This window comes from Rhamphochromis sp. 'chilingali', assembly GCF_963969265.1.
Source record: "Rhamphochromis sp. 'chilingali' genome assembly, chromosome: 21".
NCBI lineage: Eukaryota > Metazoa > Chordata > Actinopteri > Cichliformes > Cichlidae > Rhamphochromis > Rhamphochromis sp. 'chilingali'.
Window position 1 is genome coordinate 29,661,281 of NC_137949.1, and position 69,580 is coordinate 29,730,860.

Consider the following 69,580-nt stretch of genomic DNA (forward strand, 5'->3'; position numbering starts at 1 on the left):
AATTAAAAATTGCAGATTTGGTGTCTCAAAACAAAAGTGCTTAACAAGTTTACCATTAATCATGACACATGCAACATATATACATGTGCACTAAAACCCAAATGATAGATAAGACTGAATTCTTTCCACTCCTCCATTGTCCCTCATTCCTCAGTGCATCCAGCTTCCTGCAATGCCCAGCTACGCCCAGCAAGAAAGACTTTACCATTAACTCCACCAAATGTTTGACTAATACTTTAACTGTTTTACACTATCAGCATCCCAGCCTCCATTATTAATCAGGACAACGTGCACAGCTCACTACATTCTAACTCCACAGTCAAACTTTTTTCATTGTTAAACTTGAATAACAGAGGACCAAAGTCTTCATTCAACCTCTTTATTTTCCTGACACTATTTTTCATGTGCAATAGTACACCCCCATACCTGTAAATATTTAAGATATGTAATGGTTCCTTTTTAATTAGACACTCAATATTATATAGGATGAGCTGGTGCCCCATATGCCAAAAGCTACTGTGGAGACCAAGGTTTGAGTCCACCCCAGACCATTATCTGCGTGTTTTTCCTGTCCACTCTCTGCTCAATACTATCAATAAAACTAAGCGCTGTTGTGCGATGCTTCACATGCTGACAAATCCTTGGGCAACACACTGAATCCCAAGATGTTCCTAATGTCAGGCTGAGGGTGTGTTAATAGGTGAATAAGAAATAATATGAAGCCTTTTGTTTCCCCAGTGCAGGTGATTAATAACTCCACTCTCTTTACTTGCTCCTCATCTTTGATAAAGGATTTGATTGGGTCTTCCAGCCTCTTTAAAATATGGATTTTTGATTTTATAGTCTGGCTGTCCAGGATCCCTCTAATGTTACTTTTTGGGATTTTTTGGAAACCAGCACTTTAGCACATGAGAGAAAACAAGGAAAGAGGAGCTGTTTCAACAGGAGCCGCTTTCCTCTGTGTCTGCCTCTGCTGAGTGATGAAGATTAAAGAGAGACAGAGAGAGAGAGGGAGGGCAAGATTAAAAGGGGACCATAGCTTGAGTGCAAGAGAGAGAAAAAGAGAGAAAGGGTGAAAGAAGGGAGGGAGGAAGAGCGCACGGAAGATAGCGAGCTATGACAGAGTGAGGGAGGGAGAGCATTTGCATAATGTCCTCCACCACAGTAAGTCCCTGAGGCTAGCCATGCTGGATAACAGAGGACCAATACTCTTAATTCAATCTCTTTATTTTTCTAATACTTCAGAAATTAATAATTCGTCCCCATTCCACCTCCAGCCACCCCCTCTCGTCCACAAAAACCACCGTGAGCGTCAGGCTGAGCTGCCTAAGTTTGTAACTTTAACCCAAGAAATTGATGTGAGCAGGCCTTGAGGCAGACCTGCTAATGAATGGATAGAGAGAGAAAGAAGAAAGTTAAAAGATGGTCTTTTATAAAGTAATTTAAGAAAATCCTGTTAGCTGGATCAAGTACAAGAGTATAATTTCTTAAAATGGGAAAAAGAGGAGCTTTCGCGCCTCTCCCGCACACTTAATAACAAAATTAAGGAGGTAAAAAGATAAAGAGACAGAATCAATTAGGGCAGGCCTGGTAAACAGTGCTTAATGTACAGAGGGTGGGATGGTCCGTGGAGGTGGGATGATGGGTGTGATGCTTAGGTGCTAATAACCCTCAGGCTGCTTTATGCCACACCACCTCTGACATGTCCCGGATGAGAACTGGGCTGGGTGAGATGAGAGGGGGAGGACACAAATGCAGCCGCCCTCACTGCCATTTTAGATTTTTTTTTTTTTTTTAAAAAGGGGAAAGTATTCGAGCAGTGCATGATATACCGAACAATTCATTTTGGTAGTTTCAAACAAAAACGTCTTTTTGCAAGAAAATTAAACAACCACAGTCCTTTTTTTTCTACTTAATTTCAGTTTCATTGGCTCCTCTGTTGTAGCTTTCCTTCCCCACCAAGTCAATAGGACACCCCTTTCTGTTTCCCGATGACACGATCATTCTCCTATGGCACAGGCGTAGAGAGACACCCATCAAGTTGACAGCCTGTTAACCAGGCACTAAACACACTAGAGATAAGAGGAGATTATCAGACTGTTATTGTTCCAAAGGGGAGTCCTCTGTCACAAAGACCTGGCCAGGCTCAGTCAGTCAGGGAGCTGGGTTGATGGTACAGTGCCGGTGGTGATTATTTTTTGGGGAGAAGAGGATCCTTTGCCATTAGTTCCCTCTGTTGTAAGAAAACTGGAGTTTTTCCTCAGTGTGTCAAAATCAGATCAATCACACGAACAAACTTGTTTTGAAAATTATTTGTCACTTAACTAAAGTCATTGTTCATCGAGTATATGAACTCAGCATGGTTGTGTGCATGCTGAAAGTGGAAAGCAAGTGTGTTTAATGCAGTGTTTAAGCAATTAAATCATTTTCTGCTTTAATAACACCAAAAATACCTTCGTTTTTTATCAAGTTGCACTTTGTTATTCCTGTGCACCATTTTTAGCGTTTACAGTTGTTCTTTTTGTAAGCTTGTACATCATGTGTGCTGATTATCATGAGTGGATTGGCTCACTTATTGTTAAAAAAGAAAAAAATTGTATCTTTTGTCAGTTATTATTGAATTATTCCTGGTGTCTGTGTATTTTTTCATTATGCAGAACAAAAAGGGAAATTTCTCGTAGAATTGGAAACACTGCAAAGATATATAGAGTTATGATATGATTTCTTTTAAATTACTGCATTATTTACAATTATATATAATACTAATATATTAATGATATCCAGCACATAAATTATAGGGAATTTATTGTTGAAAATGACAAAGAATTAATTACAATGAAATTAAAAATAACCAAATTAAATTTCCAGCGTCTTATCTTGGGGATCTTTATAATTTGTATCTTTACCTTTGCACAGAAATGTGACTCTTTTGACCTTTTATCCAGCGCGTCACTTGTGTTCCACTTCCTCAGTAGATAAAAGCAAGGATGAATGCTCTCTGTGGGCATACCAAACACTGAGCATTATTTGATTCACATTCCCTTGGGTGTTATGACTGGGAAATAATTGTTCGTATTTGTATTTGTTTCTTTTAACTGTGGTGTGCTCTGGGAAATTCTTAATACCTTCTAGAGATTATACGGTAACTCCCAAACTCCCATGATTATAATTAAGCCTGACTTGGTTATAAAATGAGCAAATAGCAATTTAGTTTTGCATCGTGTGAGGGAGCATCTCTGTGTGTTCCCTGTGTCTCCGCACATCTTTACATTTCTAAATATACTTGTGATGGTGCTTGTGAGTTTGAATATATACATGCGTTGTGCATGTGTGTGTGTGTGTGTGTGTGTGTCAGGGGAAAGTGCTGCAGAGGAAATGCACATATTGAAAGTGTTTGTTTGGGCATGGAGACTGCTATCATCTTTCTTCTTGCAAAGAGAAAAAAAGAAGACAAAAAAAAACACACACACACAAACATTCCCCCATCCATTCTTTCTCTATCTCGCACTCACTCTCTTCAGCTCTCTCCCTCTCTCTTTCTGTATCACTTACAAAGGCAGCCGTTTCCTCCAAAATGAGGCCACGTACGGAAGGTATGCAAATGAAATCATTGCTCGTGGATTAGAATGGGACACCATATACCCTAAATCATGATTGTCAATCATGGCTGGGGATTAAGGGATATGGGCTCACAGACCTAAAAAAGCAACATTTCCCCCCTCAGGCAGATCCCCATTGTGAGAAGCTCTGAGGAGGAGAGGGCTCCACAGGGGAGGAGAGCAACACTGGAGCACTAGTGCCCCCTTCTGTCTCATGTTCACCGCACCGTTTCATCATCAAACACAGCCAGCCTCAACAGAAATAAGAGGCTGGCACACACAAGCCTATTCATTTACATTCGATGTAGCCGCGGGCAAAAACTTGATTAGACAAACGCACATGCTTTGGTGATGCAGTGTTTCATCTTCAGTGGAGGAGAGAGAGAGACCTCATTTGTTTCTCTGGCAAGTGTGCAGGCTTGGTTCAACATCAGTGGGTTAGGAGGGCCAAAGGCCTTACAAACGTAACAGATGTTTGTTTGCCCTGTGAGTGAATGTGTTTAACACCAAAGTCCCTTAAACATCACAATCAATTTGTTTTTTATACCGTGATTTTAAAATGCTTCTGCAGTATTTTTCTTAGTCCTGCACGCACCAACATGCCAATAATGGAGTGCACTGTATGGAATTTAAGCATGTATTGTACACTATAATAGCAAGACTGGACCAGTTGCTAGAATTCCTGATAATTACCCATAATGCACAGTAATATTAAATTATATATTATAACGGTAAGTACATCTACATAAAATAATTAGGAGGAAATGTGCTTAATGTTGCTGCAACTCGAGATTCCTCCTTCATATTTAGGAAGTAGTGCAGCTCCTCACACAGAGACATGTTTAGTGGATTGTGTGTGCAGACCCCGGAGCCCTCAGCTAGAGTGCCAGTCTGTTCCTGTGGAGCAGTCAACCAGACAAACCCAGCCAAGAGAGAGCAAGGCACAGGCACCGGGCCAGGAAATAGCACTGGAAGACACTCCACTACGGCAGAGAATTAATAGTGTTTTTAGGAGATGGGGAGGGTGGAGGAAGAAGGGCAAAAAAAAAAAAGCAGAACAAACAAACTACTTTGTGACATCTTCAAGAAACTGGTTGTGTATGATTGCAAGAATCAAGGGATTATTAAACCCCATTAGATAATAAAAGCGAGCAAAGGAGGAGAGTTGGCACCGTTCACATCCTGCACAGTGCAGCCCTCAGCTGCCCAAGACTGAAGGTGGCGTGGCACCTGTGCCTTTTTGGCCCTGGCATCGCATGGGCAGGAGGTCAAGGCCAGGGCAACATCTGCATCGCATCAGAGGGCCTGGATGTGTGCCACCAAAGTCTCTCACAGAGGAATTCTGAAGAATAGATTTGAAAAAGACCACAAAAGCCTTTCTTTGAATATCCACCATAGATGTATAAATATGAAGATCCCACTGTTTTAATAGTTTTTACTCCAATTCAGCTCATATGTAAACTAGCTAATCAGGATACAGTGATCCCATCTGTTGTGTGATTTCTAAACATCGCTCATTGTTTGCTTCGAAAATGCTAAGAACGGAGGACATTTAGTCAGACAAGATGTTCTCCGTGAGGCCAAAACACTCATGGATCTAGTCACAATTACTGCCTAATTTTAACAGGGGGGATCCTTAATCCCAGACTGTCTTCCACAGCGAGTCCACCTGAGTCATCTTTTCACTGGTGGGTAAAATAAACCAGAAAAATTGATATGAGCCACAAGCACACTAAAGAGCAAATCATTATGCATCATTAGGTGAAGATTTAGTTTAAACGTGTTTAGCAGGAATTAAGCAAAGCTGTTGTTGACATGGATTGACTGCTGTAATGCTTTATTGTCAGGGCTCCAGGAGGCAGAGAGAGGGACGGCCTAGTTGGGGAAGCAGCAATGCGCCGAAAGCAAGGATTTATGGGATATTGGGAGAACTAGCCGGGTGAGTGGACAAATAAGAAGCTACGGTCGATGATTTGGCAGAGGAGACAAAGGAGGGAGGGAGATGCATAAAGACAGCAAACAAATAGTGTCAGAGAGGATTCAGCTGTAGAATAAAATTAAAAGCATTGGTTAAAAACCAGATGCTTGAAATGTGCACGTAGAGAGGTTCTATTTGAAACTACTGTACTACAGACAGAATATAATTTTCTCACCTTCAAGAGATTTGGATTTGTGTGGATTAAAACCCCTTAGATTACAAAACAACCATTTTCAATGAGAGCCTCTTTCACTGACACCTGGCTAAACAAAGCTTGATCTAATAGCACGGTTTAAAGATTTAATTGCACAATGGAAAGGTCAAAACGATCGATATTGTAGGTATGAGGTATTGATGATCACAGTCCCGGTATAAATTCAAAGCTAACTGCACACATCTTGGCATGGTTTCCTTGCACGGGAGCAGATATTCTGCTATCTGAATACAAAAGCGGCGGACAGTTTCCTGTTAAAACAGGAAACAGTTTTAACAGAAAGTAAAAATCAAAAGTAGAACGACACGTTCACGGTCAGTTCAACCACAGTCTTTCTGCTGTCCTGACACCAGCGTATGTTTGTATGTGTTGGAGTCTTTATGTTTCTGAATGTGTATGCAAGAGCTGCTCAAACTGACGAGTAAGAGAGGACAGTCTTATCCAGCTCTCCAGTGTTGACAGTTTTACTAATCCCCTCCACCTGCTCAAACACCCACCCCAAAAAATACATCCCTCCCCCTTTTCCATGTGCCTGTGCTGGGAGTCCCTGGGGCCAGGCTGCGCCTCTGCCTTCGTCTCCACACCAGTTATCGTCTCTGGCCTGGCTCCGCTCCCCTTCCCGCGCCACACACATTAATCGGCGCAAAAACAAATAGTTTTCAAATGTTTGGAAAAGACCCACTGTTTGCATCAGGGCCTAACAAAATAATTTTTACAAGCTATCCAGTTGTGATTAGGGCTGAGAGAATTGAATTTATGTGGCATTGATAATATTAATATTAGCCTAATTAATTATGTTGTTTGAACTTGCACAGCACCGTGTGTACCCTCTACACAACACTAACCAGCCGGCGCTGGAACTGAGCTTTCAGCCATCTCTATCTCCCCAGCTCTCCCCCAGTCCATGACTACTGCACACAATTCATCAACTCGTAGATATCTAATCCCCTCTGGCTCTGCTCACTTCCTGAAGTCTAAGAAAGAACTTTACTCTGGTGGCAAGAATTCCTATGAATACTTGATGACTTCTATAGACAGACTGTTTCATCTCACTTTGAAAGTCACATTTGAAGAGAACTCAGCAAACTTTCTATTCACAGCTCCCCAATTTATGAAGGATATTCATAGACGGACAGTAATAAAATGCAACAGATTTTTATTGGGTCACTAATTAAGGTAAACAGCAGTACAATGAGAGCGACTTTGTATAAGAGACAGTTTTGGGCATTAGGTACACGACCCTTCGTCTTTCTCAGTGTAGAAGCTCCCTAATAAGCCCTGTGTGAAGAAGTCCCTTCTTGCTTGTTTCCTTAATCATTAGAGGTCCACACTGTAGTGTCTCCTGACCCAGAAACACTGCAGATCAGACTGACAATGTCTTTGGACTGTGTGCCCCACTGGATGAGCAAGTGTTGATCTGTGCAATTACAGTGACACATACTCAGTGACCCATCACACCAATCATCTAAGCCATAAAGAGACCACCCAAACCTACAGAGAGGTTCTCAGACCTGTTTGCAGCTCGGATCACACTACTCTGAGATGGCCTCTTGACCTGTAATTTGTGGTCAAGGGTCAAAGGTTATAGAGGTGGTCATGTGTCTCTCTTAGCCAGACAGACCTCAGATCTCATGCTTAGTCAGGCTGTCTCTGTCTGGTTTCCTACAGTTCATTACAAGGGGTAGCTGTCTGCAATGCACAGAGTGACTACAGCCTTGACTTTACAGTGTGATTGTTGACAGATTCCCTTTAAAGCAGCTTTCGGGTCCACTTCTGTGCACAGGTGCAGCCACAGAATTTATATTTTTGGCACAATAAAAAAAAAAAGTGTTTCTTTTTAGATAACCATAGAAATGAGTAATATCCATTTACTTAGATTTCAGATATCTTTGCCATAGATTAGTATTTAAAAACAATTGAAATTAAGTCAATAGACATTTAAATTTCTTCAGCTTGGAGAAATAAACAATGGGAAAAAAAGGTAAAATGCACACATTCAAGGAGCACTGGCCCTTGTCTCCATGACGCACAAAGCAATCCCAGTACAGTCTGTATGCTAGGGCCAGACTGATGCATTCACTGAAGCAGTAATGGGTATCTTCAAGATGCATCATCTCATCAAGCATAATTTACTGGACGGAGCTCAGGGAGGTGTTGAAACAGTCATTAACTGAAGTGTCTACCGAGTCGAGCTGAACGGTAATCCACTCTGAGCTGGACGAAGGCGTGCAGGAGGTTTCGGTCCAGATTGGTTAGCTGCTCACCCGAACAGACCTGCTTCAGGTTATCAGGGGCAACCACCAGGAGGTTACAAAGGGCATGGAGTGTGTCAAAGAGCTGCAGCACCAGAGGGACCTGAACGACAGTGAAGTACAAGACTGTTTACATACTTTAGGTTTTTATACATTTAGATTAAATAAAAATGTCTAATATTTGCAGACTCTCTGTGAGAATTGCCAGTTTTTCCATATAATATAGTTAATTGTGAATAGATTAATTTAATTTATTTATTTGCTACATAACATGATACACGGGTCAAGTTTTTTAAACCTCTACATCAGTGTTGTCCCCCCCAACCTTAACCCTAGTCCCCATATGTTTTTGTTTGAGGTAAACAAACTGCGAGCAATAGTCTACAAAAATGCCAGATTTAGTAAAAATGACACAAATTACAATAAAATGCATACATGCAAATTTATATTTATAAATGCATATTCTTTTTTTAGTCATCAGAAGGTTAAAAAAATCAAATTTTCTGAGAATTTTTAATGGTTCATCCTTTACGGGGTTAAATAATTAATAATTAAAATGAATTGTCTTGTGGACTTTTAACAGCTGTTCTGACAAAATAAGCAAATGTACACGTTAAACACGGAAAATTTACAATGCTGTTGGTCCATGTATGTTTAGACTGAATGTTTAACAAAGGAAAATAAGCAATCAAATAATCAATGATGGAACTAATTCTTATTTGCCACCCTTCTTGTTTGTACTGAAAGATTAACAAAGGATGCCAGAGCCTTTATTTTGGATTGGCCTGACCAGTTTATTTAATAAAACATCCCAGGTAGAGCCTTTGTAGGAAAAGCCATGTTTGCCCTGTGACCAGTGCATTCTGGACCTATGCTCCACCCCCCACCCCACCCCACACTCACCCTGAAGTCCTTGGCGCATCGTCGGTATTCAGCCACGTCGCAGATGGCCAGCATCCCTCCCATTGAGCTGTAGCTGTATTGCTGTAGATGCTCATGGATGAGCCGGTGGAAACGAATGCCCAACTCCGTCAGCACTGTGTCCACATTTTTCCCATCCATGGACTTCCGCACGTGCTCCACCTGCCGACTGACGTAGGCACATACCTTGGAGCAGGCCTGTCAAGGTGGGGGGTACACGAGGAGAAACATGGAAAACACGTTCAGTCCGACACACTATCTGTATTTAGTCGAAGAAAAACTAGGTGTGGATTTGATTTGCAAGTTTCCTTTGCTAATTTGTTTAGTTTTGAATGTGAGCTCCTTAAAGCGAGCTGAAGATTTTTCTCTCTTACTGTAGTGTACTGGATCATGACATTGTTTTCATCCTCAGGCCTGAAATCTGTCTTCTTCTGCTCTGTTGCCAAGATGTGCTTCATCTGGCCCACCATGCAGTTTAGTGTTCTGTGTGCAGCAGGGAGAAAGATTAAAAACAAAACACCCATAAATGTCTTTTAAAACTACTTGCTATTTCATTACAGACAAAGTATTAGAAACACACAGACCTGTCGATTCCTGTGTCCAGTTTCACTTCCATCTGCTCTATCACCTCTTTTTTCTTGTGCAAACACTCTGCCAACTTTGGAGATGAGCTAAAATCAGATTAGGAAAGATAAATTCAGGAAAATCTTTTTACTAGATGAATAAAAGGTTCATCATCTTTAACCCTTAACTGACCTTATCAGAGGCATGAGCTGGTCATTAAACTGTTTGTCAAACAAATGAAAGATAGAGTTCGCCTGCTGAACCACATCCAGGAAGTACAGGTTGGCATTCTTTGCATCAGGTGAGGGAATTGCTGTAGAAGAGAAAGAGAGAAAGCCAGACGATAGGAAAAAAAAAAAAGTGGGTGAAAGCATGAATCAACATGATTCACAAAGAGCAGAAAACCACTAGTGCCTGATGTCTACTTCTTGGCATTAGAGAAATATAATGCATGAAGCAGAAATTCTCAGTAATGCTCTATTTCAGTGTCAGACAGTGAGGAGAAAGTAATCAAACCACAGGGACATCAATGATCCATTTCCTTAATGCAGAATGTACCTAACGAATTGAGCACTGGGATGTACCAAATGCATGTTTAGTTCCACTGTAGCTGGCTGAAAATGATAAGCTGCTCCCTTATTATACAGTCCCATAGAAAATGTAAAGAAGTGCCAAAAGCGCAGCCTGCATGGCATCAAGGTAACTTGGATTTTTCACTTTTTCATATGGAACAGACATTAATGGGCACATGTAACCAACCGCAGTAAGTGATGTCAGAGCAGGTGTTTTCCTCTAGGTGTCGAATCAAAAACGGAGGATGTGGCCTGCCAGGTAACATACTTGATGGTTTCAACTCATGTGGAGCAAGGAGAATGATGATGGATCTTCCACATGCGGCTAAGAAATTGGGATTTCTTTTGTCTTTGATAAAATGATTTGTGTCTGTCACTATGTGTTAGTTCAGTGATAGACTGGTGCCTTGTCCAGTGTGTACCCTGACTCACCGAATGACAGCTGGGTTAGGCTTCCCGCCAGCACTGAATTCGATGTGTTTCCAGCTTCCTTTGTTAGTGTTTTGTTACAAATAAATGTAAGACAGAAATATTGTATTCATCTGGTTTTCCACACCTAATCTGCTCTGGTTCAACAGTTTGAGAACCACTGGACTAGACCATTATCAAAGTTTCACCAGGATGGCTGCTATTATTTAACAGTCTGCTGGCTGTTTGATTGAAAAGCTTTTCTTACAAGATGGCAAGGAAGACCTGGATCATCCTTGCCAGTAAATTAGAAGTTTTAGTTTTAGGACACAGCTATAGTGAACACTGCAGACAAACATTATGGTTTTAATGAGCTAAGTTGGATTTACCTGAGAGGCCAATCTCTAAGGCGTAATCAATGTGTTCTACACAAAGGTGGTCAACCAGTAGCAGGAAGATTGAGAAGGCATTCTTGGGCAGGTCAGACGGGTCTGAAAGCTGTGTAACATCAAAGAAAAATATGCATTTAAACTTTTTCAAAAAACACAAATGCAGTACAGTTAGCGCACCGCTAGTAAACATAGGGCAGAAAAGCCTCACCCTGTGGCATCTCTCAAAGGCATGGCGTGTCTCCTGCAACAAATTGACAACCAGCTCCGGAGAGAGAAAAGTCTCTCCGTGGGTGTCAATGCTAGGGCCCAATGGAAGATTGGTGCGTTGTCTGATCCGTTCCTTCAGATCTTGAATACTGTTACAAAAAACAAAACTTAAATTATGTTTTGTTTTTTTACCAGTTAATCTTTTCTTTGTGTAAAATCAAATGTGTAAAAGTCTGACCTGCCAGCACCCACTGGCCGTTTCTGGTGATTCTTAGAGTCGTAGTATCGCTGCAGAATCATGGCACCTCGAGTGCGAAGGTATTCTCTCTCCATGTCAATGTAACTTTCCAAGTATGAAGAAAAAATGCTCTTAATCAGCTTGGAGAGGAACGTATGCTTGTCTGAGCCCAGGTTGAACTCTGTGAGCTTTGTGGCTAATCCTGTGGTCCTTCAAAAGGGAAATAATCAGAGTCATAAACAAGAACAATGGTTTCCGGGTACCCATGAAGTGAACTGAATTAAAAGTCAGCAAGTTAATTACCTGGTGTAAAGGTCATAGAGATTCTTGAGGTATTGTTCTACATCTGAGTGTCGAGTTTCATCCAGTTTTTCTTTAACATGTGCCTGCAGACACAAAGCCAGTTAAATATAACCAAAGACAGAGTAATACATCAAACTCTTCATTTCAGTAGAAATACCTGTAATTTGTTCTCAAAGATGTTCTGGATGAGTTTGGCCATGACAGTCTCAGGACTACTGAAGACCTCGCCCACCTGCTTATTGACCCTCTGGCAGAGGACTGCCGTGTCCTCAAACACGTCATTCCTCACGTAGGCACCCTTACAAAGACAGATGACATCAGCAACATGTAAATGTCTGCAGATATTACTTGAAGCAATACTACCAAGTGTAAGAGGAACTTTACACACTCACCTCCTGACACTGCTTGATGTAGACGTCCACACAGTGTGCATAGCCCTTTTACGAAAAGACACAAGCATTACATCGCTGTGCAACATTTCAAGGAAGTGCTAAAAATTTAAATCATACATGATTAATATGAACAGAATGGGAATCACAATTATCCAATTAATTTGACCAAAGGTCAAATGTGGACACTGAACCCATTTTCTAGGTTACCTTGAAATGTAATAGAACTGCTGCAACCTCCCGCATACGTCCAATCTCACCCCTGCGCTGAGCTGCAGTGAACTCCTGGATTAACTGCCGCTCCAGGTCATGGTATTTACCTGGTTAGAAAACCAAACAACCACCAATAAATTATTAGATTTTATATTATATTATTACAAAGGATTACTAGGATTTCTGATTTGACTACTCATAAAATGTGGCCTGATATTCATCTAAGTCACAGACACCAATAAACACAAGCTGATTAAATTAATGATACACAAACAGTTGTACTTCATGTGATTTAAAAATCAACACAGTGCAGGCTGGAAAAAGGAATTAAACTCTTAAATTTAGTTATGCATCTTAATGGCAAAAACCTCCATCAGATGAGGATGGTGTGCATCAGCACACATCAGCATGCCCCCATTCGGAAGCCAAAAAAAGTTTACAGGTCACATCCTACAGCATAAACATAAGTCAACTTACATAAGTCCCATTTTCCTCAGTTTTTCCACACTCCACAGTTTCATATAGAGACACCTTTATTGTGAAATGTCATTGTTTCCCCCTAGATTGGGAGACATCCAGGCCCCGAGATAGAAAAGAGTATACCGATGATCTAAGGGTTGAGTGCTAATGTACTTTCCTCTTTGCACAGACTTTTGTGTGTATTTGTGTTTATTATTAAAAAAAACAAACACCAAAAAAACAACTTCTTTCTCATTAGTCCAGGAAACACTGATCAACAAGTGTTCTGGGATACCTAAATGGACTTCAGTAACCTTGACATATTGCACAAAGTTGTTTTGTGAGGGCAGAGGTTCCATTTGTCCTTCCATCAGCACACTGTCATTTACTGTTTTTCTTAGACTGGAAATAACGTTACAGAAACAAACATTTTTGCAAAGTTTTGATATTTCTGCAGGTGTTTTCTGTAAGCCTTGTTTGGTTTTTTCATTCTTTATGTACACACACTTTTGCTCCTGGTCTGAACTCTGTAGTACATTCACTACTCATGACAGCAGCATCAGGCCTGGACAGATGACCACCCGGGTCTTCAGAAATACTTTTACAGGCTTTTTAATGTTCGGACCCATGAAAGTTGTTGAGACTGAGGGATGGTTAAAACAAACAGTGTTTGTTTAACTTTAATAAGGTTTTCTTCATTGGAGCAGTGACTCAATATTCAATGTTCAATAATGTTTCTTCAAATGAAGAAAACTTGGTCATTCCAAGTAGTTTACAATAGAAACACTAAATGTGGGTGACTGTCAAAAACTTACTTGCAATTTTTGCCTTGACATCTGCAAACCTGGCAGAGAAAAACAGTAAATCAATATCAATGACATTTTAATCTATATACTAGTAAAATAAAAAAGTAGACTATTTTTAGAAATCACATGATGCTGTAAAGATTTAGTGTTGCGATTACACTGAGAGGAACAAAAGTAATACTCTGCGTTCCTCTTGTATGTCACTGCTTTTGTCTAAAGCTGCCTTCAGGATGCCTGACTCACCTGTCGAATGGCAGCTCCTGGGCAATGAGATGCAGCTTCTGAATGATATCAGCAGCTTCCTTAATCTGAGGAACAGAGAAAAAGTGAGAGTGGGTATGTATGTGTGTTTATGAGAGAGAGATATCAGGTGATGGAAAAAGAGTGAGAGCACAGCGGGACCATGTGAAGTGGACATCCAGAGAAAAAGTGGGCAGGCCGCGGGCAGTGTTTCCCCTTGGGGGATCATCATCTTAAAGCAGCCCTCCTCCACCTTCCCGTGTTGAACAGGGAGCTGATAACAGACAGGCTGCGCTCACCTGGGCATCGGCAGCAGCAGCAGTGGAAGTCCTGACTTAGCAGCACATCCAACTCTTTATTGGCATGCCTTTTCTGAATAGGCTGTAATCCCACAGGAGTCTAAATCGCCTTCAATAATCTGTCCGTCCAGGGATATCTGTCTAAAAAAAGGGGGCCCTGTCGAGAGCCGCCCCACACCCCCATACACACCCCCACCCCTCCTGACATACACGCTGGCTGAAAAAAAAGCCCCAGACCTACGAAAGGCCCGCCGTCCGCAACTCCTCTGTTCCCGCAGATGCCTGCCTCAGCTAACATCATTACTCTGCTCCCGTGAGGAGGATCCAGCCTTTCTGCTCGGCGAAGGTTTTCTAAGTATCTGTCCCCCAGCTAAGATTAGCTAAATCCCATGTAAGTAATGTAGCCGTCTCCCTGCAGTCAGGGTTTAGCAGCACTTGTCTCCACGCTGGCGGCCCAGCCCTCCCTTTCAGAAGGATTAGCAAAGCCATCCCCCTTCAGCTATTCACTTGCAGCTTTCCTCTTTTCCCCCTCATATGGAGGTATGCTCAGGAAAAAGGAATCTGGACAGATATTTCTGCATGCCTTTCCAGAAAACCAGCTCCATCTCCAGCTTTCGTTTCTGGGATTGACCCCCAGACACACTTCTCAGCATCCGCTAATGACATTCCTACTAACAAGAATAAATCTAAAGCATCTCAGTCGCTCTGCTGTCACTACAAAACTGCAAAATCAAACTTTTGGCCACTTGTCTAACATCGAAAAGGCCTCTGTGTAGACTGACACTGGGTAAAAGTGTGCATATCTTTTCCCAGGATGTATGTCACCAGTGCCCTTGCATGCACCACCTTGCTACAAGCTCTCTTCTGCTGTAACGTGACACAAAGCTGAGGGCCATCCAAATTCTCTCTCCCAGACAACCTACTGTAAATGCAATTAGTTTTGACATGAGCATGTTGACATCCATGCTAGTCAATCAGCCAGCTATTGTCAGACAGCAAATGACAGTTTATTAATCCAAATTAGTCGAGGGATCCAACTAAAGGGATAAACTTAACAAATTAATATGGATGGTTTACCTCGTAATCCTGTTCATTCTCACCTCCAGCAGTATCACAGCAGGGGGCCCCCGACAGTGGTCACGCATACACACCTCCACTGATGTGAAGGGAAAGAACATGTGCAGCATACTTACCTTGTCTGGGTTGTTAAATACATCGCTGCGTAGGTCTCCATCCAAGAACTCGTTGAAGTAGGTCATCAGACGCTGAGCTTCTACAGCTCTCTGGCGAGGCGTGTTCACCCCCTCCAGCTGGTCCCCCAGGTGACAAACCTTAGTGGCCACATAGCTGATGTGCTCGTCGAGCTCTTGGAAATGCTGAAAGGCCACCTGATATCATGCAAAACAAAGAGGATGTGAAATAAAAAACACACAGAAAAAAGTTTTTGGAATGACAGATAATATAATCTTTGACAGCTCAAGGGCTTTGCAGTGGGTGTGATTGGCTCCTTTCACCACACAACACACCTGGTTGCTTCTCTGCAAGTCTTGAACTTTGTGGGCAAATTCCTTGGCCTCACGATGACACTGATGCTCAAGCTTCTCCACCTTCCGCTGGATCTTCTCATCCAATTGCTTCAACTCCTCAATGTGGTTCTGAAACTCCTCCAACAGCCTTTAATGGGGGAAAGAATGCATGTAAGTTTCCACTTGGTAGTTCTTCAAAAAAAATAACAGGTAAAAGATGCAGAAAATGCCCTTAGTTTAGAATAGTAATTTGGTACCGCAAGGTTAAATCTGTCCCACTGACCTCACAGTTACAGTTAATAGTTAAAGAATAGTGCCAGATGCTTAATTCCTGGGTCCCCAGGCTTAAGAAGCTCTGAAAACTAGCAGCTTCGTCAGCTGCATTTTAAGTGCCACCAGGACTGCAGAGCAAATGTTCTAAGTCAGCACCACATTTCACAGAGTAGGAAACATCCCAAAATGATGAGTGTATAATCTTCTGACTAATTCCCTCAGCACTGGCTAGAGCTTAAAGACATCTCCCATCCTTTCCCAACAGACACTCATTCCCTGGCTGGTGACTCACAGTATGGTGGCCTCCACAGATATGTTGTCTCTGACTTGTAGCTAAGAGTATCCGAGGAGGTGGCGGCAACAGTTTGTGTAGTGAGAAGATAAGCAGGATGCATCTGTGGCACAGTTAAACTGCTGTGGCATTTTTGCTTACGAGATGCAGGCCTGTCCCCAAATATAAACATCACAACAAATATGGGGAAAAAAGATGCAAAAGACTTTAATATTTATTTCTTGTTTTTCTCCAACCCGAAACTTTAAATGAGTGGAGAGGAGATCCAGGTGAGCTTTGTGAAGGACAGCTTCTTTAGAAAGTCAGTCTGTTGACTGTTATAAAATAATACAATGACATAATGTAATTGAAACACTAAAATCTAAAATATAATGAATCATTTCCAAGTATTTTAACAGGAAGCTTACCCTAAATTATTATTAAAATATGTTTACTGAGAGAGAAGAAGATGGTTTATGTGTATTTAATGGCTACAGAGAGAAAACGGTCTTGATTACAGTCTAATTAATTTAATTAACTGCTCAAAAAATGAGTGGCACTATGGCTAGAAAGACAGTATGCATGGTTAATGCTTTCCATTTGTAAAAGTTGAAATATTAATTCATGAATAAGGCATCCTTTTGAGAACATATTTATTATTATAATAACTAAAAATAATCAATTAAATTTTACTTCCTTTTCAATAAAGATAATGGATGGAAGGAGATCTTATACGCTATATAATCTAAAACTTTGAGCTAAAATGTGGTGCATGTAATTCTTATAAACTACGACCTTATATTAAGGATAAGAGAGATGCTACTGCATATGTAAATGACAAGTATCTATAGTACCTTTTGGGGTCAAACGCCTCGGCTCCTCCTTTGGAGCCTCCCCCAGGAGTCCTCCATGCCAGCCTTTCAATGTACTCATCTGCGTCAAAGGGCTCCTAAAGGGGGGAAAAAGCAATGGGAGAAAAGTCACTTGGCCCAAAATACTACAGTCGTCTACAAAAGGATGGTAAAAGATTACAAGATCGGGTAAATTGTAAAAGGTTACTAAAGTTACCTGTGCTGATTGTATTGCACACAAACAGCCAACAACATTGCTATTTCCTCGAATAAGCGAACTCATACAATTAGACAATACGTGTCCTCTTTTCCCTCACTTTAACAACAAGAAACCAACGTTTCTCCTCAATGCTTGAGTTATTATTAATTCTTAATTACGCACTCAATTGATAAATACGGTCGGCACTGTTAGGGTACCGTTAATTGTAGTTAGCCCCTTAGCTAGCCTGAAAGCTAACACAGCTACCCGTTGTCATTTTACCTCGAACAGATGAGCTGTCGTCGCCATGTTAAAGATTCAGCTGGCGGCGCGGTGAGATAAAACCTAGGAGATGGAACTCAAAGCCGACTTCTGCATTGATTTGGTGGTTTCGTACAGTTTTGCCCTTTGTTGACAGCTAGCTGGTTGGCGATCCAGCTTCCTGTATGGGAGAGAAGGGTGGGGACAGCCGCTTGGAAGTGCGCAAGCGCATTTGTCAGCTGATTGGACGTAGTTGTCACATGAAACAACAAAAGCAGGAAGTAAGTAGCGAGCATCAGCGATGTTCATACAGCGAGGCAAAAAATGAATTTAACACATGCACAGGGAGATTTAAATATTAGATTTTGACGCTTTTGTTTTTTTCCCCATAAAGTCGGGAGTTTGCTGTAGAAATGACTGTACGTGGTTTGTGGATTATTTCTCACGAGAATGGAGGAAATCTGTCAATACGCTTTTCTAGGTTTGTGACTTCTAATTATTGTCACATATATGCTAACATAACATATTTTTTTCGGATTACTTATAGATCGCTGTGTTTTGTCATGTCTTGTGTCTCCTTCATCAGGAGGTTTTCCACCGTGGAGCACCGTGCAAAGAGCCTGGCAGGTTCCTCATATGTAGCAGTCCCAGAGGAGAGTACTTTCCTGCAGCTCCTGCTCACTGAGCTGGGGCTTTCAGACTCAGGTAAGAATTATGTAGCCCTCAGAGATGACTGTCTTTACCGTCCACGGTCACCAGCCCTGGAGCTGCATGTGGATGGACCTGCAAAAGGAATACTTTGGCCTGTGTTGACTGTCTCGCAAGGGCCTCTCATTCTGGCGTGTCTGCCTTTAGTGGATGTCCCTCCTGATCCGCGGCCACCTCTGGCCAGTCTGCTGTCAGTCTCACAGGGTCTCACACTTCTGGCAGGCCTACAGACTTTTCTCCTTGGCTCAGGGAGTAAGCCTGATAGTGAAGGGCTTGGCTCTCGTCTGGCAATGGTGCCCTCAGTCCTCCTGCAGGTTTGTCCACTTGGCACACCCCTTGATGTCCCCCTACCTGGGACACCCACAGCGCCCACTTCTGTTGGAACTCAGAAACAGCCAGCCTGGAAGACAGGACTACACCGAGGTCGAGCTGTGGTTAACGTTGGACTGATAGAAACAGTGCGGTCCATGCAGTATGGTAATCGAAGCAGACAGGACCTCTGGGATGTTTATGGCACCGTGACATGCAAAGTAAGTCCGCAATGTAAAAAAAGTGATTAATGTTATAACTTCTGGAAATGATTTATTTAGGATTATTCTACATTTCTACCCTTCTTTCAACAGTGTGAAGTGGAGGGGGTGCTCCCAAATGTGACAGTGACTCTATCACTGCCACCAAATGGTTCTCCACTGCAGGACATCCTGGTCCATCCCTGTGTCACATCTCTGGATTCGAGTATCCTGACTGCCAGCAGTGTGGATAATTATGATGGCTCAGCTTTCTCCGGGCCATACAAGTTTCCCTTTTCCCCTCCTCTAGAGCCCTTCAGACTATGCAGCTATACTTCTGAGGTATGCATACAAATTCCTTGCAGATATGTTTTCATCTTGTAAATGATTTCTGCTAAAATCTTAATTTCTCACCAGGTTCCTGTTCCACCCATACTTGGTTCATACCAACTAAAGGAAGAGGAGAACCAGCTTCGCGTGTCAGTAACCCTCAAACTTCATGAGAGTATAAAGAACAGTTTTGAGTTCTGTAATGCTCACCTGCCATTCTTTAACAGGTAAACTACACAAAGTTCAAAATCACTATTTCCTCGTGCTTTATGCTTTCTTTACAAGCATAATATGATCCAGTCATAAATATAATTACTGAGAGCCCTTTTAGGAGTTTAGAAATTGTTGAAAAATCAAATGCACATATGTGTGCAGGAAAAATTTTTTTAATGGAAAACTCTTTTAAATGTTTTTAAATCTAATTTAGCAGAGTTATAGTATCTTGCTTGTGTGTGAGAGACTATTAAACAAACTGCACTGTAATTCAGCTGTGTTCTGTAACCTCTGTTAAAAAAATCCGATTTAATTGATTGTCTGCATACTGTCTCTGTGTGCACTGTGCAGGGATCAAATGGGTGTTGTAGATATGAAGGTAAGCTCTGGACAGTTGGATGTTTCAAAAGAGAAAAACCTGCTTGTCTGGGTCCTGGGTAAGCGTTATGCTTCAGACTCTCCCTATAAGAGACAAAATCCCTTTCACTGCATCTGCATACTTTAAAAAAAATGGATGACTATTTTATTCTCAATGATATGTAGGGCAAAAGTTCCCAAAGTCTCGTGAGGTTACGATGGAGGGTAAGATCAACTTTTCTGGACCAACACCAGGACCTTCTGACCCACTCTGCACAAAACTTACTGCTTATGTCAAAGTAAGTTATTAAGATAAGAGATAAGATAAGATAACCTTTATTAGTCCCACACGTGGGAAATTTGTTTTGTCACAGCAGGAAGTGGACAGTGCAAAAGTTATGAGGCAAAAATTAGAATACAATAAGAATAAATACAGTACACAACTGTACAGAATAGAATAAAATAAAATACTATATACAGTAGAATAAAATAAAATAAATATACAATAAGATAAAAATAGATAAAAAAAAAAAAAAGATAAAAAATTATGTTTCATAATTACCAGTAGCCAAGGATCGTCACCCATACTTACTACTTTATGGTCTTCATGTACTACTCACATTAATGTAAGACGAGATAAAAAGATTTATTACTCCTCATCAGTGGCTTTTTTCTTCACAGTTGCATTTCAAAGTGCCTGACATGACGTTGTCTGGGTGTTATGTTGACCAGCATTCGGTGCAGGTTTATTCTTCTGCCAAGCCACGGATTGTAACATGTAAGCTTACAGTAAAAAAAAAATTTTTTTATAAATATTTGTCTCTTGGGTGACCCTAACAACTGTGTCTGTCCTGCCCTCAGCCCGAGAACTTCAGTCCAAAGAGTACTACATATGGAATTCAACAGGTACAGCTCCGGTATCTTCTGGACAGATGATGATGTAGGATGGATTCACAAAGAGGGGCTTTGTGGACACTGCACTGTGTATTAAAGAGACTGAAAATACTGTAACGCACACACAGTGATGTACGACCCAGGACCCAGCGTCCCGGGTACAGCTGAAAGTAAAGAATTTTGACCCAGTTAAATTATTATTATGGTACCCTGTTTTACAGGAGAGTTATTATCTATTATCTACTCACATGTGCAAAGGCACTTCACAATATGCAAAAATCAACTGGATTACTGCTTTTAAAGAACTACCTGCACCTGCAGTTCAACTTCTTTTATCCCCCAGTCTGCCGCAGATATATCCCATTGCAGACACAAGGGCCACCCCTTGCTCTGACAGTCGCACTTCAGTGACTCTCCATCAGCCGGATAATTAGCAGCTGGGGCCTTGTCATCAGCTGTTGTAGGCCTGGAGTAGAGGGGCGGCTGGACTGTGAAAGGGAAGCCTGATTCGGCCAGTGTCTTGGCGACAAAACCTTCTCTTTTGAGCTGGCAGGAGTCCACACCCATACCAATCACTGGCCCCCACCTCTTTTGACCTCAGCTTTGCCCTGTCAACTAGTAGCTAGCTGAAACACACAAACTCTCCAGCCTGACTGTGATTGAGCGCTGACCCTCGGGCCCTTTGAGACTTGAAAGCTGTCGGTCTCATTCTGTGAGCAGGACCTGCCTAATTGGTGAAAAAGTCACAAGGATGGTAACTGTTGAGTTGCCTCTCGAGGTTACAGAGGAGGTTTTTTAACTAATTTATGGTGCAGCCTGCTGTAAATGATTTTGATCTTTTATTGATGTAACACAATCATCAGAGTAGCCCTCTATGTATGCTTCGATGCATAGATAAAACGGCTCAAATCGGCGTTTGGTTCCAAATGCTTCCCTCAGTTTATCAGCACATTACCTGAACTATGCATGTAACATTTCTACTACACAAGCTCCACCTCTGTGCATTAAGTTGAATGAATAACTAGCTGATGAAGGGTTAAACCAGAGGAGATTGTGTCCCAACTATTCCACAGCAGCCAGACTCCTCTGAGTGGCCTCATTGTCTGCCATTGGCCTCTTGTGCCCCTTGCTGGTCCAAATGCTACATTCTCACGTGGATTTCCACTCAGAAGGCTGACCATGACCAATCCTCTGTCAATTGGAACCAATTGCTCACACGGCATCCTTCACCTTCTTTTTATGTAGCAGTATGGAGTGGCAGACACCGAGACCTCTCGGCTCTCCCCCTCCACGATGATTTGGCTTTAAGGCCCAGTGTGTGTGGTTAGCGAACTGGAAAAGGAGAAGGTTTTTTTTTTTTTTTTTTTTTTTGAAGAGTTGGGCCACTCTAAATCTCCTCAGTGTCGCAATATGTGGTCAGTCTGGCTCCTCAAGTCTGCAGTTAGTGGCCTCTCACTGGCAGACTTTGCTTTGTTGATTGAATAGCTTGCTAAGTAGATGGACTCATTTAATGTGTTGCTCTGCTCCAGTGCCTTCTGTCCATACCTCTGGGCATTCAGCTGAATTGTTCATTTATTTAAAATGTGTTTACTCTTGCATACATGCATACAAGAAACAGATTTACACTTTACTCCTGTAATAATCAAAATAAAGATCATGTGGGCCAAACGCAGCATTTTGGATTGTTACAAATCGTTTAAAACATCATGAAGTTTGGATACTAAAATGTTTTTGCACACCCACAAAAGAATTTGCAATTAAATGCCAAAAAATGCTTCCCACTTCTCTGTGGATGTTTGAGTTACTGTGTGTCCCTCAGCCCAATAATGACACCCAGTGGCAGATTACAATAAAAGTCACATTAGCATGTATTTATGTCTTTAATACATTTAATAAAGTGAATTTCTTCTGTTTAAATAGTTCTACCCAACCACTGCAAGATTATCACTGCTGATTAAATTCCTCCTGCTGTGTAGTGTTCATTTAACACGCTGGGCCTGGGGACCAAGCAATTGAAAGCTTCTGTTGTTCCAGGTGTTTGGTAGGAGTCCAGTTCCTCTCAGCCAGTCTAAGTCTGCTTAGAGTCCGCCTCAGGGAGGCCACTTCATAAATAATGGTAGAATTACTAGCTTCCTGTTTTCAGTCTGAGCGTGCATTTGCTTTTAAATAACAGAATATATCTGCAGACTGAAAGGTTGTTGTTGTTTTTTCTTTTGCACTAACTTTTATCCCAAATGTCTAATAATGGACCAGAAACCTAAAAAGAAAAAAAAAGTCGATTCAAACCTCTTTTAGCTAAATAGTTCATTTTTGGATGTTTGTTGTCAATATTGCAGGGAGGCTGAAGTCAATGTTCCAGCAGTTTTTCTCACGTCATCGCATTTCTTTCACCAATAGAGGGCGCCATAAACTCAGTCATGAAAGCCAGAACATGCAGTAGCTTCCAAACATCAAAAAGTTTCATCATATTGTTAATAAAAGTTGGTTCCAGAACACGCATGGCAACTTTGTTATCATTTCTGAAAACTGAAATTTGGTATGATAGCTTAAAGATCCCGCTTCTGCTTCTTATCCTGCCTATCTGACCGTTTCATCCTGTGACCTCTGTGCACTTTACTTCAGTTCTCTCCATCAGTTTCTCTTCAGTTGTCCAGTTTTCCATTTTGTTTTGCTGTTTTCAAAAACATCTGCCATCTCCAGTTTGTTGTGTGTTTTTTTTTTCCTTTAGTCTGTGCTACATCATGAACTCTTTCTTCTTTGACTGTATGATCTAGCTTGCGTTGTAGCTGTTTTTCTGGACAGGTTACACTTCAAAACCAAAGGAAGGGAAAGATATTGGCTCCAGAAGGCAGCCGGGGTTCCCATTTCTTGTGGTCTCATTCCAAAAGATGTCTCTCTCAGTGGGTTCTCACGAGTTTCAGCTTCTGGATGCCTTCTGCATTTGGATCTCCATCGAAAAGGACAAATAAAAGAAGGCAAGTTAGGTTGGAATACACCGCATTCAAACAGAGTATGTATTAGATCAACAATTTCCAAGCCTGAGGTTAAATGTGTAGACTGTATCTTATGTCTTCTCTGCTGCCTGACATTTTAGAGGTGAGCTTGAGAGGCAGCTCTCTGAACCTCCAGAAACCTGCCCTAGAAAGGGTTAAATAAACTGGATATTGAAATCAACTAAGTTCATTTACTCCAGCACTGTAGTGAATTATAATTATGAGTTATTTGTACTTTACTGAAATATTTCTAGTTTGCTTTGCTGCATACTTCTGCTTCACTGCCAGGAAAATTCCTTTAATGTCTCTACTACTTATGTGCTATTAAATGCTCAGTATTTTCATATTGTCGTAAAGATATTTATAATTAAAGGAACTGACCCATCAGTTTTCATTGGAATTGGTGTTTTGTAGGTAATGGAAGAGTGGATGCTGGGTTTAAAGCCAAACACTCTAAAAAAAGAGAAAGAGTAACACAATTGTGGAGTCTATGCTTTTATTTGTTTCTGCAAGTTTGCATCTCCTGGTGGGTGGGAGCTTTTCTGTTCTCTGTAGCCTGAAAATAGATCCCGTTGAGGGCCAGTCATGGCTGTAGACCACCCCACTTTCCACTCTACTGGCACTTTAATCAGATCCACTGGGAGACAAGAGGAAGGGCTCAGACTCACAGCTGCCTCTCTCTCCCTCCTTTCCCATCCACCCCATTTTTTCTACCCTCTCCCACTCGCTCTTAAGCACCGTTGCAGACTGTTAGTAAAAATGTATGATTTAAATTATTGATGCTAAAGATGCACTTCACCTCTTCCATACTTTGTCAAGATGCTTTACCTGAATTACTTTGCTCGTGCCTTCTTGGCAGGTTGTAAAAAAACGGTGAATATCCCCATCTGTGAGGTCCCTGTCCTATAAAAAAACCATCAAAATTCCTTATTGGAATCATTTGACATAGCATGAAGGTGACAGTGGGTTAGCAGTGATATTTTTATTTATTTTTATTTATTTTTTTATTACTTTGGCAATTTGATTGGCAGTGCTTGTGTGGCCAATTTTAAGGGCCAGCAGTTGCAGTGCCTGAGGAGAGATAATGACGGGATGTCTGGGTAATAATCACAACCAGTCAGAAACAATAATGAATGATGTCTCCCAGAGTCCCAGCGCAGATGTGAAATGTTTTAAAAATGAACCAGGCAGCACGACCAGTCTGTTTTAGTTAAATATATTAGGCAGCTAATTTTGCCAAGCTAACCCAAGGCCTTCTGGGTGGAGGAGAATGAATGATGCTTAAATTGCACACACAAACACAAAATCAGTAACACATAGTGATGAGTAACAAAACAAATAAATCATAACTGGGAATGAAATTTGGCGCAGACTGACCTGAAAGCAAAGAAAGAGTTATTTCCTGCTTCAGTGGAGGAAAGGTTGTGCTTTTCTCTCCCACAGATCCTGGTGGCAGCTCCACAGCGTGTGGCAGTGCAGGGACTGTCCATTGTGGTTTTGGCTTCTGAGTCTTTTCTTGCAAAATATTACATGGGGCCACTTTATGCAATCCTGGTCTGGAGTGTGTAGAGCCCATTGTCCTGCTGTCGGTCCAAGAAGCTGACACTTGCAAAATACTTCTCGGTCCAAGCTATTTATGTAAAGTTTAATGGTTACAATATCTGTCTTAAAGTTGGGTGTTACAAATGACCTCAGTCACATGATGGCTCTGTGAGCGTAGACCCACTTGTGCTAATATTTCTTTTCCTTTTTGCCCTGTCCTATAAAAATGTCAGTAACTTCACTTTTAAAGGAGTCTTTTCAATTTGCATCATTTGCTTCAGCTGCTTCCAAGCAAACCCAGTGGTCTTCACATCCTCAGCAGCTTTCAAACTTATGATTTGTCCTGGAGCGTTGTTGTGTGGCACCCAAGTAAAAATGTGGTTAAAAGAGTAGGTGTACACTCCATCCCAACCTGACTTTCACATTATAATGAGCTAGGTTTCTATGGCAACTCTCCCTACAGGTTACTTTGTAACTCATAAGTTAATGCTTGAAAGAGCCTGTTATTTTCCTGCACCACCTTTGCTATCTGAAAGCCCAGAGGGAGCAGAGAGGGAAATTGTTTTCTGACTGAAAAATATGACTCCAGTAGAGCTCATAAAAGCACCGGGGTAGGAAAAAACTGTTACAGTCCTGGTTCCTATTACACTGCATACAGGAGTTGCTGTGCATTTTTTTTCTGTGCTTGGTAATATTTGGAATTTTTTTAAAGACTGGTATTGTTTTTGTTATCATGCTAGCAGCATGGATCTAGGGATGGCAGTCCCAGTCTGTCAGTGTGTTGGTAAACTGCTTTCACCTGACTGAAATATTGTGTCAAACAACTACCCAGTGTGATTTTGCAAAGCCACTTGCGGTACCCAATTGCATGATTATAGCGCCACCTTGAGATGGATAGACGTTTAAATAAAAGGTATTGCTAAAATATCTTAGCAATCAATGACAGCAGGTGCCCGTGTCCCGTGGCTGCTAAACAAGCCCAAATCACCACCCCTCTACCACCGTGCTTGACAGCTGGTATGAGGTGTTTCAGCTGACATGCTGCATTTCTCTTTTGCCAAATGTGGCGCTGTCCATTATCACCGAACCCCTCCACTTTGGTCTGGTCTGTCCAAATTGTCCAGTTGTTCCAGAAGTCTTGTGGTTTGTTCAGATGTAACCTAAGCCATGCGACCAGGATTTCTCCTGGCAACCCTTCTAAACAAGCCATACTTGTTCAGCGTTTTTCTAACTGTACTGCAATGAACCTTAATATTTAACATGCTAATCGAGGCCTGTAAACTCTGAGATGTAGCTCTTGTATCCTCGGACAATTGTCGAATTGTATTGATGCACGCCTGAATGCTCCATACAAGCAAAACTGCCAAAACTTGTGCTTTTATAGAGGTGCTCACACTTGCTGATGATCAAACAATCAAGTGCGTGTGAATAGCAGCACCTGACTGCTACTTACCCTCTTTATTTCAATACAGGCATTTTCACAGGACTGCATATAGTTGTACTTTTTTAAGCATGACTGTATGTATTTTACAAAATACTTTTTCTGCAGCTAAAGATTATAAAAGATCCCTCTGATTAATGTGTTTTATCAGTTTCTAGCTGGATACCAGTGACCATTATGAAAGTACAATTTGAACATTGCATTTTTTTCCTTTTGCTTCTTCGACATCATTTATTTTAATATGTTAAAAAGTCGTTTAGCTGAAACTGTCATCTCAGCAAATGCTTCATTAGAGGTTTCAACTCACTGACTGTGCTCCACCATAACAGCACTGTAGTGTGACTCTTGGGATTGTCTGTTTTTCACCATGTTATGAGATATTTAAAAAAAAATCACAGTGACAAGATCATAGCATATGGTCTGTAGGAAACCATGTCCCGTGAGCTTTGACCATTGTTAGACATTTTCACCATTAATTGTGTGTATCTGTGAAAAAGGAAAAATTACAGTTAACTGTCAGTTTTCTGTGTATTGTGTATTTGTGTGTGAGAAAGCGAAGAACAGCACGGAAAAGCATTGTAATTCTCAAAGAGAAGAATTCTGGAAAGTCATCACTGCTGAATCAGAGCAACACAGAGAATACTAATACTGAATGAATCACACTACTTAATTTTGCTAAAAATACTTGTCCATGAGCAGTTAATGGTCAAAGGGACAACAGTCTGCTTTAGTTCATTCTGATAGGTGTGTTTCCATCTTTATAGCTAGCTTGACTAATATTATATATTCAGTAAATAATTTGTAATGGCAGAGAAGATTCGATTAAATAAAAAAATGTTTTAATATTACTCTGCTGATAATGTGATTCAGGGTGCAGTCATTTGCTTTTTTTATTTTTATTTTTTTTACATTTATTTGTGTCAAATAAATATACAGTCAGTTTATCAGTTCTAAAATATTAGTCTAATATTAATACCAAAAATGTGACCTCATGTCAGAGCTTTGCTTAGAAACAGTGGAGCCGTTGCTTTGGTCTTTGGGATGTGAAGCTTTTCCAGCACCATTATCTGTATATAAATGTATACGAATGCTTTTCAGTTATCCAGGCAATAAAGTTCTGAAGCTAGAAGTTTTTCCAAAAATATTAGAAATACATACATGTGATTCTCAGTTAGATGCAGCTTTTTTGTGGGTTTTAAGACTTTTATTACAAAATCAAAAGATCCTGTACATTAAGCATAGTATAATCATCATTCTTCTATATAACGCTATTCAGTAAGATTTAAAATTATTACTCTTATTGATACAGATCTAAATAAATATCATTAATATGTGTAAGACTGAGCCAAACTGGCCCCGCTGATAGTTATATTCACAGAATACAGTCTGCAGAGCATCTCAAGGGGAGCCAGTCAGCTCTTGGTTTGGGTGCGTGCGAGGGATGGAGCGCGGCAAGTATGTCAAGAAAGTAAATAACACTTTCAGCTCTTTCAAGTTGCATGATCCATAAATGTTTTCAGTTTCCCCTGTTGTTGTGAAGTGATAGAAACAGTACGTCTCCAGAGTGAAGTTTGAAGTTCAAGACGTTACTGCCTCACTTCCTGATAGATGAGTCCACATGGACTGAGCGTCCCACCACACCTCCAGTGTGGGCTCTGGAGAAATGTGGAGTTTCCAGACTGGTTAACAGAGGTTACTATCAGAGCATGTCATGCCAAGGGAATGGAGACAGTGCCATTTGCGCGACTGCGGCTTCGAGTGTGGGTGCTGGAGTCTGTGAGCTCCTCGCCGTGGTCCTCTGACTTTTTGTCCGCAATGGTGGCCAAGAAACGCAGAGTGACTGAGTCCCATTCCTCTGGTAGCAGCATGAGCAGGAAGCCCAGGCAGATGATGCAGGTGGCAGCCAGTCGCACCACACTGAAGATCACCTCATGTTTCAAAAGATCTACAGCTAGAGTGAGAGGGGAATAAATATGGGTGGGAACAAAAGAGGGAGCCAGAGAGCAGGATGGGGATAGAGAGTGTGAAGGATGAGAGAGAAACACAATCAAATCGAGATTAATTACATAAAGTAAGATAAACCACAGGACAGTGCGGCTGTAGGGGGATTAGTGTAACAAATGCAGCTTATAATCAGCACAAGCAATCCACTTTATCCTCTGTGTCTTTGTGGTCTGGAGCCCTGGGACAGGTTCCCGTAACCCACTGACCTTCATACAGACCATTAAGGAAAAGAACTCGTCTGCAGGCATTTGTGTTGCCTTGGGAATCTGATCCTCCCTTAGCAAGAGGATGGTTGCAGGATCTGTCGAGGCACACTGATGATTGGGTTTCCGGGACAAAAGAGGCAGACTTGCTGTGTAATCTGTTTGCTACAGTGGCCCTAAATGCTGACCTCTCAATACAGCGCCACAGTATGTGTGGCCGTTTACTCCATTTTTTACAATCATATTATTTTACATCAAAATGATCAGTGAATGGCAGATAATAGAAACCTTACCTGCATTTCCCGGCACACTGAGCAGTGTCCCTATAGAGATCAGAATGGGGTAAGTCAGTACCACACCAACATGGACCAGGATGTTGAACACTGCAAAAGAAACAGAAGACTCTGTGAAGGTTCTCAGTCATCCAGGTCATCGTTGTCTAAGGAGCTTGGAAAGAAAAGCGTCTGGACTTCTTTAAGTTGCTTGAAGACGTTTCACCTCTCATCCGAGAAGCTTCTTCAGTTCTAAGAGTCAAATGGTGGGCATAAATCTGGGACTGTCCACCACTGACTCTAAGAACCGAAGAAGCTTCTCGGATGAGAGGTGAAACGTCTCATCTGGGAACCCATTAGCTTAGTTATCTGACCTAGCCACTGGGGATGGCGGCCAATATTTTGTAGCTTATGGTCTTGCCAGGTTATCTGGAAAGTGGATAATGGAACACTTCCTTCCACTCACCATTATTTATGAATACACATATATTTCAAAAAGCGAATAAAAAGCTAAATTGTTGTCAGTCGATAGCTAACGTTCCATTACTGGGGCTAAAAGCAGACAACAAACGGAAAGTGGAAAATTTCCGATACTTAAAATAATGCCCTTTGCCTACAGATCCTGTATTCAGACAATATAAACATCATATCCACCGAGTGACTGATGGTAACTATAAGAAATGAATCCCTATAGTTATACTAAAAGCCTTAAAATGATCCAAAATGGTTTGTACATGTGGATGAAACCATCCGGTGTATATGCACTCTCACCCAGCCACAGTCCTGCCAGTCCACACATGTATCCCCACGGCAGTGAGGAGAGTGAGCCCCAGTGCTCTACCCTGGTGAAATACAGGATGAGGGGCACACAGGAGATGAAGATGAGGTTGAAAAAGCCCATGGTGGAAAGAAAATGAGCCACTTCTCCAAGGTTGGCGCTGCCTAGGAACATCTTGAACAGCACCTGGATGGTGAGAAAACAAAGAGTTGACACGATGCAATCAAAAATCAAGCATAGCTCAGACTGGAACGGGCTTATGAGGAAGTCTGACCTTATAAAGAGCTGAAGTTGAGGCTGAGCCCACAGCCAATGCCACACCCACAAAGGAATCACCGTGGAAACCGTCAGCATAAGCCATCATGACAATACCTGTGATGGCCATTATGGCAGCCACAATCTGCACATAGACACATAGATGACACATTTTGAAGTAGTAAAAGCTTGTGTTAAACAGGTAATAAACAATCTCCTTCTTGTTTTCATACAGACCCGAACACCCATGAACCGGTCCTTGAGGACAATCCATGAGAGGAGAAAAACAAAAGCTTTGTGGCAACAGTAGAGGGCAGAGACATCAGTGGCGGTCAATTTCTTCAAGGCTAAGAGGTACAGGTAGTTGGTCAGTGTCCACAGGATTGAGAAGGGTGCTGTCCTCTTTACAAAAAGCTTGAGAGTCATTCCATCCTCCCCAAAGAGCTTGCTGCACTCCCTGTTAGAGAAAAACACCAGTAAAGTCTTCTGAATGGAAATGCTTCATTGTTTGGAAGACTGTGTTTAGAGAATGGACATGATGGTTGTTTGGCTCTCACAGGCTTGAGGGTGGTTTAATACTGGTTCCAACTCACCAGAGGTAAAATGATAATAGATCGGAACCTCCTCAGATATCACACTTGGCTTCTTAAAACTTCTTAAATGAGGTTTACCTGAATTTCTGGATGGGGGTCTGCTTCTCCCGTGTGGTGACGACATGTCCCGAGTAGTAGATGGGGAAGATGAGGATGTTCCAGTTGCTGCTGAACCAGGAGATGAAGAAGGGACAGGAGAATGACTGGAAGGTCAGCTTCACCACCTGAGTGGTACCCACCCAGGAGGAGGAAACACACAGCACCATCAGCAAACCACCCAGCACCTTCAGAGCCGTGTTGGCGCACGTATGGAAGGACTGGCTCTCCATACTGGTCTCACTTCCTGGTGTCTCTGCGTGAGATTCCGAGCCATCCTCTCCTGATGAGAGTCAAGAAGGGGGGAGAAAAATTAAAGGAAATCCACAGCTAGCATCAGATTTCATCTGAATAATTTTGATTAGTATAATGAGTTTAAACTTAACAACTTTTGTATTTTTTGCACCACTATATATAGACTTCAGTGCTGCCTGCATTGTGGCTTCCTGACTGGGTTCCAGCACATGAGCTTCATCGATCAGTCGTCCTTAGTGATCACTGCCTCAGTTTGCCTTTCTTGCTGTGGTGGCACAATTGAGGCTCCGTTTAAAATGCATCGGGTTAACACGCTGCACGCTGCACATGCCATAAATAGCTTGGTTGCCTCATGATGCAGCATGTACTGTACTCCCTTTGTAGCCAGATGTGCACAGAAACCGGATGCCCAGAGAGCAAAAGTAAACCTAACCACATGACAGTCAACATGAAAGTCAGGCCAACCTTGGTGCTCATGGGACACTGTTCTTGTATCGCTGCTGTGAAAAGGAATTTACTGGAACTTTACTGGAACATCCAAATTGCAAAGGTTAAATGATACGTATGTCCCAGTGCCTTTATGGACGATCAGAGAAAGCAAAGTGGGATGTGTGTGAGCTCAGATCTGTTCTTTACCTCTCAACAGTGTGATCAATTTACACCAGGGCAGGAATAAAAGATGACATGTGCTGGCTGTTTGCTAGCTCAGCACCTAAAGCTCTGCCATTTCCGCCACAGACACCAGAGCCCTGCAAACACACTAGAACGTGTAGCAGTAGTAGCTCTCCTCTTCACAACACAGGGGTGCTCATTATTGCATGCGATAGTCTTCTGTTTGTTATCTGCAAAAAGACCTCAGCAGGATGTCAAGCAATGGGAGCACAAGTCAGTGACGTGTACTGGAAATGGATTGTACCAACAAGTGCAGTAAATAATCATTTCTTACATCAAAAGAAGCTGTAACACAGTGTGTGAAGAGCAAACTCTTTGATCAAACAGCCATTTTATCAGTAGGACAGCTGGTAGAAGTTTAGTTTTTGTAAAGTTCCTTATGTGATCAGATGCCAGTATGTGTTTTAAAATCCATTCCTTCTTTTTACAGGATGCAAACAGAGGAAAACGTCACCAAACTTTGAAAGTAAGTTGATGAGTAACTTCATAAAACAATCAAAAGTCTTGCCAAACGTGGTATATATCCTTTATAAGTGCATGAGATCATCGCCGGCACTCAGTGGCTGAAAAACTGCCCAAGAGATTATAAAATTGCAGATTGGACACAGTCATTACTGGCAGCCGTCTTCAATCAGTTCAAGGATAGAAGTAAAAAAATAAGAACATAAAAATGCTCCTTTGCAATTAAAAGTCCTGCATTTAAGATCGTATCAGTGTATTATCCTCTACATGTACTTAGCATCACATGAAAGGAGGCACTCTGAAGAAAATTGGTTTCCCTAAACTGAGTATCAGTATCAACTTTTGCATTAGTGATACATCAGTGCATTTTAACTTAACTTTATATGCATTATACTTTGTGTTCCTTTAAAGATTTTAGTTCACTGCAGAAAAAGATGCTAAATGGGGTTAGAAAGAAGAAAAAAACATGTTTTTCAATGCTCAGTACACTAAAACACAAAGTAATGATTTAAAGTAAAATGTAACTATAATAAATAAAAGAAAAATATATGCTAGTCAAATTTCATTTGACCTGGTTCCATTAAATTTAACATTTCAAATTGTAAAATTTAGATGTAATCAAATTAATTAAAGTCAGAATTAGGGAACAAATATTTTTTTGAGTGTAGTAGTCTCTAGGCAGGCTAGCTGTGCTTTAGGGTACAGGTAATGGGGAAGTTAACAAATATATATTTTTTATAGTAATACAGTTTTATTCCAGTCTGGGCCTCAAACAATTATTTAGATGAAACCAAATGAGTGTTTTAAAAGAAAAAAAGCATTCCTCATTATAGACAAATAACTTGTTTTTCAACTGCAAAGCACCAGTGAGCTTTCTAGTTAATGTATTGGTGTAAAAAAAAAACAAAAAAAACTGTGGAATGAGGCATATTACAAATTTAGCATAAAATGGAAACACCCGAGTAAAGTAGCTCCAATAAAGCTCACGTGAATGTATTTTCCAACACTGCATTGCTGCAGCACTGACCGTCTGTCCACGGTGCAGAGTGGAAAATTCTTCAATGACCACTTACACTTTGAAGGCTTTTACGAGCCTTCAAAGTGCAAAAGAAAAATATTATTTAGCACCCAACAATTCAAAAGTAATAATGAGTTCAACCCCCACCACAAAAAACGCTCGCGGGAGAACAGCACTTAAACTGTTTCTATTCAGGGGATGTGTTAAAGGCAAAAAGCTCACCGTCGATACAGTTTCTGCAGGATCATCGAGGGATTTCATTTAATTGCATTCTGTCACAGCAAGGGTTCTTAATCAAACTAATGAACCTGGTGGTTGCTAAGTGGAAAAAACTGAGGTCCGATATTTCTGCAATAGAGAAGCAGCTCTTTTATTTATTTTAATTTTTTTTTTTTTTAACTTTAGGTCTGTTTTTCTTCATCCACACAGCAGGATGGTTTGTGTTTCACAGCACCGACAAAACCTAAAGCTTTTAGTGTCAGATGCAAGCTTTTCTGTCCTGAGGTAAAAGCCACAACAGGCTCATCTGATGCCAAGACGCAGTAATATTATAACTCTACTATTCCCCTGTCTCATAAAAGTTGCTCCCATTGCCAAAATTGTATTCTCATAGCAGACAGTATTATTGCTGACAAATATTGGTGGTAAAATTTTGCAAAGGAAACAATAATCTCTGCTAAACACAGGCTGACAACACAGTACTGCAGGAGTGAAGGTAAATTCAGTCCAACTCAGGGCAAGTTTTATGAAAAGCTCAAATTTAAGGTTAGTAGTGTTAAGGTATCTGTATGTCCATGATGAATAATTAGTTACTTAGTGCTGGGGTGGTTTTTTTTTGTTTTTTTTTAAGTGAGTGATGATCAGTTTTGGTGCTTTGGTAGGTAAAATGTGATTGGATAAAAGAATGAATACATGCACAAATATTAAAATCTACAAGTCAGGATAAAATGAACAGTGTGTTAAATGTAACCCAAGAAAAGCTAATTTCCTCATGTCAAAGAAGCATCCACTGCAGTGATACTCGGGATAAAAAAGTGTAATATTTTGAGGTTTTTTATAGTTTTATAGGTTAAATGCACAGTAGCTTATATCGGTTCAGACATGGAGTCAGAGTATTTGGAAGTGCTAGAACACTTCATTGCAGAAAACCCAGTGCTGCATAGCATCAGTCACCACCGGTACCCATTTATCCATTCATCGTGATGCAGTATGCTTCTGGAACCTCACATTTTAATCCATTTTCTCCTTTATCGCCACCACTAATGTTGCACGGCAGTGATTGATGGAGGCCCGTTGAATCCAATAAGAGGCTCATAGTCTTGTCTGCAGTTTTTAGCCAGCTTAGCTCAGGTCAAAACGCATTAAGTCTTTATCCAAATTAGGCCTGAAGATGAGACATGGATATCATGATGCTGATGAAAAGTTGATTAGTGGCATCACAGTAATCTCTGTTAACAGAGTTAAAGGTGGGGGGCTAAAATGTTTAATCAGATGAGGGGGAACAACAACAGGCTTTACACACTCCATTACCATTACACTGCTACCAGGAGGCTGAAATAATAGAAAACATTTTTTTTACAGTATTCAAATTCAAACAGTTTTTAGATCCAAAGGCTGCTCTCATGTAAATGGAGCAGGATATAATTTGGAAACGTCCATATTTATTAAAATCTCAATATTTCCTATGAAGACTTATAGACTCTACATGGCACTTTGGTGTATTTGATGCGTTGTAGGAAACAAAATGTCACTCGTGACCCTGAAAATAAAAGTTAAGTACTTTGTCGTATCTTATTTTTCTATTTACACACACAATGCATACAGTATACTCCAGTACAGTATAAATGGCATCTTGTGTCTCTTTGGAGCTTTCAGTTTACCTTCAGAGTTAGGGCAGGTCAGGACCTGAGTGCTGTATGAGCTGAGAGGAGCCACTCGGGCTGAGTGCTTCTTCATCCTCCACTGGGGGCACCACACACTGTCCTCCCCTGGAAGTAGTGTGTATTTGAGTTTAGAAGTGTTGCTTGGCTGCTGCTGCAAGCTCAGCAGCTCCTTCAGCTCGCTCCGTGCATCCTCAGACTCCCGACTCCTCCGCTTTTTCTTCACACTCTTGACTGCCTCCTCCTCCTCTTCCTAGGTCTCTGTCAAATCTTTAGTCTCCTTCCAGGACTCAAGTCCTGACTCTCTGTTCCTCTCTAGCCCAGCACGTCTGTATAGTGCCACAGCTCAGTGGTGATAGCGAAGTGGAAGTGTAGCGAAGTGGAGACCCTACAGTTGCTCTATCATGCCGTGATCCAGCTCTGCCAGTGTCTCCAAGGGAGACTGAGCTTCAAGTGTGTGTGGCATGGTGCAATCACTCCCCTCATCTCTTTCTATCCTCCCCCTCCTCTTTTCGTGTCTGTCTCACTCACTTTTCCCTCCTCTTCCTTTGCTCCGCAAATCAGCAGCTTTGTTTGGAAGGTAACCAAGCAGCTCAGGCAAATTTATGCTGTGCTAGCTGTGCCCCCTCTTTTCCTCCTCCCCTCTCTTTTCTACCTGACAAGGCTCTCCTTACTTTTTCCATCTCTCTCTCTCTTTAATCTCCCCCCCTGTACAAACTCTTGCCCTCTGTCTTGCAATGCCTCTCTCTTTCCTTGGCACCTCTCCTGCTCTTGACTACCCCTTGAGAGTCATATTATTAGTAGAGCTCTCTCCGTCTTGTTGCCTCAAACCCTGACACATTAGTCAATTGAACGACGATATGAAAAAGGCAAAAACCATGTGCATACTACAAAAGAATACATGACAATCCCAGGCATTTAAATCCTGTTGTGCACAGAGGTCATCTTAGTTCTCTCAGAGGGAAAATAGGCCTTTTTACCCACATAATCCATACTCCACTACTATATGTTTGCATTTTATTATTGCACGGTACTCACGCGTTATTTCCATATTCTACAGTCTGAATCTGAGTTATTTAAAGCAGAATACATTACGAGTTAGTAAAACAATCACTTACAGTGTTCTGTATCTGTTTACTTAAATGAAGAATCACACTGGTTATCTGTTGCTGACTTGGATGGAAGTCAAGAGCTCCCCTGTTATTCTTATAATTTCATGCACGTAAGAAATCAGGTTAAGCAAAGCAGAGGTACTTCCCCTCTGTGTCGTTCCATTGTACCAAATTTACTTGAAGGCAGAAGGTAAGAAAAGACTCTACATAACACATAGATCACCAAGATACGGTGGGCCGGAGAGGTCAAACGCATTACAACGTAAGAAAAGGCCAGCAAGTACAGAAACTCTACAAAAACACACAAAACAAGTTGAAGAAAACAAAGGAGAAATGGAAAAGAAAATGTACGAATCACAACAGAAGTGTGTTTTGTGTATTATATGAATCACATTTTTCTCCCTTACAACACAAATGAATCCACAGCGTCTTTTAAGTGCGTCTCAGTGCGATCCTTTCCGTGTTTTGGTTTCTGTCACTTCAGAAGCTTCTCAGTTTGTATTATGTTTGACCTCTCAGGGCCACCTTACCAAGAAAATGAAAACACTTTCCTACAAGTCAGTCCTAATTTTAAAAATTCAACAAATGTCCATTTATGATAAATCACTGTAGTGTGGTTCTTAAAAAAAATCCATAATCACTGTAAGCACTTTTGATAAGAATTTCTTTATTTATGCAGAAATTTCTGTGGATGTTAGCTGTTTATTTATTTATTATATGCTGGTACTTTAACGAAGGATTTTAATATTTTATCCGTCACTGCTGCACAGTCAAGGGAAACCCTCATCAGCAGCTATGTTGATGATCGGAATAGCGTTTGTGAGTCAGGCTCAGGATTATAGTTGGTCAGGAGTTTCCATTTCAAGGAAAGCCATGCAGTTATTCAATCTGATGCTGTGGTTTATCTACCTGAAGATTTAATGGACCTAAATATCACTCTGGCCTCTACGTCAACAACATATCAGTGCCAAAGTATATGCGGTCAGACACATGAGGCGATGCAGCCAGTAATAAATATTACTATGAAATCTTACAGTAAAATCTGAATTGGAGAAGCAAGACCAGGAGCAATGTGACCTGAGAAACAGGAAACAGGGGAACCACTCAGTACAGTAACTGCAATGTGATTTTTGCCTAAGTTGGCTGGCTGTGAATACTGAAAGCTATTTGCAGCATGTCTGCTCCAGGATTTCTGTTAACGTCTGCCTCCCGTTTCAAATGCTGATCAGCCAACGATCTGGCAAAGCTACAAAGGGCATAACAGATCAGAGTATTTGTTGTGCATTCTTCAGGCTGCGAGAGAATAGAAAACAGCACAGTTATTGTTTGGCTGTTTCTTGCAAGTGACAAAAAGACACTGAAAATTTGGGGCCACGTTCCAGTAACATTATGGTAATTCATCTGTTAGAGTTCAACACTTTGAAAAAAGCACTTCTCTACTTTCAGTTTTAGGATGACGTTGTGATGCAGGCACATTTATTCCCTGGGGTCACCCAGTTACAGAATGAGTGTAACAAGAATACTAATGCTTTAAATTATGCAACCAGAATCAGCATTGTTTTAAAATGTTTGCACATTTAATGTGTGACAAGCAGGACTGAATACGTAATCCAGGGACAAGCTGGAGGGTTAAATGTAAAAATAGACCTGCTGATGAGAGGAGCCAACACCTAGACACTGAGGGGACAGAGGAGCGACCCAGTCAGCAAATCCTGGGATTCGAATCAGTATCGGATTAAGAGAAATACCTCTTGTCACAGTTCAATCTCAAATATTGGACTAACAACTCTAAGTTTTAAGAAGATTATTGCTTTCTCTATCCTGCGTTACTATACTGTTCGGCCTACATCTAACTTTGGATGCTTTCTTTTTTGTTACTGCTGAGAGGAAAGTTACTGATCATTCATTCCCATCAGACCTTTACAACATATCTGCATTTTATTCTACAATTCAAGCAAACCATACATGAACTTCAATCATTCAATAACTCTCTAACTAAGAAAGAAAGACAGAAAAAATTCTAATAATAATCCCTTTTTAGAGTAGCTAATAAAATGGAAAGTGTGTCTATATAACAAAATGGTCTGCAAGCATAACTGATCAAAGCACAGTATACCACAGCATCCTCCCTCTTTACCTCCATAGCAACACAGTCTCCTGTGCACACTGACGCACTCGACCCATTCAAGCTCTTTTGTCATTCAGATTAACTAATGCTCGACAGTTTGCAGTAGACGGGTCTTTGTCTTTAGCACCTCTCTGTTACTCATCACATCTCAACAAGGTCCGGGAGCAAAGACGACGAGCACAGGGCGCTAATTTTAGCTGAAAAGCCTTTGAACAAATTTCAGGTGTGTATCCAGACACGGTACCTCAACAACTCAACCCAAGGTACTGAGAACATTTGAAGATGAGGACATCTAGTGGTAAATATGATTGGCTGCATTACAGGTGGGACAGGAACACGGGGAAAAAAACTCTTAAAGAGACAATTTTCTCCAAGCCTTAAAGGGTTGAGTCACTCACATTTCTGCACTACGCAGTCAAAGTTATGGTGATTTTTTTATATTAAAACAATAACAAAGTACATTTTAAAATATCAACATCAGTGTGTGTTAAACTAGGCCCAGTTAGCATTCACAATTAATAGGATTTGTCCTTCTGAGCCAACTGAACAAAGTGGTAAAAAAATGGTAAATGGCCTGTATTTGTATAGCGCTTTACTTAGTCCCTGTGGACCCCAAAGCGTCAAAGCAAGGATATGGCTATTACTGTGAGTTTAGTGGGTTCAGTCTGTTACTGTGGGAACTATTTATTTTTTGTCTACACAGACCTACACTCAATTGGTTTGGTTTTGTTCGTTTTTTGTTGGGGTCTTTTTGCTTTGTTTTATTATATTTTGTTGTTCTCATTTCATTTAGACATTGAAAACCTACACGAGTGTTAATGTTCTTCTATGTTAAGCAAGTTGAGCTTGTTTGTAAGTAAATGTCACCCCCCTCCCACACACACACACACACACACAAAACAGACACCCAGACCCATGCTGCTTTCTTCTTTTGTTTGTGCTCTATCACTAAATCCAATAACCAAGTAAAATGCACCGACATCCCATACCTGTGGTGTATGGCCATTTGACTGTGGAAACTTTGGGTACGCCTGATTAATAACACCACAGATACTGACTTTACTAAGTAGATCAGTTTGGGAATTTAATAACACTTTAATAAAATATGGCTTGGTCATTATTTCTGGGGTTTGTTTTGTTGGTCCAGTTCACAAACAAATAATCCCACTGACTTTCTAAAAATGATGGAAACATTTTTACAAAGATTTATTGATGTGATTAGATTTACAGACCACAAGAGGGCAATGTTTGGCTGCAGCTCATACCTCAGTGTAGCAGCAATGCACGCACACACACATACTCTCTTCCCATATTATGTAATGTTACTTTGCATGACAGCAGTTGGCTGTAATGTATATGCTCCTTTATTTCTTACTGATCACTCAAAGGGCTTTTACACTACAGCCATTAACCCGCTCACACAGTGACAGACGCATCCAGAGCAGCTGGGGTTCAAGTGTCTTTGTGGGCGATAATCTCTGCAATAGCCCCAAGATACTTGCAAAACAAAGTTCCTAACCATAAATTGCTGAGGTGAGCTAAAGAAAAAATCTTTCTTTTTTTTTTCTTCAATTTTATCACCTGAAATGGGCTGCAATACTACAACATCGAGTGTACAGTCGCACAAGAATAGGTCAGCACTTCTGTAACTCTCATGGAGAAATATTGCACCCATTACTCCCAGGTTAGTTCTGTGCTTTTGCAGGAGCATTGAGGACTAACAGCACTCCAGGAGTCATTCAGGCAAAGCTCATATCCCATTCGTTGGCCTGGCTATAAATAGCACAGAGTGAGCAGGCATGGGAACGGGACGGTCCAAAATAAGTATGTGCACATACAGAATGTTTGAGGAAGAAAAGGGATATTCATCTAGTGTGAACACTGTCTGATTTTAAAGCACACTCACAGGCATGTATAGATTCACAATCATCATCTGTCTTCTTTCCTTATGTTTCTAGACTTTGTCTGTGGACAGAAGTAGACATAAAAACACACTGCTCTGTGATAAATGGTTGCCTTTCCTGCCCTTCCTCCATATAATTTCCTTCTGAGTGCTCAGGTGTGCCCCTGCTTTACTGTGACGCCTGCAGTGAAAAAGATATAGGTCCAGTACTGAGTGGGACTTCAACTACAAGTACCTGCAATTTCTCTTGCACTGTACCTATTTACCCAGCGGGGAGCGCACACGAACTACACACTTTTTCTAAATTACCACCTCAAAAAAGACACCCAGCAAATTACAGCAATGTTTTCCAGGAGGTGCTGGGGAAGCATTTGCCTCACACACCATTGTTCTGTTAGAATTTACTTTCCTTTTATTTTCTCATTAAAAAATTGATTCCGTTACAGCTTCTCACTGGAGCACGCGTTCATAGCTGTGCAACCATGTAAGTAGCGGATCAAGAGATATTGCACCTTGCTTGTTTAGAAAAGCATTTACTTTTTCCCTCTCAGATTCTGTCACTGCATGCAGCCATTGTGTCATGACTGTACTGTATGCATTAGAGTCCGGACCTTGTCTCCAAATGTGGTCCACAATTCCCCTCAGAGGCATCTTCTAATTCAACACAGATGGCAAGTGGCAATACGAACAAACTGGCAACAAGATCTTACTAAATATATCATTACGCCATAGGCTTGGCAGGACAGGCCTTCTGTTCTATTTAGGTGCTCCTTTGTCTTGTCCTTTATGGAAAATGATACTCACCAGCTTGAGGGACATGTGATTCAAAGTGTAAACAAACCACAGTACTTGAGTGCAATGCTTTCAGGCAGCAAGACGCAGCAAAGAAAGAGAAGAAGAATTAGCAGGATGATGATGTGCAAATAAAATTTTGTCAGATTAGCAGCTACGTGTTTAAGAGCTGTAAACACAGGAAAAACACTGACAAGCTGCACTGGAGAGCACCTTGTATGGACTTTCATTCATTTGATTGATAGATGGAAAAAAACAGGGGAAACGGATTTATCTAAAAAATGGGAAATGTCTTTCAGGTCAAAAAAAACCTTCTGACTGATCTTTTATAACCTTGGTACGGCTCTTGCAATCCACACCTGCTCCCTATATTTCAAATAATATCACAGACAGCACCCCATCTTTCATTTTCACAAGTACAGAATATTATAGACGATAGAATAACAGACTCAAGGCTGCAAAAACTGGAAACCAGAGCCTCACCAGATACTGATCTTCATTATTGTTTAATTTGATGATTATTTTTTGTTTTTCTTTTTTTCTTCTTCTTTTTTTTTGCAGAAATAGATGATGAATAATTTAGCCTGTGTTGTCAGAAAATAATGAAAATGCCTACTGTTCTTCATGTTGGCATTTTTATTTAAAAATAGCTAAAACAATCTTTCAATAATCAGAAAAAAAAACTCTTTTTACTGGCCAATCAGTAATCAGCAACAGCACCTTATCATCTCAGCCTTCTGCGATATACATCGGAATATTTGCACTATTTAAAAACTAGAAGTAAATATCAATGATGCCAGTGCTACTTCAAGCTTCTAAAATACAAAATACTTTATTTATTAGAGCCAGTCATTCAGGACTGGTTACATAACTCTGGTGCTGTATCAGAAGCCTCTGAACTGTTCAATCTGTCTTCAATTGAAAGTTTGGACTGCTCCTGATTAACCAGGTGTTCTTTCAATAGATTAATCCAGACACGTAGACACATTCTCAAGTAAAATGTGTGATTGCGTTCATGGTTAATCTACTGCAACTGACACCCCTGATAAACAGGAGGCGGTTAATGAAAGACAGGCTCATTTCGCTTTTTCTTTCCGCAGCCTCTATCTAAAAAGCCATTGAGATGCTCCGAGCTGATCTGAAAGAGCCTCAGCTGGAACTGTTCTCGATTGAATGAGACCCTATCAGCATGGCGGTATTTCCTTTGAGATTTCAAATAGATTTGTCACCGTATATCACAGAGCAGGGAAGCAAGCCATAACATTGAGAGCACATCGTTTTCCTGCATGTGTATTTAAGTCAGGAATTTATGTTTGAACTTTTATGTAGCAGCCAGAGGGAGATGTTAGGGAGCCGCTGTTGCGTGCCCAATTTAATTGAGGTTAAGGGTCTCAGCATCTGAATGTCAAGACACTCACATGATGACCAGCTGCATTTTGGGGAATTTGTTTAACGGGAAAAAATCCCTTTAAAAGAGAAACGACATAAAATCGTAGTGGTTAGGCCAATTATGCAACACAAAGGTGAATCTGTGCCTGTGCTTTAGGCCTTGTCAAATCCTCCTCCTCTCACCTCACTTCATTACTATAGAGCCATTTATGATAGCACTGATTGGCTTTTCAAAGAGCTTAGTGCTTTTCTCCCCACTTTTCTCTCTCATAATCCCGCTGCCAATGGCAACACTCGAACAAAACCGGAGGGCAAGTTTTCTAAAGATCATCCCTGAACAAAGTGCACCATCAGCTCTCTTCTCCAATCACAGCCATTGTCTCAATGTCAGCAAATTCAGAGCAATGCCTGACACAAATCAAAACCTCTTTGACAAGAAGAAAATTATAGAGAAGCTTAGCTAACACATACACGCACTGCTGTATTTGAAGCATGCCAGGAGATAGCTGGTAATATTCCCATCCATCACAGGAGAAGCTGTGAGATTTTGAATAAACAATTGATTGGGAGTGACTGTTCACAGCCTTCGCCAATGTGGGGAATGTGAGCGCTCGATAGCTGGCAACCTTAGAGTACAGTTCAAGCAGTCACTTAACTGCATGGCTCTTTGCTGTGTAACTGCATTGTCTCGCAGCGCTACATTTGGTTCGTATGCCTCTCTCTGCCCCCTTACCCCCACCCCCCCCTCACTAACAGAGATGGACACTCTGCTGCTCCTTAACAGCCACAATTAAAATCCAGTTTTCATTAACCAATTTTGCACAAGGCCTAATTAGAATTTAAAAGATTTGGCAATTGTACACTGTTTCTTCCAAACACCGAATTACAAGCATTTTTGCTTTTGGCAGCTATAACATGCTTTGATAGGCAGCACCGTTTTCCCACAGTCTTTAATTTACGCAGTATCACACTTGCCTAATAAATGCGTGAACCTGTCACATCAACAAATGACTACACCAGACTACTTTCTTTTTCTTTTTTTTCTTTTTCTTTTTTGGCATCTTTTCACTCACTTCTATGACTGGAGTATCCCGGGTTGTAGCCGTAGTAGCCGGTGATCCTCAGAATCCGGTCCTCAATGTCGTGCAGTCCGTTGGCTGTCGCTTTGGGGCTGCTGTCCGTGAAGACAGCGCAGCTGCCATCGGTCGGCGTCGACTTGCCCGGCAAGTGTGTGCTCTTCAGGGGCTCCAGCCGAATACAAGGCTGGTCTCCACTCTCAAAAACAGTCTCGGTGCTCATCATTGTAGGTCTGAGCGGGAGGAGATGAGATGAGACCGGGGACGAGCCTTGATAACCATGCGAGAGACCTCCGGGGCTGCATCAACAATTAGCAGCATGAGGAAGGCATCCAGACCCACATCCACATTCCTTCAGTGATGCTCTCGGACGCAGAGCAAGGTTATCAAACTCAAGCAGCCTGGCAGCCGTGAAACACCAGGGGGCGTGTCACTACTATCACATGCGTTTTTATGCGTGTTTAATAAAACAAGAGACGGCAAACTTGGCTGCGATCAGCGATGAAGAGCAGAGTCCGCTTATAGCAGTATCTATAAAATGAAATAAAAAAGCAACGTGGTTAAAATAATCAGTAAAACGAGTTTTCAGTAATTAGTTACTCTAATGCGTTTTTTTTTTATTTCATGATATCTCTTTAATATACCGTATTGCATCGGTCATTTCAGTTTAATGAAACAGCTAAATTGTATTTTTCAATTATTTGGGGGTAGTGGATCTTTTGACTTCCCCTTGGTATCGCTGTTATATTTCAGTTGATGGCTGGCATGCGCTTTTGTTTCCTTCTCTTCTCCTTCGTCTCTTTATCGAGTTCTACTGAAGAAAGAAGGGGCTTTATTTTAGGAATATAAAAAATCAATCGGTCTACAGCTGGGTGCCGGGGGACACATCAGACAGAAACTGATTAAATAAATCGTAACTTCTCGTTTAACCCAACACAAAAATATCTTTTAAAAGACCACAAGCAGTTTATTTTTGACGCTCTATTTTCAGCACGTATTCACTACCCCCTCTGGCTCTCTGTTATTTGTGGACTAATCCTGGACCTCTCACTGACTTTTGTGTTTGTTGTTAATAAAACATGCGTGTGTGTTTGGCACAGGTTTGTCTCACTGCTGTGGGCCCTTAAATGTGTGTTATTTTTCTTATTGTCAGCCTTTGTGTAAAATGTTTTTCTTTTAGTGTAAAAGCTCACAGATTATGAAGTTTGTGCACACTGCTGCTCACCATAGCCAGTCAAGTTTTTTTCTTACAATTTTCAAGCGCTTATTATGAATTTTATTCTAAGGTAAACCCCCAGAACAATCTCTTTTCCTCAGCTGGCCACAGGTTCTTGTGCTGGCTCAGGAAAGCTCCACTTGACTGGATCTCCCAGCTTGCAGATACTTGGGGAAAAAAAACATTCAGAAAACTGGGCTCCAAATCCAGTAACACAAGATGCAGTATTTCAGTGTCTCTGCGATACGCCTCTTTTCCAAGTCCTCCCCTCTCTGTGTGAAATCGATTCCCAGTGTGTGGAGAATTTGTGCCCCTGTTGGCATTGTTGTGCAGACACATGCTGGGGTTTATGATGCCCTTGGACGGCAGAAGTGCTTCCTCCCCCTGTCTTACTTACTAAACCAATCTCCACCTCATGTTCTTTTGTTTCAGTTTGTTTGCACTCCAAAGCACTTATCTCACACATTCAGTTCATGGACAGCTTTGTGGCTACAACAATGAAATGCCAATGCCCAGAAACTTTCTCCTTGCCTTTTTGTGAGAATTGCTAATTTATTATTGGACACTTTCTTACAAGTCTGTGCAGCTCAATCCAAAAAAAGTTTAAAAAAAGTTTTCTTCATGTGTCTACTTTTGTTACATTACTGTATAGTTTATGCAATACAATATCTAAACGGCTACAGTAGCAAATTTTGCATTAGTTTGTGCCCTTTCATGTCTGAGGTGCTCGTCAGAGTTACTATTTTCTGTCAGCTGTTAATGCATGAAGAAGAGTTCAGCTCAGGGGGGAAATTGCTCTCTGACAGCAGCAAGCTTATTAAAAGTCTTTGCAGCTATAACCCACATTAAGAAAGCAGTTTATGCATGAACTGTTACAATGCAAGGCCTGGCATTTTGGATTTTAAATGCTCGTGCTCTGTGTTTTATGAAAGTGTCATCGCAAAGTGATCTCTAAAGAAATCACTCCATCCTTGAAGCAATATCTTAAAAGCTATTATGAAAAGATGATCCTCGTATCAACTTTAATAGGATTTCTAATTGTCCCCCAGCAATGAGGCTGACCTCAATCTCAGACAACATGATTATCATTCAGAGCATCTCCCTGATGTGAATCCTCAGTGCATGATAAATTACTGTCTCACCTTCCTTTCCTTCCACCTCTAGTGTGGGAGAATATGTGAGAGAGCCCGAGTCTAAAACTCAGATTGTCTTATTAATCAAATCTTCAAATGTTTCTCACTTTTTGGTGTGCCGGAGAGTTTTTCATCTGTTAATATACAACAACAGCATGTACAACCGGTGTGTGCAAAGAGCACAATATTTGATGTTGAGAGCTGAGAACATCAATCAAATGACAGTTTAGCTATAATAGCACTCTAATGGCTCCCTGACTCTTCTCCTCTGTGCTTGTGGTAGGCAGTCTACCACACAATATAATCCTTTACCTAAGTGGAATAAAAGGACACACCGAGGAGACAATATGTCCCATGTGACTTCATCCCAGACCAACCCCATCACACCAGCACCTCCCACAGAGGCTCAGCAAGTCACCTTAGAGATCAGTGACTGACTCCCCAGCCACCTGCTGTATAAATATTCAATGCGCACTAAAGATAAACCCGGCTCGTGCACGGAGAAAGAAAAAGAGGGCCGTTCAACAGAAGAGGAGGGTTAGAATTTCAATATAGTTAGTCCAGCTGTGATTGGAAGGCATGTTGGCCTGAAAAGGTCATATTTAAAAGCTTGGTAAACGTTCAATAACTTTCTCAATTGGAGAGAAACTGGAATGTAAATGCAGCGAGAAATGAATATTCATACCAGAGCCAGTTTTTCAGATTGAAAAATCACATATTCAGACATTGAGATAGTTCTCTTCCAACTACAGAAACTATCCTGTTGCACAACAACAGTGCTTAAGATGAAATATCGTTATGTCCTTTGAAGCCTCACATGACCTTTCTTTGTTGTCTCCATGCAAAGAAAAACACTTGCGTCTCACAGAGCACTCTCCGGCCTATAGGATTTCCTCTTCCACCTCCTCTGTCTTCAGCCACAAAAGTTGATTTGTGTCGAGAGGACAATTGGCAAGAGAGAGTCTGCTTGCTCTCACTTAACGATGCCAGTCAGTCTATAAACAAAGTATGCAACGACCACGCTGCATTTTTAAAAATAAACGATCCACAGAGCCTATCCTCTTCCTCGTGCTAATCCACTCCAAGACACGGTAAACATGCTTTTAGTGGAAAAGGGCATCTTGTCACACATTTCACTCATTTTTGAATAATCAGAAGCCTCTGCAGAATTATTTACTCGAAGGAGAAAACAACATAAATCAAAACGCTCCAGAGAGCAAAAAATAATACGTTAGTGCTAACTCCAGTTCACACATTGCTGCGTTCTCCCACTATACATCAGACTTCAGTAAATGCAAAAAAGGTACGTTCACCCTGCAGGCAGCTCCCTCTGGTGTTGAAAACAGGACCAGTGTGACAATTTAACTGTGGCAAGACAGAGTGTAATTAGTGCCTCAAGTCACTGTCTGTCACATTGACTCAGTATAACGTCTGAAATATGACGCTTTCATCAACAGTTGTCTTGTTATCCACATCACTGAAGGTCACTGTCTCCATATGTGGCTATGACTTGTAAAACATGTACACATGGTTTATTGTTGCCTGACAGAGGACGCTGGAAGTGCGTCACTGAAAGAGTCAGCAAAATGGATATCACAATACGTCTTTAAGCATGTGGACTCGTACACGAGAAAGCACGTAACCCTTGACCTTTGTCCTGTCGTTAAAGGACGATCAATAAACCAATCCATACAAGGTTGAATTTTGCAGTGAGCATTTGCATGTCATTAGAAGAAGCTGTCAATAAGAGGATAAGAAGTGTTTTTGCATTTGTTTATTAGATTCTCTTTAGGTGTACTGGATGTATTTAATGCATAGCAAGATATATTGTTAGATGAAGAAACATGTTTACTTGTATTTACAAGGCTGGGTTGGAAAACTACATTTTAATATCAAAATGATAAATATATATATTTTTTTTAAAAAAAACTCCTTTAAGAATTGGATGAAATGGTTTCTTTCCATTAAGCCACACTGTTTGTCAAGTTAAGAAGCTGACTGGACCAAATCTTTAAATCTTGATAAAGTTCATCTTTGAAATATATTAAAAGTGTAGAACTATGCAGCACATTAGGGTACAGCTCTATAGCCGAGGTAAAATATCACAATAGTGCCACAACCACAATTTCTCATTCACATCTATGCATCCTTTATGTTATGTCATACATTTAATCATGTAACTGTAGAGCAGCTCTTGGAGGCAGCCGCTGTAGATTTATGGCCTCTGGTGGTAACAAAGTTAAATCCCTCAGTGTAGCTTTTCTGCATGCTCCATCCCTTTGCACTGCAGGCAGGATGATGGATTAGGCCTCCGGTGTGAGGAGGGGGCTGAGGAGCAAAGGCTGGATGACAACAGCAGCGATGGGGACATTTAGCATGATTGACCAGGCGGGATTGTGAGTAATGGTCACACTGATATTAGCTTAGGGGTCTGCCTCACTCTCACACGCTCTGAATTTTGATGATTTCAGGGTGTTTATTACAGCAGATGCTGTTCAACAGATTGCAGATTTGCCGATCTCTATTTCAACAGCACCACGGGGGTTTTGACGGAGACACATCTGTACAGGAAAATGAGGTTTCAGTTTTAATAGAAAATTCTGTAATGCACATACAAATTGACAGTTGAAAATGGCTCAGGCTGCATACACTACAAGACCAGGGTTATGTTAAATTCCACACAAAGGGCATGGCAATTAGTTCAGTACTGGCTCAGCCATTTCATTCAAAAGTGTGAATGAGGGCTTCACCAAGGTGCTCCACAAGGTCAACCTACTTAGCAACTGCTGCACGCTACAACAGAGGTCACCTTGCCAGTGCATCTGACTTTTTTGTTTTGCCGTATGTACATTTTCATGTGGATTAAAAAAAAAAGTTTGTTCAAGAGCCTTTGAAGAATATCCAGGTCTTTCAGTTTTAGAAAGTTTTCAGCCCCAGAAGCACAAAGTTAGATAAGCTGCAACTCGACAGCCAGTCGATGAGGACTTAAGCTTCAATCTATTGAAGCAGAGCTCGATGAACTCTTGGTCAGACTTGCTTTTGTGTGTGGTTAACCTCCATTTTCAGCACTACATAAACTCAGTTGTTGACTATCGACAGGTTTGTCTCTCTCCTGCTCCATAGGCAGATTTTTGGTCGCACTGAACTCTGAGCTCATTAATTACATCAAGTATTAGACAAGACGGACAAGACTCTGATCCAACAAAAGCACACAAGGTGAATAAAGACATGGTGCATGAAGCTCTCGTTGTTGTTTCCTTTGGCAGGTATGAAGAGCGAAATAGTGGAGAGTGTGGCTCAAATCATCCTCTCCAAGAAGCCTTAGGGAGGATGAAGCTGTAGCTCCTAGTGTATTCATTGTCATATATTAAAATGGGGTTATTTATGGTTTCTCGCCAATACAAAAAAAGTGTCACTGGGAAGTGTTAGTCAGAAAACACCACCTAAATAATGCATAAAGACAGCCTTTTTCAGGATATAACCAAAAGTACACAGCTTAAATTAAGGGTGATAAAAGAGCTGATGAAGATATATTTTTTCTCTTTGTGCAGAGTGACAGAAATATTGCAGTTCATGCTCATTTTATAGAGTCTCACATTCAGAATCCATTTTTTTCATCGAGATAGCTGATTCAGCTGCCCTGTGCTAACTTATATTGTTAAGGGAACAATGGGAACAATGCTACCTGCACTTAGTTTTTGGTTTTTATGTACAAATGTAACAGCAGGATCATAATTCAACTCCAGTTCTAAGCTTATTTCATACAATGTCCGCCTTTAATTTACCCAGGGGCATATTCATTTTTTACAAGTAGCTTATTTTTTGGCTAGAAGGGAGCTAAAGATGCACATCTGCACTGTATTGCCAATGCTGTGGGCCCCTTAAATATTGATCATCCACTCTGACCCTATGCACCCTTGAGCATCATCCCCCATAAGAGCCCTTATCCCTCAAAGACCCACATTGATTAAACCATTTAGGCCATCAAGCTGTGTAGGTGCAGGGTCACACTCTGTCTCAAGGCCACTGTCTCAGCAAGAGGAGTCTACAGGGAATTGATGCTCACTGATAACTAAGTCCCTGAGGAGTTTTTTGAAACAGGAAATGCTCCCAAATGATGCCTCATGTTGATGAAACTCTTGATAAATGACTTGTTTTGGCTATGTACTATGCTATTTCATCAACACTACCATGCACACTTGGGATTCAGTATGTAAACTCACACTGAAGCTCTTTCTTCTAGTGTGCAAATTGGAAAGTTATTGTTGATTTTGGGGGGAAAATAATTATTTAAAAAAATCCTTTTTAACTGTCCTCTTATGAAAAGCTACAGTGAAATGCATGACGAAAGGAAACAAAATCACAGCAGCACTTGTTTCCTGTTTGCTTCACATTTATCCTTACAAGTCAAAAAGAGTGAGCATGTGGAGTGTAATCGATCTTGGATCCCAAATTTAAGCAGGACTTTAATAGACTATATTTTGTGTAAATCCTTTTCTTTCTTTTTACAAAACCTGAATGTTAAATAGTATGAGATGATACAGAGTTGCTATAACTTAAAATCTTAGTGCTTTAACTGCAGATTAAGCTGCAGGTCTGTATGGCAAAGATATTTACTAAATATGTACAGATTTATTTGCTTTGATTTACATCTGCCTTTAAACTAACTGCAATCACTTTGACTGATGAATCTAGTCTAGTCTATTTACATATATTGTCTTAAAAAAATTCCCCAAACTATTTTTGAAAGCATCATACTCCGTCTGTCTTATACAGCTCTTGATTTTGAGTGCGATATTGGTGCTATACATATCCAAACAGCCTCATATAAAAACATGCGGTTTACAACCATTTTACTGCTGTTACTAGAGTGCCACCCTCTGGTCATCCTGCCAACAACACAACTGTGATGAGACACGAGAGAGGTTTTTTTCAGATGCTGAAAATCACTCAGTTGTGTCTATTTAGGCTTTGATGTGATTTTGCATCTATTATGGATAGAGCATGAGGCTGTAGCAGTGCTACAAACAGCACATTACATACAGATATCACTTGCATGATAATCCTTCAAGTAAGTCGATGAAAAACTGTATGTTTTACTTCTTTAATTAATCTTTATAGATTTAATGTATGTATATTTATGTATAATCTGATGGGATCCCGTACAGCCACCAGAAGGATGTAAGAATTGTTTTGTTGTCCACAATCAAAAGCAGCAGCTACTAATGAGGAGGTCCCGCTGCCACGCCGTCTTTTACACATATTAAATTTTAGTCGTTTTCACTTCTGTTACATTTTCCATGATGACACTCTGATTTTCATATGAAAAGGGAGGCACTGCAAACAGAGGAACCACGCCGAGCACAAAATTATCTTGTCTCTCTCTCGCCATTTATGTGTAGTATTGTTATTATTTATGAACATCTTTTGTTTGGAATCTAAGAAGGGGAAAAAAGTACTTCAAAAGCATAAGCGCCTTTATTACAAACGCTTTCGCTTTGTACACACTGTTTTTCTGAGACTGTCTTTTTCTCTGCAAACTCCCAGTATTACCAGCATTATTCATTCACGGCTGTAAGCATCTCAGAGTCTCAAGATACGTGTTGTAGTCTGTTGTACAAACAGTGAACTTCCTAATACTGTCATATCGTTCCACGTTGAAAAACCTCTTTCTGCATTTTGCTGATTTATACATAGCTGTATTGATTAACTCTTTGATATGAGCATAATTCCTTATGAGTGGCCTAATGAGACAGTTGCATTACAGTGAACCCTGCAGCAAGCTGCAGCTGTAAGACCCTTGAGCTAGCAACTAATTCATTCATTCTGCACCGGGGTGCTGTCATAGCTGGATTTAAAACAACTCAATCAGTTTTGTGTATTATCATTAATATGCCCGATTCTCACATTTTTAACAAGGTGTTCGTATCTCCAGTGTCAGGCTAGGCTGCACACAAAGATGTGTCTCTGATCAACTCTCCTTCTAACTCAATCCGCATGATTAGATCATTGCAGCACAGCAGATATTCTCATGACAGAAATAAAACTTTTATCTTCGCTGTTGCAGACAAGTCCAAGTGAGGCTCGACATTCTTCTGAAACAACTTAATACAGAATAGCAGACTCACTGCTTAATAAGCCATCTGTTTAACACTTCCTTTGGTGCGTTCAGATTAAAACCTTCCTTTTTAAAAAAAAATATTAACTGCAATAATTATTAACAGCTAAAAAAGACGGATCACAAAAAGTCACATACACAAAAAAACATGGTAAAGAATCAGATTTAAGGTAAACGTTCTGGTGTTCAGGTAGTCTTTATGTTCTTCCTTTGGCAACTTGCATCACACATTCAGAAGTCTCACTTCCTTTCCTGTCTGCTCCATCTGATTAAAATCCAGTTTGGGGCCTATGACCTTTTCCAAGGGCAGATAAACCTTTATCTGACTTGTAAATCCAGGAGTCTCATGACTTTGGCATCCAAAGGAGGAATCCTGCTTCTCGCTTCTCTGCCTAAGTCTAAGTTTTCAACTGTGGATTGACAGAAATTCCTTAGGATTCTAAAAGCTATCAACTTGGCACCTCACGAAGCATCTAATTTAGCGAATGAGTCAGATTACTCCAACTGCACAGCAAGACAGTGTTTCCCAAGGTTTTCTGGGAACTGAGATTATGAGTAATTTCAGATGTTATAGCGATTGCCTGGTCTCCCTGAGCTGAACTGTGTCCAAACGCCACTTTATAGAGAGACGAAGTTTGTCTATAAATCATGCCACATGGAACTTACTGAGCAGTTCAATATGATTACTATTGCTTGTGACAGACTAGTGCAATTAGATGTAATAGTCAGTCTATGTATGGTCAAGCAAGTGACCCAGAATACTATCGTTTAATAGCTGGGGTACTCTGGGAGTGTTATTATCCATGATAGCACAGTTTCTGGTCCTTTGAGTGTGATGCATTAAAACTGCCATGTACAGTATGTTCTTATCATCTTGTGTTCAGCCTCAGGACCTAACTTTTGGTATAGGCACTGAAAATAGAAGTCTCTCTCATCAGAGAAAAGATGGTACAAGATCCACTATATCGCACATATTTAAATTTAGATTTTTATACCTTTTTGCAGCAAAGCTTATAAACTGCTGAACCTTGATGTGTCTCTCGTGATTTACTTTGAATTATGCTAATAACTTCTGATTCATGATTCCTTGGGTTTGTGTGCGTGTCTGTACCTTTCTTCGTGTCTTGAGAAAAACACTTTACCAATCTGATAAGGGCTTTTTAAGCTTTCATGTCTTCACAGCTGCTGCCTTTCTTTGAAGCGATTGGCTTTGCGGTACTTCTAAGATCACACACTTTTTCATTCTTCAGACAGATGTGTGTTACGCGATAAAGAGAATTGCCAATATGTCGCTGAAGCGTTAAAAGATTTCTTTTAATAAAAGCACGTACTTTGACTTTAAAGTTTCTGTTGCAATAAAACATCTGGGGTTTTTGTGTGTTTGTGTTTTTATTAATTATACTTGTGAAATCCAATAAACAGTTGCAGTGTGCATAGTATGTTTCCCATTTTGTTTGCCATTAAAGGTAAATACAAAAGAAACACATGCTGTTATGATGGCTGATTTAAAACTGACAACAGAATAAGGCTGAAATTGTCACGATCTGGTACAGGGATTCAACGCAGAGCGGTAAGGTATCTCCAAGGTGTGGTTTATTTACAGTGCAGTGCAATATATATACAGTGAAGGGAATCAAAACTCCGAGGGGAATCACAGGGTAACTTGCTCACGTCTTCTTCTCTCACACTCACACACTTTCCCGCAGCAGGGAGGTCGCAGGTCCGGGGGGGGGGAGATCTGAAGCAGACGAGAAGGCAGGTCACCAACTAATCACAAGTCACGGATATGAAGCACAAGAGCTGTGAGAACACTAACGTTAGGGGTACAATCATCCAGCGACGAGAGGATCTGTGTTCCAGCCTCAAATAGTGCTCCCGGTGATGATGGGTGAGTGTTGTCAGGTGTGTGTGTGGGCCAAGGGCGGGAGCCCACAGTGAGCTCCGCCCAGGCAGAGAGGGAGAAAACAGCAACAGCAATTGTAGCCTTGTGGGGCCGACCGGGCAGGCACGGAGACCATGACAGTACCCCCCCCTCAACGGGAGCCTCCCGGTGACCCACCAGGCTTACCTGGATGCCTGCGGTGGAAGTCCCGGAGCATGGCATCATCCAGGACAGCAGCTCGAGGCACCCAGGAGCGTTCCTCTATCCCGTAGCCCTCCCAGTCAACCAGGTACTGAAAACCCCGACCCCGGCGCCGGGAGTCCATGATGCGGGTGATATTGTAGACCAGCTGACCATCCACGAGCCGGGGGGGCGGCAGGGCCCTGGAGGGAGGGCACAACGGGCTGGAGAGCACCGGCTTGACCTGAGACACATGAAAGACATTGTGAATGCGCATGTTGCGCGGCAGCTTGAGGCGGACAGACACAGGGTTCACAATGGCCTCAACGGGAAAAGGGCCAATAAACTGAGGAGACAGCTTCTTCGACTCAGTCCGTAGCGGCACAAAACGGGTAGCTAGCCATACTTGTTGACCGATGGCGTACACGGGGGCCGGTGTCCGGCGACGGTCAGCGAGGGTCTTGTTCCGCTCCTTAGTACGGAGCAGGGCAGCCCGAGTCGTCCGCCAGGCACGACGGCACCCGCGGAGGTGAGCCTGTACAGAAGGAACGGAGTGCTCACCTTCGATGGCCGGGAGCAAAGGTGGTTGATAGCCCAGGGACGCTTCGAAGGGAGACTTGCCCGTGGCGGAGGATGTGTGGCTGTTGTGGGCGTATTCGATCCATGGAAGCTGTTCACTCCAGGTCGATTGGTTGTGCGAAGTGACACAGAACTCCCTCCAAACACGGGACGTGAATTGCGGCCCCCTATCCGAGACGATGTCCTCGGGGATCCCGTGAAGACGAAACACATGGGAGGTGAGGAGCCGGGCCGTCTCCAAGGCCGAGGGGAGCTTCGGGAGGGCGACGAAGTGTGCAGCTTTGGAGAAACGATCGATAATGGTCAGGATGGCGGTGTTACCAGCGGAGGGCGGCAGGCCCGTGACAAAGTCCAAAGAAACATGGGACCATGGTCGAGCTGGTGTAGGGAGAGGCTGCAGAAGACCCGGTGGAGGGCAGTTCGAAAGCTTATTCCGGGCGCAGGTCGAACAGGCGGCTACATACTCCTTGGCATCCCTAGTCATAGCAGGCCACCAGAAGTAACGTCGGAGGAACGAGCAGGTGCGGAGGACCCCAGGATGGCATGAAAAGCGGGCGGTGTGAGCCCACTGGAGAACCTGAGAGCGGACGGCTGAAGGAACGAAGAGGCGACCAGGTGGACCAGTGCCAGGATCCGGTTCGGTCTCCTGCGCCTCTTGGATGAGCCCCTCGATCTCCCAGGAGATGGCTCCAATTACGCAGGCGGCCGGGAGGACAGGCTCAGGGTCCGAGTCCTCCCCAGTGATGGAGAATTGCCTGGACAGGGCGTCTGGCTTTACGTTCCGTGTTCCTGGCCTGTAGGTGATAGTGAAGTCAAAACGAGCGAAAAACAGTGCCCACCTGGCTTGCCGGGAATTGAGACGTCTAGCCGAGCGCAGGTACTCCAGATTCTTGTGATCCGTCCAGACGATGAATGGTTGTGCTGCTCCCTCCAACCAATGTCTCCACTCCTCCAGGGCCAGCTTGACGGCCAGAAGCTCCCGGTCCCCGATGTCATAGTTACACTCTGCTGGGGAGAGACGGCGAGAATAAAAGGCACACGGGTGCAGCTTACCGTCCATCTGTTGAGACAGAACTGCCCCAACCCCGGAGTCCGACGCGTCCACTTCCACAACGAACTGCCGTGTAAGGTCCGGTTGCCGGAGTATGGGAGCGGTGGTGAACCTGTCCTTGAGCAGGGCGAAGGCTCGCTGAGCGGCAGAATCCCACTGGAAGGGAACCTTGGGAGAGGTGAGTTTAGTGAGAGGGAGAGCGAATCTGCTGAAATCACGAATGAACCGTCTGTAAAAGTTGGCGAATCCCAAAAAACGTTGCACTTGGCGGCGATCAGGAGGAGTAGGCCATTCCACCACAGCCCGCACTTTCTCCGGATCTGTCCGCAAGTCCCCCTTCTCGATAATGTGGCCCAGAAAACTCACAGACGACACGTGGAAGTCGCACTTCTCCCCCTTCACAAAGAGCCGGTTCTCCAGAAGGCGTAGCAGGACCTGCCGGACATGGACCTTGTGCTCCTCGAGCGTCTTAGAAAAGACCAAGATGTCATCTAAGTACACAAACACACAACGGTTAACAAAATCACGAAGGACATCATTAACCATCGCCTGAAACACCGCGGGGGCGTTAGTCAGCCCAAACGGCATCACGAGATACTCAAAGTGGCCCCGATGCGTATTGAACGCGGTCTTCCACTCATCCCCCTCCCTGATGCGCACCAGGTGGTAAGCGTTGCGCAGATCCAGCTTGGTAAAGACGGTCATGCCCTGAAGCAGTTCAAAGGCGGAGGAAAGCAACGGCAAAGGGTATTTGTTCTTAACAGTGATCTGATTAAGGCCCCGAAAGTCAATACACGGCCGCAGCGAACCATCCTTCTTATCCACAAAAAAAAACCCCAGCCGCGACAGGGGAAGAGGAGGGGCGAATCAACCCCGCCGCCAGCGACTCCGAGATGTAGCGCTCCATAGCATCCCTCTCAGGCCGGGAGAGGCTGTACAGGCGGCTAGACGGCAGCGGAGCTCCAGGAAGAAGGTCGACGGCACAATCGTACGGGCGGTGCGGGGGAAGGGACCGCGCCCGATCCTTACAAAAAACACCCCGCAGATCATGATAATCCCGCGGAACCATCGAGAGGTCCGGGGCGTCTGACGGCGAGGCCGCGGGCGGGAGCGAAACCGGGGAAGCCGCAGCCCGGAGGCAGTTCATGTGGCAGGCCACACTCCAACCCAGCACGGCACCCTTCTCCCAGTCGATATGCGGGTTGTGGAGGACAAGCCAGGGGTGACCCAGAACCAGCGGAGTGAGAGGAGCCTTAAACGAAAAAAAACAAATCCATTCTGCGTGATTGCCAGAGAGAGATAATGAAAGGAATTCAGAAACATGAGTGATGTCAGGCAGGCGCTGACCCGACAATGCGTGAACGCGAAGGGGGCGTGACAGAGGCTCCAAGGCGATGTTCAATTTGGCGGCGAGTGAGGTGTCAATAAAGTTCTGCTCAGCCCCAGAGTCAATGAGAACGGAGAGAGAATGAGAAACAGTCCGAACACGCAGAGTAGCCGGCAAAAGAAGTCTGGGGAGAGGGCTTCCACTCGACAGATCGCCCACCAGCACCCTCACGATCACTGGTGAGCGCGCCCTTTTGCCAGCGTTGGGCAGGAGGAGACAGAGTGGCCTTTACGGCTGCAGTAAACGCACTCACCGGAGGCAAGGCGGCGCTGGCGCTCCGCGGGCGACAGCCGCGAGCGCCCAAGCTGCATGGGCTCTTCCCCATCCCCGGCGTCGGCGTCACACAATCCATGGGCCGCAGTAGGGGTCCCACAAAAGTCCAGCGGGGCATGCCCCGAACGCGCGCGTGCGCTCCGATGTGCGCGCACCTGATCGTCCACCCGCATACACAAAACCAAAAGCGCATCCAGGGAGGAAGGTAGTTCTCGGAGCATTAGTTCATTCCTTATTTCCTCATTAATATTAGTGAGCAATGCACTTTTAAGGGCCTCTTCCCCCCATTTCGCCTGTTCAGCCAAGGTAGAAAAGTCAATAGAAAAATCAGCCATGCTGCGTTTACCTTGTTTAAGCGCAAGCAAGCGCTGGCCGGCGGTGGCAGTTGTGGCTTTCCTGTCAAACACACCTTTAAACTTAGTCAGAAAGTCAGAAAAGGTGATGTCCGGCTCCGCCTGAAGCGCAGCTTGAGCCCAGGTTAGAGCACGGTCCTGGAGTAACTGGACGATATAAGCGATTTTAGCACCATCAGTAGAAAAGGCTTGCGGTTGCTGGCGAAACTGAAGGGTACACTGAGTGAGAAAACCAGCACATTTATCAATCTCTCCCGTGAAAGCCCTGGAAGTAGGGAGGAATCTGTCAACGTGAACAGGTGAGGGAACAGGTGGCGCGACACTTACAGCTGGAACTGGCGCCTCCAACGGAGGAGCGGCGACCAGAGGAGCGGCCGGTAGCGGTATTAGCTGAGCCACGGCCTGTGTGAGGTTCGCGAGCTCTGCTCGAAGGTGAATGAACATCTGCTCGTGGCGTGCCAGCATCGCGGCCAAAGTGGCGAGGGTGGGAGTCGAGACCGCTGGGTCTGCTGAATCCATTTTTGTGGCTGGATGATTCTGTCACGATCTGGTACAGGGATTCAACGCAGAGCGGTAAGGTATCTCCAAGGTGTGGTTTATTTACAGTGCAGTGCAATATATATACAGTGAAGGGATCCAAAACTCCGAGGGGAATCACAGGGTAATCCAAAACTCCAGGGGGAATCACAGGGTAACTCGCTCACGTCTCCTTCGCTCACACTCACACACTTTCCCGCAGCAGGGAGGTCGCAGGTCCGGGGGGGGGGGGGGGGATCTGAAGCAGACGAGAAGGCAGGTCACCAACTAATCACAAGTCACGGATATGAAGCACAAGAGCTGTGAGAACACTAACGTTAGGGGTACAATCATCCAGCGACGAGAGGATCTGTGTTCCAGCCTCAAATAGTGCTCCCGGTGATGATGGGTGAGTGTTGTCAGGTGTGTGTGTGGGCCAAGGGCGGGAGCCCACAGTGAGCTCCGCCCAGGCAGAGAGGGAGAAAACAGCAACAGCAATTGTAGCCTTGTGGGGCCGACCGGGCAGGCACGGAGACCATGACAGAAATTGCATAACTTCAAGTCGTCCATCAGCCAGTTCATGGGAAAGGCCTCTTTTATTTTTTGTTTGTTGCTTTGAGGTTTATCACTTGTTTCACATTTCTCAAGCACCCTGCATGCATAACATCATCTCAGATACCAGATGCTTGGGACTGGACACTGCCTGTAGTACTTTATTTGACTGCATCCTTGAAACAACTTGCTCTTATCTCTTCTCCTGCTTCGCTTCCCTCAGCTTCCATCTCATTTCCACCAAAGGGAATAAATATGCTGCATATAAGGTGCCATTCGTGCCCCTTTCAGATTGAGTATATGGGCAATTTCTCAGAAATATAGTAGAGACTGCCTCCACTGTGCCACTCCATTCAGAAATCCAATTTATTCATTTCAGCTTCACGCAATAGGACTCTCTTACACAAGCTATTGGATGTAAAACACAGCAGTACACCCGGGATCCCGGGATCCCATATTTCAGGATAACTTATTTCCCATGCAGATGTCTCCCAGCTGTTCAACATCTGCAGATTTGTGTTTCCTGCCCAGAGTAATAAGGTCTGTCCATCCATGAGCACATTTCCCAAGCCTGTGTGCTCAGCCTGTTCCTGTTGCTTCTACGCTCTCTGCCATGTCTGTGAGGCCTGTAATCTGATCCTGGAAGCACCAGGGTGCACAGGTCAGATCCTTTAGCACGCCAGCCACAATGCCACGAGGCACCCTGTCTAATAGTTGCAAGCCATGTCCGAACCCAGCAGTGGCAAAGCAAATCTTCTCATCGCTGTAGACAGGAGATGAAGAGCGGTGTGCAGGCTCTTTAAATTAAGATGGCATTTCCTTCAGTGACGTCTTCACATTGATAAGAGCTTTCCCAGGAGGCATGGGGGGCTAAAGGCAGTGGGCGGGGTGGCATAACGTGAGTGTGTAAATCCCACTTACAGTTTATCTGTTATGTGGAAGACTAGGGCTGTCCCTTGGGACGGTGAGCCCTTTGCCCCCTCTAACCGTGCCCCCCCTTCAAACCCAGGGAGCTTCTGGGTATCTCTGCGATGAAAGTGGACAAAGTCACGCCAGAAAGAACCAAGATTCCTTCTGGTTACAGTGTGGGAATATGTCCTCTCAGGAGGAAGTAGGAATAATAAGAAGAGGAGGAAAACCACAGCGAAGAGGTCAAGAGGGAGGGTGGGGAACTACTTGCAACTGCACCATCAAAAGCAGCAGATGTGGAGCTTCTCTTCCCTCACTTCTCCTTGTTAAGAAGAAAGAAGAAGCCCTTTTTGGTCTGAATACTGCTGAATGCCAGATGATGGCCCATTTAGCCCCCTTTTGTACTGGTTCCTCAGGCTATCTCGCATATGACCACAGGGCCGCAGTTTCCCATCAATCACAGCATCCATTTGTAGTGTGATTAATCTCTCTATCTGTGGTGTTCTGGATCTGCAGGTGTGGTGTTTCTTTACAGCCAGGTGTAGCATAGTGTGAATGGAGACACCCCAATGCTTCACAGAGGAACATTAGAGCAGATTTGCAATTGTAGAGTTGCAAGATGTGTCAGGATGACAGATGAGTTCAGTGCTTCCTCTGTATATAGAGAGAATAGCATGGTAAACAATAGACTGCAATCTTCTTTGATCACCAGCACAAAGACACTTGATGACTGACCACCGGAGCCACCCTGCTGATATGAAAGTGTTGCGTACAAGCCTGGCCTCCAAACCCCCATCGACACCAGTTTGTCATCTGCGTGCGTGCCTCCGTTTAATCCCGCATCATTCAGCTCTACTTAAACACAGAGGCACATAGTATAAACAGCCTTATTAACACCGCCAGGGTCAGTAATCTTCCTCGAAAACTTTCGACCGTGACTCACACTTTTACCCTGACATGTGCTTCGCTCATTACAGCATGATGTATTGCAGGGATTTTTATAGTCAACATTTGCCAAGATCTGTTTGGTTTCATTGTTTAATCTGCATCAACATTTTGACACTGTGATGGAGCTGTTATCAAAAAAATCCGAAACGTGTTTTTCAAAAAAAGGAGCATTGGTGAAGAGATGGCTGTAGTGTATTTACATACTCTTTAAAAGGAATGTAACCAAGATTCGCTCTGTGCACAGATGCTCATGAGGGTTTTTTGATATTTCCTGATGTTCTGCCTCAAATGCTGTTATGCTAAAATGTCCTTCTAGAGTTATTCTCACTTTTATGCCACGAGTATCGAGCAGCTATCAGTCTTTTTAATTCCACAAATTCTCCAGTGTTGTCGACATTTCACTATGCAGTATCAACAAAAAATGCACACATGGAAAATAAGTGGAACTTTTTTTTTTAAATAACTTGTTTATTAACACATTCTTTTTACTGAAGAAGGTATTCATTTATCTCCAGAAGGATTAGTCTCTTGCTTGCTCCCTCCTCTTAAACTTCAAGGTCATGGAAGGAGCAGCCTCGTAGGAATTCCGGTATCTCACACATTTTAAACATTTTAGCATTTAGATTTTTGTTAAATTGGGTGCTCTAATCTAAATGCTTTGGTTGAAGGATGATCTTGGCCACCTAAACAGTCTCATACCAAAAACCTTATCTCAGCCGATGGCAAGGCAACATGGACATTTAGCAGACAACTATAAGCCTTGTATCTTGTCCTTTTGCTCTCCCGCCTCAGGATAGTCAGTCAGTCTCATCTCCACTGGGAGTAACTGTTCCTCCCCCAGCTGATCTGTTTACAAACCACAGCCAAACAGCCAGCAGTTGACCAACTGTTTGTCTTACGCTGCAAGCCGTGGTATTCACGTCATTACTGAGCCGAAGAAGCCAAGGCACCGGGCTCTGGGGAAGCCATAGGGCCCATGGGAGTCGCAGGTGCACTACACAGAGCCAGAGAGGATATTTGTAAAAGTACAAGTTCCAGAAGGTTCCCGATGAGAAGAGGGGGAGTGGTCTAGTGGGTCCCATCTGATATCAATGATTCTTCTTCCTGGCAGAAGTCAGGGGTCACACCCTATATCAACATTGGGAACAAAATAGTAAAGCCCAGTCCACCTAGAAAAAGCGTGCTGGTTGTCCATCTTAAGTGGGAATCGTCAGAGCATGACGCTTTTATCAAATTTTCTTGTTTGCCTTTTTCCATGAGAAAGTTGGGAGCTCTTGGACTCGCTCCATGTGCTCACAGCTCTGTACCTAAAGCCAGTGCCTCCCACAAAAAGGACTCCCCCGTCATGTGACTGGGCTCAAGGACAGCTGCCCTTCCCATGGTGCTCGTGTTCCTCCCCCATCCCTTGGGGGGGAAGAAGGCCCAGGTTCGACTGTATGAAGGAGGGAAACAAATACGGAATCTGTGTGACACCAAAAAAGAGAGACATCTGCTTCTCCTCATCTCTATGGGAAATTTCCCGCGATCCTGGAGATCGGGATGGAGTCCCCCAGTCAGAGTACACTGGCTCCTCTAAGGCTCACAGCTTGTGTGCAGACTCTCCAAGGCATTGTTGGCTTTAATCCAGAGTAATCCATTTGAGTGAGTGACCCTGTCTTCCCCCCAACAAACCACAGATACACATAAACAGCGTAAGTTATTATTGCTTCCTCATACAAGTTTTATTTAGTGAGGAAATGCTGATATCCAGGTAGCAAAACTAGCACGAACACGGGCTCACTGTGGTGTCTAGGCCTCAACATCCTGCACTCATTCCTCTCATTACCATGATGCCTGGGGGTGCGACTCTGTTTATTTTCACCTGATTAGCGCTGCACATTTTCACTCGTTCCCGAATCGGGGTGTGGGGGCTCAGTTAGTGGTCTGTGTTCATTCAACACCATAACTTTCCACGGTGGTTCAAAGCTTATCACAACACCTACTAATTCTTTCACATCTGCCCCTGCACATGGAGACAAAACGCATGGTCTGAACTTTGTTGGGCTTACTGCTGGGATCGGGTCTGATTTCAATTTTAATCACTTTTCAAGCAGATCATGCAGTAGTTTAAAAAAAAAACATTTTCCTTTGGTAGCAGTTTTTTTATAGTCTATAAACACATTTAATATTTCAGGGATGTCACAGCCTTACAGACAGTATGTCTGTGTTCTGTTCCTCATCAGAGATGGATACTAAAAGGACCTCACGGTTTGTTTCTAAAGAAAAAACTTCCAAGTTCTGCAACAGATCCTTCAGCTAAGCGCTGTGGATTACTAAAATCTCTGCAAATGTGTTACAGGAATTTAAATGTGTTGTGGTGCAATGTAGAACTTGAGGCATATGAGTGGCTTAGCTGATGCTTTTTCCTCTGTGATAGAGACTAAATGAGAAACTGCAAAGCATGAAAAGAATTACATCTAACCTCCTTTCTCACAACCCCAGCCTCACCGTCCTGGAAATTGTGTGTTTATTTGATTATTTTCCTTTTCAGGGCAATGGAAAATTACACTTCAGCTACTGAAAATGTTTCCTTAAAAAAGAGAAACATGCCCAAACGCTTTCTTTTTTTGAGTCCAGAGGCTCGTTATGTTGACTAATGTGAGAATATCAATCAAAAAGCGTTGGTCAAGCTTCTCTACATTTGTTCTAACTTAAGTTAATAAAGTCCACGATCATCCTAGACCCAGTTTCACTGGTTGTTTTATCCACCCTGGTGGTCCTCATTTATCTGTCCCCTCAGGGCAGAGCGCCATCTGAGATTAGCTGTCTCCACCATCTTCCTGACGGCAACACTTTAAGACCAGACACTTAATAGCAGCAGTAAAACAATAAACATACACATTGTCCTAAGTAATTGAAACTTTTGTCCCAGAAAGTATACAGCGGGCATATTTTGAAACAAAGTGGATCATTTGATGATAATTTACTGCGCTGCTGCCAAATTCCCATCAGCTGGATGTATATTTACTATTTCAAGTTATTAACTTTCCCCAGCTCTTTGACCTCCACCCACTCTCTCACTGCTCTGCTCCAGTTTCCTTGTTTCTTGTTCTACAAGCTATATCTATTTGAGTAAATGTATTTTTCTACACATAAATAAATCTCAGCGCACAATTTTGCTTGGCTACAGTTTATATAAACAGTTGTGCACAGATGAACTTCACCTAACGCTTGCGCAGGTCACCGCCTGCTTGCTTCTGTACTTTTCAAACTTTAAAGGTCTGTCATGTCTGCTTCTAAAGTTTTAGCTTTTGAAATTGAGTCTCCGTGGGTTCAGTAACTGAGAGGAAGGCGTCGTTCCAGCTTTCCTACGACGTTCCTGATATTCTGCATATCAGGTCCAATGATAATTATCCACCTCCACTATGCCTCCAGTCTTTGCTTTTGGGGATTTTTATAATAGTGGTATTGATTACATGTATGCTTCTAATTAACAAAGCAAATAAGTCTATCCCCCACTTAATGATCAGACATCACTCAGCATGGAGACCAATCATCATTAAAGATGTATTTTCTCTTAAGACTGAGCAGAAAAAGCATCAGAGGTTGTGCTGACTGTTTTCTATTTCACAGTGTCAGAGATGAAGTCACTTCTGTCTGTTTTCATAATTTAGTCATTAACCGTGAGCTAGGATGATCAGTAACACAGAGCACATGCAGGAGACAGAGCGATGAATATCAGTAACAAACTCATTTGTGTATCCTGTGAAGGGATACCGAATAAACCCTATAATAAACTGTCCCTGATCCCCGAGCTGCCTGTGCTGGTTTATACTGTTACTAGTTGACATCAGTGAAGCAGAAAGAGAAGCACTGAGTCTGTTTTAAAGTCAGCTGTCACTGATGACCACTGTCGAAGTGCTTATTTTAGCTTATTAAAAGATTAATTCCTAAACTACTTGCAGAAATGTTATACAGCTACCATCAGTTTACTAAGGTTTGCTTTATTAATGTGGCTGATGTGAGTGTGTATTTTGTCAGCAAACCTTTTTAAACTTTTACACATAGCCCCCAAGGTTTTTAAAAAAAACATGCAGTAACCTGAAAAAATAAACGGCAGTGCTTGAATGTGATTTCAGTCCAGTAAATCTCGCTGTCTGATTGAATTTACGTTTGCTTAAGTGTCTTTAACCCCCTTTACTTAAGTGCTCCGTCTTCTAGGAATAACTCTATTCTCCCTGCCAGTCAATTCAGATTCAACATTCACTATTCAAAGGTATACTCCATTAGTCTCCCTTATCTCTTTTAATAACATGTCAGATAGCTGAAAATATCGTGTAAGCTCGCAAGAAAGCGTGTTTACAGAATAACTCGAGGCTTGCAGCAGCACACCTGCTGGAGCTTGAAGAAATGAACATTTGATTTACATTAAACATAATTTTGTACTTATTATTTGAGGAGAGTGTTTTAACATAAGGGAGATGTTAAAAGCATCTCATTTATCTGTTTAATGACACAGCCTGAACCGCCACCAACAGTGTCGGCCCATGAAGACGTGAATGCGCTCCACATGTGGGACCTCTTAATGGAGTTTAGAGTATGACTGCGAGCCTGAATTATAACCTGCTCTCTGACTGCGGGACCACTTCCGCGCAGTTTGCACTGCGTGTTCTTCATTTATAATGCTTACAGCTTTTACAGCTGGCAATGACAGAAGCCGAGATAACTCAATCACAGTGTTGTTGTTTTTTTCTTTCTGTATTACACAAGGCCCTTTTTGCCTCCAGCTGCTGGAGGTGATGAAATTTTATCTTAGACAAACACTTTGCTTTCCTTTCAGAGTGCTGCTGTGGCTGTGCGCCTGTCTCTCAGTCGAAGTTGTTGAATATGAGCTAGTCTTTATATTATATGTAAAAACAATAATAATAATAAATTAATGAATTATAAGGGTTTTTTCCCCCATCTGCAGTAACCTATACTGTATCTGGCAGCACAGCTCTGCCCTAGGACCTCCCCTCCCTTAAAACAGGTATACACAGAAAGCCCATAGACTGTATTAAGATGATGGAAATAGCCATTGTGAAATCACCTCTTGGTGATGTAAAAAATGCATTTTAGCATGGTGATATTTTTATTTTATTTTATTTTTTAGAGCCAGTAGTGACCATAATAGGACAAGATGGTAACATGTCAATTTATCGGTAAACAACAGATAACTTGTTTATCAAAATGCATCCTAAAAGTTTAAGGGTGTAGCACACAAACACAGATTACTATTTAGCGCTAAGTAACTGACTAATAAAATACTAGAATTTCTCTCACCATAACCTCACTGACATGGTATATTGGTCCAATTCAGCAAGTTAAAGTAGCAAAAATGAAGCCTATGAGGCAGTCGTAGCTACTTTTTGCACACCTGTCAGTCTTAGAGATTATATAACTAACTTAAAGCCTCAACAAAATCGAAATGGGTGCCTTTTAACTCTCAAGTGGAAATAGCTATTCAGGCTAAAATCATCTTTTATGCCAGGCTGCAAACATGATCATTTTGCAGCTGAAGTTGGATATTTGGTGGGTGTCAAAGTGGTGAATGGACTGGCACTTAGTATTTTTCCACTTTAAATGAGCACTCTTTAGTGCAAGCCATTCACACATGCACTTTTTCCTCCTATACCTAAGCTTTTCTATACCTTGCCTAACGTTTGTGCATAGATTCACACTCAACTTGGGGTTCAGTATCTTGTTCATACTGGACAGGCAGGGAATCAATCGGTCAACCTTCCACTTGGCAGACAACCCACTCTACCCTGTGATGGTAATGCAGTGACTAGCCCCCAGTGATGCAGTGGTTAGCACTGTTGCTTAACAGCAAGAAGTTAAGAAGAGTGAGTCTGTGTGGGTTTGCTTCTGGAATTCCAGCTTCCTCCCAAAGACATGCATGGGGTTAGGTTAAATGGTGATTTTAAACTAGCCATATGTGTGAATGATGGTCTGTCTCTATATGTTAGCCCTGCGACAGATTGGCAACCTGTCTGGAGTCTACCCTGCCTCTTGCCCTGTGATAGTGGAGATAGACTCAGCCCTCCCTGTGACCCTGAATCAGATAAGCAGAAGAGGATGGATGATGTCTGGGAATACTGACTGGCTTTTGACTCCATCCTCAAGTGGCCAGTGGAGGAACTGCAGGTTTTAGCATTTATGTGTTGGATTCATTTTTTAAAGCATGGGCATTGCTTCTTCAGAGAGCTGGAGGCAGGGAGGGTACCAGCAAAACCTTGTGTACAGGCATCACTGACAATGGACTGATTAAGTCAGACACGGTATGAAAAGAAGGACTTTGATGTTGGTGAGTTGTAAACTAGCTGTGACAGACAGACTAAAGCCTTGTGTGAGATTTGCCATTTGGATGCTTCGTAACACATCGGCTGAGCCATCAGCGGATTTGTATTGGCAGTGACATCAGCTGGGATTGAGCATGGCTTTGTGGCCTGCCTGAACAAAGGCTATGCTCATTTTTGAGCAGGGCTCCTGTAGGAAGTTAAGAGCTGTCCCAAGTTGTAAACCAACATGTTTACCCATCCACCATGATTATCCAGCACGGGACTTCCTGCAAAACCACTAATTGTCACTTATTCGTTCCTTTTTGATTCCCACAGAAGACTTTTTGCTACTTAGGCTATTCGGTTCCTAGCTTCACATTGACTTGAAGCGTCTACTCAACTCACAGACCTAAGAGTGTTATCAGCAGTGTTATTTATATTTATATTTTAAAAAAGAAAGCTATAAGAAATAAGTACGGTTCCAAACATTTAAATTCTTTCAACTCTTTTGGTACGACCGTTGCAGCCAATGAAAGCTTGTGTTCATGACTGATTGAATGCTGGATGTTTGACTATAATGGCCCCAAAAATAAATCAGTGAGAACAAATGGAGTCACATTTCCTTCTGACATCAAGAATTAAATCCTCATTTAGCCTGCGGTTGCCACAGCCAACTGACATTGTGATGTCCAAGACACAGCTGTATAAAGTTAAACAGCATCTAGTGGAGATTTTTGCAGTGACTGGTTCATGAGACATACAGACCAAAATAATTCCCATTTGTCTGTTAACATGTTGACTGACTTCCTAAAAATCAAACAATGCTCACACATGAACAGACAGGAGAAGAAAACAGGAAAGCACCTGACAAACTTGGACCGTGCCTGAGACACAAATATGTCAGTGTAGCGTAGATGTGTAAACAGGATTTGACATGTTTGAAATGAAAGAGTGTGTTGTGATATAACAGTAATCACCTTAGGGGAAGGTAAGCAGCTTTTTACTCATAGCTGAAGCACTTCCTATTTTCCACTTCGTTCAAACGTACTTTACAATAATACAGTTGTTGCAGGCAAAAAAATAGCCGTAGTTCGTCACAGCTAATTTAATGACAGGAAGAGGGAGCTTAAGTGTCAAATATTACCATATCCTGTTTGGGTCTGCCGTCCAGGTGGTCCATCGTGAGTAAAATCCTGTTACATCATCTCACAGAATCCTCTTGTTGGAGCTGTCCTCTCCGCTCTCATGCATCTGCTTTTTTCTTTTCTTCTTCGTCCTTTTTCAGGAAATGAACTCAGCAACATGTACAGCAACATTAAGTTACATCATTTAAATCAAAGATGATCACCGAGTGATGAATTAATTCACAAGATTCACTGTGACAGTGCGACCAACTTCTGTCTTTAGCAGAAACATTGGTCTCCCTGTAGGCCTCTAATGAGATCCTTCAAAGTAAGGGGCTCTCTGCCTCTCAGCGTTCCCCTTAAAGGCCTCACTGTGGAGGAAACCAAAGTCGCCCCAACAATGATGAATGGACATCATTAATGTTGTTCATCTGTTTAACTTTTACTCAGCAATCTTGGAAAATGAGGGGTCAACAGCAACAGGGAACTCTTATTCGCTTTTGCACTCCAGTTCCTGAGAGCCACCCATTTGGTCCTCACAATTTCAAAAGACATTTGGGCTTATTTGTTCGAACAGCCTACCTTCTTTCAACCAAGCAGCTAGATCACAGTTAGAGAGGACGTTTAGCTCACATTTTAGCCTCATTCCTTGATCGTCATGAGTCTAACTACAAAGAAAGAAGAAAACAGCATCTCAGTTAGTTTTAAAACTTAATTTCATCAAATTAATAATTTAAAACACCCACCCTTCAAAATAAATCTTTAAATGAATGAATATTAAATCTTCTCCAATCACATCGTTTATCTCAGAATTGAGGAGACATGTGGTTACCGCTATCAAGCTTTGTGGTTTCAGCAAAAGCAACGGGGGCCTCAAAGTTGTTTCACTTTCAGACAGCAGACAGATCCATCTCCACTGGACTGGACTGGAGTACATTATCAGTAAAACCTTGTTTGCTCGTCTTATCAGCATGTATTTATAGTCCAAACTGTTTGAGTGAGCTTATTAGGTTCTATCAGCTGGTGCACCTTTCAAAACACAGATAGATCACTGAGTAGATGGCGAGATGATGGTGAGAGTCGCTCTGACTTCTGTTAAAATGCATGCTGTCCCTGCGCTATAGCAGGGAGGAGATGCTATGACCCTTAGCTTTTCTCTAAAACATTTTTAAAAAGGCATGAACATCTCTTGTACTCTGTTATTATAGCCTTACGTAGAACTTTTTCTAAATTGGAGGTATCCCTTTCTCAACTTAAGAGGGAGAAACAGCGTCTGAACATCTGCATTTGGAATATTGCAGAATATTTTGGATAATTAGACAGTCTGAAAACGATATTGTTTAAAAAAAAAAACCGCTGACTATCAAGACAATGACTGCACATTTAAAAGCAGCAGAGAACAAAGTAATTGCAGAGTCAAGTTCCCTGAAGAATATGTTTGCTTTTCTTGTCATGTCCCTGAATTTCAAGAGACATCCATCATTGCCATCTGGAGATACAGTTCAGGAAAAGACGAGCGTGAAACGTCTTTCATCAGCTTTGATAGTTTGCTCTTACTGATTCTGTGGAATAGCCGGTAGCTGGTGGGTGGGGGGTGTCTAAGTGTCTAAGATGTTTAGAGACACCACACTCCTGAGTGTGGTCTGTTCAATAGCAGAGCCAGTGCGGCCATTGAGCACTGCTGAAGGAATGTGTGGAAGCCCACAAGGAATCCTCTCGTTCCAGTGTTTCTGCAAACACAGAAGTCCCA

General features: G+C 42.3%; 3 protein-coding genes across 5 annotated transcripts; 1 reads left to right on the plus strand and 2 right to left on the minus strand.

Moving 5' to 3' along the window:
* Nucleotides 1–6,936: 6,936 nt before the first annotated feature.
* exoc5 (exocyst complex component 5) lies at nucleotides 6,937–17,596 on the minus strand. Its single transcript, XM_080870436.1, has 18 exons — nucleotides 17,457–17,596; nucleotides 16,979–17,073; nucleotides 15,581–15,728; nucleotides 15,248–15,442; nucleotides 13,759–13,823; nucleotides 13,525–13,553; nucleotides 12,248–12,357; nucleotides 12,041–12,085; nucleotides 11,806–11,946; nucleotides 11,649–11,731; nucleotides 11,346–11,555; nucleotides 11,109–11,256; nucleotides 10,898–11,006; nucleotides 9,721–9,841; nucleotides 9,549–9,635; nucleotides 9,339–9,447; nucleotides 8,947–9,162; nucleotides 6,937–8,146 (listed from the first exon to the last, which is right to left on the minus strand). Exons 1-18 carry the CDS (start codon nucleotides 17,481–17,483, stop codon nucleotides 7,958–7,960), a joined length of 2,127 nt encoding a protein of 708 aa, XP_080726562.1. The 5' UTR covers nucleotides 17,484–17,596; the 3' UTR covers nucleotides 6,937–7,957.
* Nucleotides 17,592–23,294, plus strand: ap5m1 (adaptor related protein complex 5 subunit mu 1). 2 transcript variants are annotated; one of them, XM_080870437.1, is made up of 9 exons: nucleotides 17,592–17,716; nucleotides 17,830–17,916; nucleotides 18,022–18,673; nucleotides 18,767–18,994; nucleotides 19,070–19,209; nucleotides 19,547–19,632; nucleotides 19,739–19,851; nucleotides 20,234–20,330; nucleotides 20,414–23,289. In XM_080870437.1, the coding sequence occupies exons 2-9, from the start codon at nucleotides 17,849–17,851 to the stop codon at nucleotides 20,494–20,496; spliced, it is 1,467 nt and encodes a 488-aa protein (XP_080726563.1). In that variant the 5' UTR covers nucleotides 17,592–17,716; nucleotides 17,830–17,848; the 3' UTR covers nucleotides 20,497–23,289. The 2 variants fall into 2 exon arrangements, with proteins under 2 accessions (XP_080726563.1, XP_080726564.1); XM_080870438.1 differs by lacking the exon at nucleotides 17,592–17,716 and having other exon boundaries at nucleotides 17,784–17,916; nucleotides 18,022–18,140; nucleotides 18,291–18,673; nucleotides 20,414–23,294.
* A 4,160-nt stretch (nucleotides 23,295–27,454) lies between these two features.
* Nucleotides 27,455–43,657, minus strand: slc35f4 (solute carrier family 35 member F4). Of its 2 annotated transcripts, none has more exons than XM_080871511.1 (7): nucleotides 43,308–43,657; nucleotides 30,606–30,906; nucleotides 30,172–30,391; nucleotides 29,954–30,079; nucleotides 29,673–29,865; nucleotides 28,923–29,012; nucleotides 27,455–28,373 (listed from the first exon to the last, which is right to left on the minus strand). In XM_080871511.1, exons 1-7 carry the CDS (start codon nucleotides 43,534–43,536, stop codon nucleotides 28,132–28,134), a joined length of 1,401 nt encoding a protein of 466 aa, XP_080727637.1. In that variant the 5' UTR covers nucleotides 43,537–43,657; the 3' UTR covers nucleotides 27,455–28,131. The 2 variants fall into 2 exon arrangements, with proteins under 2 accessions (XP_080727637.1, XP_080727638.1); XM_080871512.1 differs by lacking the exon at nucleotides 43,308–43,657 and adding an exon at nucleotides 34,911–35,149.
* Nucleotides 43,658–69,580: the final 25,923 nt, after the last annotated feature.

Excerpts from the sequence above, each read along its gene's own strand:
- slc35f4 (XM_080871511.1), bottom strand. The coding sequence starts at position 43,536 with ATGATGAGCACCGAGACTGTTTTTGAGAGTGGAGACCAGCCTTGTATT. Across the intron at positions 30,392-30,605 it reads ACCCCCATCCAGAAATTCAG|GGAGTGCAGCAAGCTCTTTG; the intron begins GTAAACCTCATT and ends TTTCTCTAACAG. Across the intron at positions 30,080-30,171 it reads ACCGGTTCATGGGTGTTCGG|ATTGTGGCTGCCATAATGGC; the intron begins GTCTGTATGAAA and ends GTCTATGTGCAG.
- ap5m1 (XM_080870437.1), top strand. The coding sequence starts at position 17,849 with ATGACTGTACGTGGTTTGTGGATTATTTCTCACGAGAATGGAGGAAAT. Across the intron at positions 17,917-18,021 it reads CTGTCAATACGCTTTTCTAG|GAGGTTTTCCACCGTGGAGC; the intron begins GTTTGTGACTTC and ends CTCCTTCATCAG. Across the intron at positions 19,210-19,546 it reads CACCTGCCATTCTTTAACAG|GGATCAAATGGGTGTTGTAG; the intron begins GTAAACTACACA and ends TGCACTGTGCAG.
- exoc5 (XM_080870436.1), bottom strand. The coding sequence starts at position 17,483 with ATGGCGACGACAGCTCATCTGTTCGAG. Across the intron at positions 11,007-11,108 it reads CCTTTGAGAGATGCCACAGG|CTTTCAGACCCGTCTGACCT; the intron begins GTGAGGCTTTTC and ends GATGTTACACAG. Across the intron at positions 9,842-10,897 it reads CTTAGAGATTGGCCTCTCAG|CAATTCCCTCACCTGATGCA; the intron begins GTAAATCCAACT and ends TCTCTTCTACAG.